Raw genomic sequence first — 71,833 nt, 5'->3', positions numbered from 1 at the left:
AAATCCCAGGGACGGAGGAGCCTGATGGGCTGCCGTCTATGGGGTCGCACAGAGTCGGACATGACTGAAGCGACTTAGCAGCAGCAGCAGCATATAATATATATTCATAGATTTCTACAAATATAAACTTCTCAAACCTTATTTGAAAGGTCTGTAGGAACAGCACTAGAGCTGGAATCAGAAGCTAGTCTTGGCTTTGAAACTAGCTGTGCTATGGACATCTTCATATTCTCATTGGTATAACAGGAATTACTAGCTTTACCAGACAAGTAATTATGCAAATTAAATAAAACAGTGAGGCTGAAGGAATTTGGTAACTGTGATACAGACATAACACATTATTTTTTATGTTAAATGAAGTTAATTGCACCTATCTGAAAGATTAACTTTGAATGTTTTTAAAACAAGTAAATACATCTGGGGTGATTTAATTCTGTCCTTACTCACTTTTTATTTTAAAAAAATAGTCACAGTCAACTGAAATTCTAACTTGGCATTAAGAGCCCTCACTGTTGGTTTGTCTTGACACTTAAATTTTGTTAGTGTCAAAGTGACTGACGATTCAGGTTATTATAAAGAATTGGGTATAGGAGAGGCTTATATTAATTAATTAATTGGTAACGGTGCAGACTGTGGGATCTTAGTTACCTGACTAGGGATCGAGCCCATGTACTCAGCAATAAAAGTTCAGAGTCTTAGCCACTGGACCACTAGGGAATTCCCAGGCTTAAGTTTATTTTTCTAGCTCTGATTATCTTTTCATACACAACAGAGAAATATTTATGCTATTAATTCTCTGTTTCTGAAATGTTTTCGAGACAATTTACAAAAAAGGATCTACCCAGGAATAATTGATTATAAAGATGATTTTAAAATGTAGAAGGAAGAGGAGACAAATTTTTGTCACCCAGGTTAATCTAATCTCAGCGATGAAGCAAGCAAAAAAGAAACTGTTTTTTAAAACCCTAATAAACCTTCTAGGAGTATTAAAAACTGGCTTCCTTCTTCTTTTTATTTCCTCTCTCTAGCATTTCTCAAACCAGTAGCTGGCTGAAACTCTTACACATCGTAGTTAAACATCAGCAGGTGAAGTGTAAGTGACATTGGACAGAGTGGGTTTCTGAAGCTTGAAGCCTAGGCTTGAATCCCTGCACCATTACATACAACTCTGTGACCTTTTATAAGTTACTTAACCTCTCTGGGCATCAGGATGTAACCTATAGAATGAAGATCACAATATGTACCTCACACTGGTCCTGTGAATATCAAATATTAAAGGAGACAAGAAGACGTGAGAGAGTTTCAGGGACAAGTTCTATTTAATCTATTATTTTGTCTTGATTAAATAAAATTGGGTGGTAACTCACATGGGAAATTTTGATACAAATGGCAATCACTTTCTTCACAAGAAATGTTCATGAACTGAACGTTCACATAAGGCACCCATGGACTAGGGAGCCATGAGCCTGGAGGCGCTGCTGAGGGAGCCCAAGGCTATAGAGGGCCTCCTCCAGGGCCTCCCCCAGCGGCTCCCCAGCCACCATCCCCAGAAGGCTTCCTGTGGAGTGATGAGTGTCAGCGTGGCTTGGTATATTTATAGATTTTGGTAAGTGCAGGGTGTGTTTGAAGCCATTATGAAAGCATAAGATAGAATCTGTTGGCTAGAACCAGCAGGTACCCGCCCACACCCAGGTGTGTCCAAGCGTTTGACTGCATGTGAGTCGTAGGTCATGGAAAGTGTGTCTGTCATTTATCTTCAGATGGCGGATGGTGTGTGTGTGTGTGTGTGTGTGTGTGAGCTCCATATATCCAGGACGACCCCCACAGGGGGACCTGGTTCTGACTGCCCTGCTAGGGGTGGTGGGAGGAGGGGGCCTTTCCAGCACTCCCAGTAATGAACTGCTCAGCACAGGGGAGCTTTGGAAGAAAGGCTGTGGTGTGTGAGTGGAGGGGGCCCAGGAATGAGAGATAGGGCGGTGTGAAATGCCTGCTCTCAAAAGGTGAGTCTAGGTCATTTCTAGAAAGGAGTTTGACCATCTCCACTGGGGCCAACAAGATCGTGTGTGCACATGGCATGTATTTATATATGTGTGTATTTGCCTCTAATGTGTGTGATGGTGATGGTTTAGGCACTAGGTCATGTCCACGGATTCTTGTGACCCTGTGGACTGTAGCCTACCAGGCTCCTCTGTCCATGGGATTTCCCAGGCAAGAACACTGGAGTGGGTTGCCATTTCCTTCTCCAGGGGATCTTCCTGACCTGGGGATCGAATTTGAGTTTCCTGCATTGCAGGTGGTCTCCTGCATTTCAGGTGGGTTCTTTACTGACTGGGCCACCAGGGAAGGACCTCGTGTGTGTATCTGTGTGTCTGTACGTGTGATGTGTGTTTGTAGGTACAACACAGAGGTTGAGAGTATGACCCTGGAGGTACCCACCCACCTGGCTTCCATTTCCAGTCCTGTTCCTTATAGTTGAGAGACATGGGCCACTTTTCTGATTCTCTCCGGGCAGTAGCTTTTTCCTTTGTAAGCGCAAGAATAGCAGTGCCTTTCCCACAGGGTTTGTGTAACGATTACCTGGTTAGTACAGGGGAAATGTTGAACACAGCATCTGTTGTACAGTTAAGAATTCAATAAGGGTTATTTATTGCTATTGCTGTTATTATCATTATAATGAGGTGGAGGGTCACCACGTATCACAGGACTGTTCCCTCTGTCTCAGGATCAGCTGTGTAATTGCACAATCCAGTGGAAAAGGGAAATGTGGGAGGACCCTTTGTATAAAATTAAGGAATTGCCGGGTCGTGACAGCAGTTCATTGCACCGAGGGGGAACCTTTTGTGGCTGCGCAGGTCCCAGGGTCACGACGCCGCTGGCCCTGTTCAGTGAAGGGAGAACAGAGAGGCAAGCCCTGGCCTGTGCAGGGTACAGTCTGTACTCTGCCACTGACATCCCTCAAAATGCTGAGTCATCTTGGACAGCTGTTGCTTTTCCTCGTTTTTCTTCCAGATTGAGACAATGGAAGAACTTAATGTGGCAAATACAATCTTTGCCCTCAGTTTCTTCAAGCATCTGGCAAACACAAGCGCCAACACCCAGAATATCTTCTTCTGTCCCTGGAGCATCTCCTCCACCGTGGCCATGGTCTACCTGGGAGCCCGGGGCAATACTGCAGACCAGATAGCCCAAGTAAGTTTCTGTTGAAGTTCCCAGTTGGGACTGAAGGATTCCTGAACTGAATTGCAGAACCGATCTGATTATATGCTTGCAGTATCTGGATAACAAAGGCAGTGGCTTGTGGGATCTTAGTTCCCCCACCAGGGATCGAGCCCGTGCCCTCAGCCATCATCACAAGCCATTACAACACGTCTTACTTAGATTCAAGTCTATAAAAGAGACAGATTTTATCTATCTAAAAACCCTCAGTGGTTGATATGGCAGGAGGATTATTAGAGTTTCTTATCCTGCAATGTTAGAAATAGTTAATAGTGACCATTTCTGACATCTGATAAAGTTTATATTTTTTCAAAGAATTTGTGTGCTTTATCTCTTATGGGTTTTCAGACAAGTGTCACTGATGGATGGATAGTGGGGCTGAAGCACTTTTTCCAGGGGTTCCTCTGGTTTCTGCCCTCTCATCTCAGGCTCTTTCCATTTATGTAAAGAATTCCTTTTAGTGGCTTTAAGAGAGTGCTACGAAGAGAACAAAAATTATTCCAGAGCTTGGTCTCCACACTCTGGGGGAGGCACAGAGAGCAACGTGACTTCAGAGGGCCTCGGCCAACATTCTCCACCCCGTGAGCTCATGTCAACAAAATGGGGCTGACGGGATGGCCAGTCATCACTGTCAAAGTGGTCAGGGGTGGGACACCATGGTGGGGGATTTCTGTCAGGGCCACTGGCCTCCTTCCTTGGTGAATGGGCACCAGGTCAGTCAGGGACCCTTTCATTGAGTTTGGGACTATGGAAATACATTGAACTACTTTACCTGTACACGGCAATCAACCTATGGGATGAATGCAGGGCTATTAAAATTCACATGACCCTTCATGTCAATGGAAGGCAAAAGCCACTACAATATCTAAAGAAATTAGCCTCCAATTAAAATTAATTAATTAATTAAAAAAATTCACAGGCTCCTGTCTTCCCTGGGTCTGTGACCAGACGAGGTAATTATAACAGTAAGATTCTTTCCTAGTCCCATTTATATAGACATTAGCATTGAATGCTGTGAACACAAGCTCTGGTTTCCCACAAGCGGGGATGCTGCTTTCAGTCACACCAGAACGCCACTGGCTACTGTTGAGTTTCTCCTGAGAGTCGCACCTGAGTGTGTGAATACAAACAGATGGTTACAGTGTTCCAGGTACACGGAGGCCCATTTAAGGCAGGACTTGTTTGGAGTGGCTCACACAGAGCGTTAGCCAATCTCACCGCAGGAGGAGAAAGGATGGGAGCTTCGCTCTCTGTGTTTGTGGCAGTTTAAACACAAAGACTTACGACAGAGCCCCGTTGCTCAACTCTGGTACCAGCCACATTTTGCTAAACTCCTTCCCCTTTGTTTTCTTTGCCTTGAAAAAAAAAAGTAAAGGCAGTGAACTCCATTAAAAACTTTAGAAAACATCAAGGACTTCATTTTTTATTTTTATTTAGATTTTGGCCATGCTGTGAGGCATGTGGAATGTTAGTTCCCTGACCAGGGCTTGAAGCCATGCCCCCTGCATTGGAAGCACAGAATCTTAACCACTGGACCACCAGGGAAATCTTTTTCAAATGTAAAGGAATCAGAAGTTTTTGTTTTTGTTTTTTTTGAGGACAAATGCCAAACAAAGTGCTTTAGGTGCTAAAAGTAAAAACCTTGATTTTGATGCCAGAGGAAAAGTAACTTATTGGTCACTCAGGATACAACACAGTTTTTCTGTGTTTGGAAAGTATTTTCTTCACAAGGGACAAGGATTTTATATGCTACATGGGAAGACTCTAAAATTCAAAGGCAAATTGGCTTAATTCTCTACCAAAAAAGAGGAGACACTCTTTGGTTTGGAGGTGAAAGCTTGGACTTTGGGGACAGACCTGACCCTCTTTGGTTGATGGCTTTGCCACTTACTAGGTGTGTAAGTGAAGACATTTAAACGCTCTGAGCCTCAGCTTTCTTGTTTTTTATTTTATTTTTTAAGAACAGCTTTGCTGATCTATAATTCACATTTCATAAAATTCACCCATTTAAAGTTTACAATTCAGTAGTTCTTAGTATATTCACAAGAAGTGAGCAGCCATCACCACAATATAATTTTAGAATATCTTCATCTCTCCTAAAAGAAACTCTGTGTGGTCTATGGCTATACCACCCTGAACCCTCCTGGTCTTGGAAGCTAGACAGGTCTGGGCCTGGTTAGTACTTGGATGGAAGACATTCTGTCCCTATGAACTATATTAATTTGATCATACGTAATGTGGATGGTTAACCACATATTTTGTACATTAGTTGCAGACCTCTCAAATACCATTTGATAACTCAAAAGAGTCTAGTGGTAACTGCTTTATTTTTAAAATGTGAATGAAAATGTGTATTGGGCAAGATGGGTATGAAGATTACAGTTAACTGGAGACGTACATGGTGGAACTAATTGTTTTCTTAGCTGATAGTTACAATGTTCCATCCAGGCATCTGAATGTTTTAGGAATTTATCCACAGAATACAAAATCACAGAAGAAAATCAGGGCAGGAGGAAGTCACACACAGTTGGGAACAGGTGTAGCTGGTAAGGCTGGAATGGTTGTAGTGGAAAACAGGGTAAATAGAATGAATAGATACTCTCTTACAGAGCACAGACAATGTGAGATTTGCCAGAGTATTTTTACCCAGCTCTTATCTTTAGGATAAGGCCACAGACTGGCCCAGGGCAGGCCGCCTCTCTGGGCAGGGTGCCTGCCTCAGCCTGGCTCAGGGTCATTTCACATCCCCCACACCTGCAAGGACTTTTGCTGTGACCCAACAGGGCTTCAGTGCTGCCCAGAGACCCTGACTTACGGGTCAACTTCCTTAAAAGGCAGGACAACCAGAGAAGCTCTAATACAAAATATTCCCACTTGTTGAGCAGCAGTCAGACCGCTTCTTTTCAGAGAGTATTAGGTAGGAACTTATATGATCTGAAGAGCAGAGAAAAACCCCAGAAATCCTAACACCTCTCCTTCCAGCCTAGAAATTCACCAACTGCTGGAAAAGCTTGCATTCCTTCCCTTGGCAGAACGTCTACCATCAAACGCATTTACCAATAAGCCCCTCCCTGTCTGGGGCCCTATGGGACTGGGACCCAAGAGATGCTGGAGGTGGGTGTGGGTGGGTAGCAGGGCCAAGCTGAGGAGTCTATAATATTGGAGAGAGGACCTGAGCACCCTCTAGGGCAAGTCTGCACCTGCCAGCTTCACTGTTAGCTGGATCTGCCACTTAAAACATAAAGAAATTCACATTGGGACTTCCTGGTGGTCCAGTGGTTAAGACTCTGTGCTCCCAATGCAAGAGGGCCCAGGTTTGATCCTTGGTCAGGGAACATGTGGAAACTAAAGATCCTGCATGCCTCAACTAAAGTGCTGCCTGCCTCAACTAAGACCAGGGACAGCTAAATAAATCCATAAGTGAAAATAAATATTTTTTAAAAGAAATTCATATTGTCATCTGACTCCTGCCATCTGTCCCCAACATGGACAGAAGTGGGGAATTTCTTCATGTGTAAATAACATTTGTGCAAATGTTTTAGGTGATCCCTGGTAATACTGAGCAACCTGTTTTTGTGCTTAAACTAGCTGTGGCTGCTAATTTTTGACAGATTAGAAGGGTATACAGGGCTTCCCTTATAGCTAAATCAGTAAAGAATCTGCCTGAAATGCAGGAGACCCTGGTTCGATCCCTGGGTTGGGAAGATCCTCTGGAGAAGGAAATGGCAACCCACTCCAGTATTCTTGCCTGGAGAATCCCATGGACAGAGGAGCCTGGCGGGCTACAGTCCATGGGGTCGCAAGAGTCGGACATGACTTAGCATCTAAACCACCACAGGAGGGTATATCATGTAAGGCCACTGAATAGAGAGATGAAAGGTCAGGAGTTAACCGTGTTACTTCTTTCAAGGCAATTTACAAGTTGGGTGATAATTTAATTAGAATGTTATAAATCATCTCATAATAAAAAAATTGTCAAAATGGACAGTATTTGAATTAGTATAAAATAACTCATGCTAATTCCTATGAAGGGAATCTCACTGACTTACATGAAGAGCCACTATGCTTGTTGCCCAGACACAAAAGCAGGGAACTAAACATAGGACCCCTACGAGGTAACTGACAGCCATTGGTTTAAAAGCTAAATAATGCAGCAGAAAAATGTACCCAATTTTCTCGAATTCCAATTTTAGGTGCTTCAGTTTAGCCAAGTTGGAGTCCACGAAGGCACCCCAGTGACCCCACAGAGCCTCACCAGTTGTGATTTCATGCAGCAGATCCAGAGGGACACCTATCCTGATGCTATTTTGCAGGTATCTGACTCATCCGTTCCTAGTTCTTTTATATTTTGCTTCCAGAAACTTCTTGTTATAAAGTCACAATATTTATGAAGAAACCTAGTACAATGTCCACCTTTCACAGTAGAAAACTAAGACTCACAGTCCTTGAGCAAATATCCTATGGTCACTCTGATAAGGAAGGGCAGAGATGGGGTAGATTCCAGGCTTTATGACTTACAGGTCAAGACTGTTTCTAAATTCTGCTGCATCAATCTGCCATTGGTTAGGTATGTATAATTTATTCTAAAGCCATGGTAGAGACTCATAGAATACATGTGTGAATGCAGATTTCCAGAGTAAGGGGTGACAAGTAATTGAGGAATGGAGATGGCCAGGCTTGATGACTTCACGAGAGGTCTCTGACCTTCACATATCCTTTATCTCCTCTCTATCTATCTATCTAGGGCTTCCCCGATGGCTTAGTGGTAAAGAATCCGCAGGCAATGCAGGAGACATAGGACATGTGGGTTCAGTCCCTGGGTGGGAAGATCCCCCGGAGCAGGAAATGACAATCAACTGTAGTCTTCTTGGCTTGAAAAATCCCACGGTCAGAGGAGCCTGGTGGGCTGTAGTCCGAAGAGTTGTGGAGAGATGCACTCAACTATATGACTGAGCATGAGCACACATCTATCTATCTATTGTCATTTACGATCATCAGCTACTATCTATCTATCTATCTATCTCCCGATCTATCATCATAATAAGCAACTGATCAATAGCAATTTATCTATCTACCTCTTTATCATCATTATCATGATCATCGTCTACTGTCTGTCATCCATTCATCTAATCTATCTCAGGTGAATATCTTTTCCCAGTAATTCACTTCCTTAAACACCAACCATCCATCTACATTATAAGAGCCTGGTGTAGATGGGCTCCTATTGGTAAATGACTTCCCCAATCACACCCGAGTTAGGTCAGGGGGAGATACCTCTCACCGGTTCCTTCCTGGGGACGCTGATGCTCCCCCTGCCTGCCGCCCAGGGAATTACAGACTCAAGATGGAGAGAGGGCCTCTTCTGCCAGGTCTGAGCGGACAGCTGATGGTCCATCTTCAGGGCTCTGACCTCGGCTTCACCCAAGCCGCTTCTGTGACTAAGCCCTGTGTCTGTCATCATGCTCGAAAACTTCAGGTTGGGGACTGGAATTCCCCTCGATTTTATGTTTTCTAAACTCCAGATTTTCCATTGCACAGACTACTCCTTAATTATGCCATGGGACTTGTTTAAGTTATATACATTTTTAAAGAACATGTCTAATGTAACATTTTAATATAATAAAAATTGCTTAGAGACTTTATAGTTTAGCTAAACTATCAAAGGGGCCTGACTTTTCCTAGCATCTCAGTTCTGTCAAAGTTAAATCCAATCCATAGGCAGAGAAATATCTGAAACAAGTCAAAAATTATATGATGTTTTAATGTACTACATCCATATGAACAGTATTTCATCATAGTTACCTCCAAAGTGACAGAAAAAAAAGTATATTTTAATACAGCATTTTATTGATATCCTAGAAAAAAATACTATTGCTTCAGAAATATCTTGTTTAGGAGTCCTGAGTTATATAAAACGAATCCCTCCTTTTCCTTTTAAGGCACAAGCTGCCGGGAAAATCCATTCATCCTTCCGTTCTCTCAGCAACGCCATCAACACGTCCACGGGGGAGTATTTATTGGAAAGTGCCAATAAGCTGTTTGGAGAGAAGTCTGCAAGATTCAAGGAAGTGAGTGAAACCTGCAATTTAAATGGCAGGGCTGCAAACTTGCAACTGAGGTCACTTTCAAAGCTGTTTTCTCTGATTCATTCCCAGTAAGTCAGAATTCCACGCGGGCTCGCTTATGGCTCCCCGAGGCCAGGGGACAAGATCCAACGCAGCTATGCTTACACCCCCTCCGTGGGTGCTTCCTCTTTCTACTGTAAAAACCTCCCATGTAAAGTCACAAGTCAGGAGGAGGGCACAGCTATTCCCAGAACCACTGAACCCACATCCAACCTCTCCTTCTGTACTGTTCATAATGCAAAGTATGCAGGAGAACAAATGCAGTCGGGACTGGGTTGGGGTGGGTGGCAGTCAAGAGAGCGAATAATCAGCCCCCCGCCCCGCCCCCCAGCCGACCTCCCTGCTACCCATTCTTCAGGCTTCCCAATCTTGACAGGAAACCTGTAATTTACAGTTACACCATGGCTAGTTGGGTAACCAGAAGAAGGGCATGGCAACCCACTCTAGTATTCCTGCCTGGAGAATTCCATGGACAGAGGAGCCTGGCGGTCCACAGTCCATGGAGTCACAAAGAGCTGGACACGACTGAACGACTAATACTTTCACTTTCACGTGCTGGATGTATATTCTGTATGATCTTTGTCATTATTGTTTTCACTTTAAAGGAATACATGAGGCTTTCCAAGAAATACTACTCTACAGAACCCCAGGCGGTGGACTTCCTAGAATGTGCAGAAGACACCAGAAAAAAGATTAATTCCTGGGTCAAGACCCAAACCAAAGGTAAAACCAAGGAAATAGTTTCTGCTCTTCTTTCCACATAGAAAACTCTGATTTTTTTTTTTTTAAGTCCTTAAACTTAGCCCTTACTCCCATCCTTAGTTATTTTAGCTAATGTAACCTGATTGAGCTTTGTGGTGTTTTAAGTGAGAAAAAAAATAACCGAGGCATCCTAATAGAAGATATATATTCAGTACTTCAATAATCTGGTTTTGGATTATTACCTTAGAGTAGAATGTAAGAAGAGGCAGATCTTTTCTAACATAGGAAATATCAGTATTGAAATAATTGTGACTTTATGTTCACTGTGAACAAAAAGAACAAAGGCACAATTGTCAACTGAGTAAGTGGTGTGAGAATACCAGCAATGGAAAAAGGAGAGATCATAAAATTTTAACTCTTTCTTCTATTGCACCCTTCAGAGTCAGCATGTTGTCAAGTTCTCTCAGCCCCTGCTTTATCTCTCATTGATCATCTAAGCTATTTCTACCTTTGTTACACATGTACTCAGTTCTTAACTGACTCATCCAAGATTCCACTATCTGGTAGTGGTACATTTGGGGTTCCCTCTTCTTCTGAGCCTTAGTCTAATTCTGGAATTCTTTAATTTAATGTTCAAAGAGTTTGATAACTTAATGCAGAAAACATATTTTCACTTATCTCCTATGTTTATTTATTTACTTTTAAATAAGTTTTTATTTGGCTGTGTTGGGTCGCAGTTGTGGCATGTGAAATCTAGTTCCCTCACCAGGAATTGAATCTGGGCCTCTGGCATTGGGAGCATGGAATATTAGCCACTGGACTACTAGGGAAATCCCTACATCCTATGTTTAAAACATTATTTCACGCCATAGTATGCCATCCTGCTTTCTTAGCTACCATAATAGAAAAAAACACTTGTACTAAGTTCTGTAGAATTGAAAAAAAGTATTATTGTTTCTCTGAAAATAGTTCACCTACTTCAGTTCTTCATTTCTAGATTTTTAAATTACTGCTTTAAAAGACTGACATACCACTGACAAAAAGAAAGTGGAGAAAGTGAAGATTTAACAGAAATGAAAGTCAAAGCGGATTGCAAAATTAAAGAGACACATGAAAGCTTTCTTTTTTGGAAACTGCAAGAATTTCCCTTCTTTCTAAGCATTTGTGGTGAATGGCTATAAATCAGTCAGTGGAATTGCAAAAATGCCAAATAGTCATTTGGACTGATTGTTTTACCAATTTTTATAGTAATTTGAGAAAAAAATTTCTTTTTTCCTGGTTATGATCAAATACTACATGTCACAAAGTTAAATAAAGTCCCAGCAGATTTCCAAGTAGTAACCAGGAATTTTAATTGCTAGGGGGTATACTGAATGAAGATATTGAATAACTATACTGAAACTGGTCAGACTACAGTGACCTTTTCGCTTGAGTCTTGTATCTGTCAGTAGAAATGGAAGATGGTGGAATTCTGACCAGCTCTCAAGCATTGTGACCTTGGAAAGGTCATTAATATCTCACTGTAGTGTCCATGTGTGTTGTTGTTCAGTTGCTAAGTCTTGTCTGACTCTGCCACCCCATGAATTGCAGCATGCCAGGCTTCGCTGTCCTTCACTATCTCCTGTAGCTTGCTCAAACTGATGTCTATTGAGCCAGTGATGCCATCTAACCATCTCATCCTCTGTTGCTGCCTTCTCCTCTTGCTCTCAATCTTTCCAGCATCAGGGTCTTTTCCAATGACTCGACTCTTCCCATCAGGTGCCAAAGTATTGGAGGTGCAGTTTCAGCATCAGTCCTTCCAATGAATATTCAGGGTTGATTTCCTACTTGTGTAAAATGACACTAATAATACTCTGTTACTAGAGTGGTTGTGAGATTAAATAAAGTAATGTGGTTGAAGTATTGCAGAGCAGGCATTCACTATAAGTGGGCTGTTTCTTAAACAAACTTAAAAGAAAAATCACCCTCAGATATTATCATTTCTGGGGACAGTTTGGGGCTCAATCATTCACTCCCTTCTCTGTGTTGTCACAGTACTCTGAAATATTCAGCTCTCTTATAGAACTTATCACACTTTTTTCCCTAAATGATTTAGAGTGTCGCTCCAATATTCTAAGCCTCCCCAGGGCAATTCTTCCTTTATTACTTAATGGAATCTGTGCTATTCCTTATGTAGGTCTAGCACAACTCCCAAAACACTGTTTTTGGGTGAATCAATGAGACCCATGGGCTGTCTAGACCAGATCTAGAAGCCCTGGTGACTTACTGGGGAAATGCACTATTATTCCTTGTTGGTGTTAGTCACTAAATTGTGTCCATCTCTTTGTGATCCCATGGACTGCAGCCCGCCAGGCTCCTCTGCCCATGAAATTCTCCAGGCAAGAATACTGGAGTGGGTTGCCTTTCTCTTCTCCAGGGGACCCTCACCCCCCAGGAACCGAACTCAGGTCTCCTGCATTGCTGGCATATTCTTTACCATCTGAGCCACCAGGGAAGCCCATTATATTCCTTGAATCTCTTTTTCACTCCCATCTGAATGAACTAGCTTCATATAACTACAAAACTTTAAGAAAACAGTATAAAAGGAATTTAAAATTTTCTGGGACTTCTCTGGTGGTCCAGGGGTTAAGACTCTGCACTCTCAAAGCAAGGGATACAGGTTCAATTCCGGGTCAAGGAAATAAAATCCTGCATGCAGCACAGTGTGGCCAAAGGAAATAAATAAATAAAAGAAACTTTAAAAAAATTTTCCAAGTCTGATAGTAATTCTAAATCTTAATTATATTACTTCTTCATTTTCTCTTGAATTTTGTAAACCTGAAAAATTTGGTCTGGGTTTTACTTATGATTTAAATAAATTAGAAAAATTTGAATGTGATATCAGTATCTCTGCAGAGTATGATAAATGTGGATGCTGAGCTTGATAGTGACTCAAAAGATTCAAGAAATCATAATGACTTCATAATTGTTAATCATGAAACCTAAACATATATTTTCTGTAGGCAAAATCCCAAACTTGCTACCTGAAGGTTCTGTTGATGCAGACACCAAGATGGTCCTGGTGAATGCTGTCTACTTCAAAGGAAGGTGGAAGACTCCATTTCAGAAGAAATTAAAGGGACTTTATCCCTTCCGTGTGAACTCGGTATGAAACAATGACAACAAATTGAATTTTCTTAACATAGATTTTAGGGCTTTTGACAAAATAGAGACAGGATAATTAGGGACCACTCACTGATACCCATACGTGATTTGCTATTAATAGTTATAAGTTATGCACACTGGATAGTTTATTGACTCTTTCAGGTTATTGGATAGCACTCAGTAATTTTCTGAGGGGCCTTATGAGTAGTGTTGAAGACCATGGGCTTTACAATTACACAATTCTGGACTCACATTTAGGCTCTACTACTGACCAACTATGATATTGCTCATGGTTCATTCATTCCGTTTTTTGATTTGTGAAACTAGGATGATAATTTCCAACTCAAAAGGTTCTTGTAAGAATTCAATGAGATTTTTCAGAGTTCTTGACCCCTAGTAGGTACTGAACAAATGTTTCAGTATTACTATAATTGTCCATCTTATTATTAGTTGATACTACTTTGAAAAAAATGAAATAGATCAGAATCACTGTGAGAGCATGCAAATAATAAGTTTCTATTTTTAAAATATATTTTGACATTTCTAAACAAATTTCAAAACAAATTTTTAATTTTTGAAAAGCATATTTCTTCAGCATGAAAGCATAACCCATTCTCTTTTATGTCTGATTGTAAATCTTTTGACATCTTACTATCAACTTTCATGTTTTACTTTTTAATTACTTTAGACTCAGCGCAAATCAGTAGAGATGATGTTCCTGAATGAAAAGCTAAACATTGGATACATAGCAGACCTGAAGGTCCAGATTCTAGAACTCCCATATGCTGGCAATGTCAGTATGTTCCTGCTGCTTCCAGATGAAATTGCTGAATCCTCCACGGGCTTGGAGTTGGTAAGAATTCCAGCTTCCATTGTTTTAAACTTCTGAGACTAAACGCACCTTTGCACATGTTGTTGTTGTTGTTGTTATTCAGTCGCTAAGTCACGTCCGACTCTTTGGGACCCCCTGGACTGTAGCCCACCAAGCTCCTTTGTCCATGGGATTTCCCAGGCAAGATTACTGAAGTGGGCTGCCATTTCCTTCTCCAGGGAATCTTCCCCATTCAAGGGTCAAACCCACGTTTCCTGATTCTTTGTCACTGAGCCACCTGGGAAGCCCTTGCATATACTACACCCGAGGAAATGGTGTGCAGTTTGGATATGTGAACTGGTTTGAGAGGAACTGTGCCAGGTTACCCACTGTCATTCATAAGCCTTAAACACATGTCATACATGCTATCTTCTTGCAAAATTTTTACCAAACTGTTAAACTTTGATATCACCTACAGTATAGTGAAGTCATTGGTTGCCAACATTAGAGGTTGTTGTCCTTCTCTGCTAAGCACTCATTGGTTTTATGTTTTGGATTTGTAGCTGGAAAGTGAACTCACCTATGACAAACTCAACAAGTGGCTCAGCGAAGACACCATGGCTGAGGATGACGTGGTGGTGTACATCCCCGAGTTCAAATTAGAAGAGCATTATGAACTCAAGACCATTCTCACGAGCATGGGCATGGGCGATGCCTTCAGCCGGGGCCAAGCCAATTTCTCAGGCATGTCAGGAAAGAATGACCTGTTTCTGTCTGAAGTGTTCCATCAAGCTTCTGTGGAAGTGAACAAGGAGGGCACTGAGGCTTCTGCCGGCACTGGGGCCATCATGACAGGCAGAACAGGTCACGGAGGCCCACAGTTCGTGGCAGACCATCCTTTCCTCTTCCTTATCATGCACAAGATAACCAAGAGCATCCTATTTTTGGGCAGATTTGCCTCACCCTAAATTGAAAGCTTCTGTTTCTGCACAGGAATTTGTAAAATGAGTGTAAGCCTCAGGATTTCTGGCAGTGCCGAAACTTCTCTGCATGTTTCTGTTTTTCTGAAAACCTTTTATTACAGACTAACTAGAAACACAGACATAGTGTGACATCTGTGAATCATAACATTACCCCCCTGTTAATCATTTGGCCTCCTAAAATGGGATGATATCTCATTTAGTTCTTATTCTCAGTTTATTTTATAGCATTAACTTTTACTGTATTATTTATTATTTTATATATTTTTTATTATGGTCACTGTCTAGTATAGTTGATACATTTACATAAGCCAGTTATCACTTATTTTTCTTTCTAAGGCAATATATGTATTTTTGGGCTTCCCTGGTGGCTCAGAGGATGGAGAATCCACCTGCAATGCAGGATACCTGAGTTCGATCCCTGAGTCAGGAAGATCCCCTGGAAAAGGGAATGGCTACCCATTTCAGTGTTCTTGCCTGGAGAATTCCATTGACAGAGGAGCCTAGCAGGCTCCAGTCCATGGGGTTACAATAAGTCAAACATGACTTAGTCACTAAGCATGCATGCATATGTATTTGTTCTTATAATGAAGGATAAGTATGTGGCCTTCCATGACCTTTTGTAATAGAAACCTAGAAGAAAGCATTGAACAACAGGGAAATACATATTGTGCGCATTTCTAAACAAATGTCTAGCGTTATATATCACATACAAGTGGCTGTAACTTATGTAAGGTTGCAAAAATACAGAAAATAAACCTATTTTCACAAACCATTTGCTTGTTTACATTCTATTAGGTCTTTAGGTTATAAGACCTGCTTATCTTGTTTCTCAGAAATCAGGTATCACAGCTCATTTGTGAGAACCAAGCAAGCAGAATAAAGGAGCCAAGGGAATAACCGACTGCTTTGCAAGGGGCCCCAGTGTTGGGGGTGGGGTGGAGTTGTGTGAAAAATTGATTAGAACTGCCTTCTCACAGCAGAAAAATGTATAACACTTCAAAATGATAGTTTGGGTCAGAGTTCTTTGGGAACCCCTGTATTCAAATCAGGACATCAGGAATAAACACTGAGTCAAGTGGTTGCAGACATAGCATCGAGGTCATAATCACTGAGTGAGTTGACAGAGAGTTCAGAGGGGTAGAGATGAGCTGGGCACAAAGGTGGAAGGAAAAGTTGACTTATTTTAAGTGTGTTTGCTTCAAATAGCACTGAACACTTTTGTGTGGATCAGCAGCAGAGAAGAACAAAATTTAATTCTTGAGAACTAAGGAAGATCTGAGGTTTAGGGAGTCTGACCTGGCTGCAGAAATGTGGCTGGATCCTGAAAATGCATTCCAGGCATTGACCTCTTTATGATGAAAGCCAGGGATGGGTGACCCATTGGAGCATGGTGGCTAAAGAGGTAGCCTCATGACTTTGACTTAACTGCACCCAAATTCCAGTTCAAATACTTTGGAGTCCTCTTAATTATAAGCTGGGAATGATGCTTCCTCATGCTTCAGTTTTCTTTCAATGTAAACTAGGGAAAAAAGTGCTTTTCTCATAAGGTTGCTCTGCCAGTGGAACGAATTCACATCTAACAAGAAATTAAACAAATGCTTAGCATATAAACACTAGTGATTATAGTTATTTTCTTAGTTGGCAATAAAACTGGCTCACTGTCAGCTGATCAAATATAGCATCCCAGAAAATTATTCAGTTAATTTTTTTAAGGCTTGAATTATGGTTTATTTCCTCAAAATCAGATATTCTTAAAAATTATAGGTTCTTCCTTGCATTCTCCTACTTACTTTTAGATTCATTTAAAAAATGTATTTTATCAATTCATTCAGCAAGGTAATAAGTAATAACTTTCTGAATCATTGTGAGGTTCTGAGTCTTAAGATATACATCACCTTTGTTACTGAATTAGAGCGTGAGCATAGAATTCTAGGTTCAAAGTATTCTTCACAATTTGTTGTTTTTCAGTTGCTAAGTTGTGATCAGTTGTGTCCGACTCTTTGCTACTCCATGGACTGCAGCATGCCAGGCTTCCCTGTCCTTCACTATCTCCCTGAGTTTGCTCAAACTCATGTCCATCCAGTAGGTGATTCCATCCAACCAGCTTATCCTCTGTTGCCCTCTTCTCCTGCCTTCACTCTTTCCCAGCATCAGGGTCTTTTCCAGTGAGTCAGCTCTTCTCATCAGGTGGCCAAAGTATTGGAGCTTCAGCTTCAGCATCAGTCCTTCCAAAGAATATTCACGGTTGATTTCCCTTACAATTGATTGGCTTGATCTCCTTGCAGTCCAAGGGACTCTCAAGAGTCTTCCCCAGCACCACAATTCAAAAGCAATACTTTTTCAGCGCTCAACCTTCTTTATGGTCCAACTCTCACATCCATATATGACCACTAGAAAATCCATAGCTTTGACTCTAGGGATCTTTGTGGACAAAGTGATATCTCTGGAGTTTTGCTTCTTATAGTTTTAATAATTTTATTTTTGTTTTTGATGCAGTTCTTAATATTTCATCACATTATGAGTCCTTTAAAATGGTTTTCAAAATTTAGTTTATTCATCAGGAGACGTTTTCCATTTGGAAACCTGTGTCTTGGTTTAGTTCTGGGAAACTCTCAGCCAACACTATGGCCTGAATATTTGTTACCCTCACTCCAACACAGATGTTGAAACCCTAATCCCTGATGGAATGTTGTTTTTCGGGGGGCCCTTTGGGAGGTAACTGGGATTAGAATTGGTCATGAGGGTGTGTCCCAGAATGTAATTAGTGTTCTTATGTAACCGGAAGGGTTAATTTGGAATTCACAATGAATCTGCTGTGTGACTTTAACCCTTATATTGCTGATTTTGTTAATATAGACATACACAGTGGTCTGCCTCAGAGAGATAAGCTGACTCTGCCCACCTGTGAAGGACTGTGACATTCTTAGATCCATTGTGTTGCCTTAAATTCTTTGTGTGGCAAATGCTGGGGACCTCCCTTGTCTGCTGCTTACTGGTGGGGCTGATATTCACATTCCCGGAGGCGGGCATCGTAGGTAGATGTGGCATCTTTGCTTTCCGATGACAGGAGATATTCCATTTCACACCACCCATGAAATCACAATTGATGTTTTTGAGCTGTGGTGTTGGAGAAGACTCTTGAGAGTCCCTGTGAGCCAGGAAGTGAGGCCTGACCAAGCACCCAATCATGCTTGCACCCTCCTCTCAGACCTGCAGCTTCCAGAACTGTGAAAAATGGGTGTTCTCCAGGCACCCAGTCAGTGGTGTTGTTACCTGACCAACGGTTGAATAAGGCAGCCATCACCCACACAATTGTCTGGGCTCCATCCTATCTCCTCTCTTCTTCTGGATTCCCATTTGAATAATACTGATGTACCTAGAGTTCTTTTTTTATTTTCTAACAGATTTTGAATACCTAATACATTCCTGCAATCTTAATATCAAATATTGCAGAAACAAAACAAAAGCTTAAGCAACACTCTCCCTTTACCCCTGTTCTCCGTTCATATACCCCCATTCCTTCATACTCAGTAGGAATATTGGTACATATTGCTAAACATACACAAGGCAGGCCACAACCAACAATGATTAAACATAGGAGCAAAATTCTGCTGATAATATTATATTGTTGACTTAGGATAGCATTACCTCTTTCCTTGCCCCCTCCAAACAGTCATCGAAACAATGCAAAACCAAAATTGTATCAGTGTAGCTAGTATGTGTGTGCTCTTGTCACTTCAGTCTTGTCCGGCTCTTGGCAACCCCGCGGACTGTAGCCGCCAGGCTCCTCTATCCACGGGATTCTCCAGGCAAGAACACTGGAGTGGGTTGCCATGCTCTCCTCCAGGGGATCTTTCTGGCCCAGGGATCCAACCTGCATTTCTTTCCTGAATTGGCAGACGGTTCTTTACCACTGGCGCCACCTGGAAAGCCCGTTAGTGCCACCAGCGAAGCCCATAGCTAGTGTTGAGACCGGCTCGACAAGCAGGGTTTCCAAAAGCGAGACATGGCGAGAGAATGAGAAACAAGACTCAAGAATTCAGAGGAAAGCGAGGATCGGGGACCAACACCGCTCCAAGGTGAATGCTCCGAAACTGAATCCAAGCCAGCTTTATTATACTTTCAGCTGTGAATGAAAGAATGTGCAGGGAGTTAAGCTATAACTCATGTTGCCTTCAGGGCCAAAGAACAAATGATCATTAACCATTGAGCAATTAGGAAACAGTAATCAATAACAAATCAGTAACTAAGACTAATATTCTTACCTATAGATTTTCCACCAGATACGTAAAACATGTGACTCTGAGACAGCGGTTGAGAAACAGTCTGGGGTCGGTTTTTCGACCCCAGGATCATATCTTGTTTTCAAGATTGTGAACTGTTCCCTCTGGTCTTGTTCCAAGAGTCTCATGCCTTATAGCATCCAGTTTATCAATAATTAAAAATTTCTTTTGTGGCCCTTGCTGGGACCTGCTTTTCTTTTATTCTTCCTGTCTCCTACAAGCTACTATATCAATATATAAAGATTCCATTTTATTATTTATCTATTTTTGGTTGTGCAGTGCAGCCTCTGGGACCTTCATTCCCTGATCACGGATTGAACCCAGGCCCCCTGCAGTGGAAGTGCAGAGTCTTAAACAGCGGACTGCCAGGAAAGTCCCTAAAGATTTTAAACAAGAGATAAGTGAGATAGGAATCTGGAGAAGGCTTGTGGGAAAACATGAATAAAACTTAGTTTGTGGTTTTAGAGAAGGTGAAACTATTTCTTGTCTGATCCCCCCCAAATCAATATGGATACATTGCATGTAATGCAAATAGCTAAATCTATGCAGTGATATAGCCTGAGTTACTCTCTGGTGAACCACTGGCAGTCAAGAGGGACAATCCCCCTATCTGGAGCCTCCATATGATGCATGGGTGTGTGTGTGCATGTGTGTGCTAAGTCACTTCAGTTGTGTCCGACTCTTGGCAGCCCTATTGACTGCAATCCACCAGGCCTCTCTGTCCACGGGATTCTTCAGGCAAGAATGCTGGAATGGGTGGTCATGCCCTCCTCCAGAGGATCTTCCCATGCCTTCCTCCAGGAGATCAGACCCAGGGATTGAACCAACATCTCTGAGGTCTCCTGCACTGGGAAGCAGGGTTCTTTACCACTAGCGCCGCCTGGGAAGCCTTGAGATCTTCCTGACCTAGGGATCAAACCTGTGTCTCCTGCATTGGTGGGCAGGTTTTTTACCAGACCCAGTAACTGTGTCCAAAATATCCATCCAGACCCCATGTCTCTGGAGTGGGGACAATGGACATAAACTAGTTGGAGTGGTGCTTGGGGGTCGACACCAGCACCCAAATGAGAAGAACAGAAACATTTCTGGATACTTCACTTAGTGACTTGTGAGCAATTTAACAGCAAACAGTTCACCTATAATAATCTCCATTTCACTGTTATTAATTATTCCACTAATTTAAAACTTTCTGTTTTTATAGGAAAAAAATATCCTGGGGAAGCCACTAATTGCTGCCAGTTGACAGACTAGGGAAAACAGGAAGCCAGGAAAGTGTGAGTTACAATTTATCATAATTTCAGGCTTTATCTGCAGACAGACATGGAAAATGTGCGCAATTAAGTAATTGAAGCAAAACTTTATCTATCTTTCTTTTTATTTGAGCTTCTGGCCAAGATAAACTTGAAAGGAAGAGTGTATGGGCTTGTAAAAGTGAATCAGAGGGTGGTGCTAAGCAAAGGGTGGTGCTAAAATTGCTAAAAATTACTCCTACAGTTCAGAGTTACTTAACTCAGCCACAATCTCTTACTAAAGGAACCCACTGACAATTCTGCTCCAGTGGAAGGAAGCAAGGTATCATAAATATGTCTTTGCTTAAAAATGTTTATTTATGTTTTCTTTCTTCATTGAAGTGCCTAGCTAAATAGCAAATTATCAAGACTTCCACAGAACAGAAATGATATTTGAAGGCCATGCCCCAAGAATTCTATGCAAGTCTGAGAGATTTAACCCTGAGCTGATTCAAAGATTGGGCTGGAAAATGACTAAGCAGGAGAGTGCCTTCATTTCTAAAGATGTGAGAGAGATGGTTTTACCGTGAATTGTGCAACTGTGACCGATGTTTTCTCCAGTCACATTTTTGGATTTGTTACCTTTGTATCTGTCAACAGGGGCAAAAAGAAATAGGATATTCTCAGAATGATTGAACCAAAACCCTTCTACCCCTTCAAAAGACTGGACTTGGCAACATAAGCTTGATCTCACTCATTTGTGTAGGGAACTATTGATTTGACTCTTTACCCTCTACCCCTACCCAGCTTCAAGTCTTGGCCATCATTCCAGGGGCCACTAGCTTTCTTCTCTTTCATGGAATAATCTAAGCCCCTAACCTTATACTACATGCTTATCAGAAACCCTGCCAGACTATCAATTCCCACAGAAATGGCTTTAGGTAAACTTGGAAGTACTGGGACTGTGGAGAGGTTATTTTCTGATATGCATGGCTCCACCAAGTAGGCCATATTATCATCACTGTTGGAAAGTCAGGAGGCCTTGAATATCCTCTAATGGAAAAGGGGAGGAGAGTCCTTCCTGCTCCCTCCTCCAGCTCACCAACATCCCTCCTTTTTCCCTCCTCCTGCTTATCATCTTTCATCACCCAATCCCTCCCTTTTACCATAAAACCTTAAAGGCAATAAAATACAGTGACAAAAGCATTTGCATTTAGGTTCCAGAGCCTGGGATTGCGATGATAGCTCTGCTGCTAGGTAATTATGCATGCTAATCCGTACACTTAACCTCTCTGGGCCTTAGTTTCCTGGCAGATAAAATGAGGCAATTTGATTAGAAGGAATGGAAGATTCTTTCCAATTCTGATTTGTTGGGAATATGTGTATCTATGATGAGACATTTTGATGAATGTTATTTCCATATTTCTTTAGTTAAGCCCCTTTATAGATTGAGATTTTACATAAATGTGTTTATTTATAGGTATGTAGACTGATATATGGGCTTTCCTGATAGCTCAGTTGGTAAAGAATCTGTCTGCAATGCAGGAGACCCCAGTTTGATTCCTGAGTTGGGAAGATCCCCTGGAGAAGGGAAAGGCTACCCACTCCAGTATCCTGGCCTAGAGCATTTCCTGGACTGTAAAGGAAATCAGTCCTGAATGTTCATAGGAAGGACTGATGCTGAAGCTGAAACTCCAATACTTTGGCCACCTGATGCAAAGAGCTGACTCATTTGAAAAGGCCCCGATGCTGGGAAAATTGAAGGCAGGAAGAGAAGGGGATGACAGAGGATGAGATGGTTGGATGGCATCACCAACTCTATGGACACGAGTTTGAGTAAGATCCAGGAGTCGGTGATGGACAGGGAGGCCTGGTGTCCTGCAGTCCATGGGGTCACAAAGAGTCGCACATGACTGAGTGACAGAACTGAACTGAACTGACATGGATATATGGAGTAGGAAATGGCAACCCACTGCAGTATCTTGTCTGGAGAATTCCATGGACAGAGGAGCCTGGTGGACTATAACCCACGGGGTCACAAAGTCAGTCTAGACAACTGAGCATGCATACTGATATATCTATATACCTCCTGAAAACGGCAGAAGAGCAATTCATTCTGAAAGGGGCACATTTGGCTTCTGACCTAGACTTTAGTCTTTATAGTTTCCTCTGAAAAGATCACCCTCCATCCCCTGAATGGATAAATTATTTCATGAGAATTTCATTCCCAAATTCTGCATCTTTCAGAGAGCACTTTTCACTGCTGGCTTAGCACTTCGGTACTTTTTTTTAAAGGCAAAAATTGTTCTTCTTGTATGTTCTGGGCTGCATCTGATATATTAATGATGATATTAATGAGAGAATTAATGAAGTTTGAATATAACTGGCTATTAACTTCCCACAAGACTCTTTCATCAGAGAGAATTATCATTTTCAAGAATTTGTGAGAAGTTTGTAAACTCTAGAATAATCATAAATCATAGATAGAAAGATAAAAGTCTTCAGCCCTAAAATAGTAATTTCTCCTTTCTTCCCTTCAAGTTGATTTTGCTTTGGCCATGGAGCCAAGCATTTTCCATATGAAAAAATTCATGAGTTCATAAAAGATAAAGCTTAGGGGACTTTCTTGGTGGTCTAGTGGCTAAGACTCCCTGCTCCCAAAGCAGAGGACCTGAGATTGATGCCTGTTCAGGGAACTAGATCCCACATGCCTCAACCAAAGTCCCTACATGCCACAAATAAGACCCGGTGCAGCCAAATAAAAAAAAAACTGAAAAATAAAAGATAAAGCTTAATATATAGGCAGTAAACAAAACATCATTTAAATGAACATAGCTATAAAGAAAACAGGGAGCTTATCTCCAAGATTGCACTGGGATCTGTCAGGAGAAAGTACTTACATTCACTTTGAAACTTTGTAAAGTGCAAACATTTTATGAGGGCCTAGAGTTGTTACAAAACTAGAGTTGTTGCTCTTTTTACTAAAATGTGTTAGCCTAGAATTATCATCAGCTTCTGCATTAAGTAAGAGCTACAACTAGAGATGATTTAAGGACTGAAAAGCTATTTGGTTAAGGGTAAGTCTATGACTAGAAGGGGTTTCAACAGTTATCACTGTTAATTCAAGTCATGATAAAATCAAGACTTTGTCTGCACATGTCTCTTCCTTGATTCAACCATTTAACTAGAAAGATCTCCTGACTTTTCTAAAGTTCTCATTCTAGGTTTCTCAGAGGGCCAGATGATATCAGTGCAAGACCAAGTTCTATACAATAGTGGCCCTAATGGGACTCTCTAGACCTAGGAATTTGACTTATTTTAAATTATTTAATCATTTTGAGAAATTATTTGGCTATAAAATGATAATAGTTTGAACTCACTATTTCTTTGATAGCGATCCAGCCTTAAAAAACTTAAATGAAAATATCAGAGTGATTAGAGGTGAAATTTAGAAGCTGAATAGAATATTTTAAAAATATGAGAAAGCTTGAGTACCTCTGCTCTTTAAGATTGGTTTCAGGGTGTCTCGGTGAGTGAGAATAAATACAAGAGAGTCTTGACTTCCCTACTTCTCTATAAGCATTTCCATTAAACTATGAAAGATTTCAGATTTAAATAGATTTTAAAAAATGGTGACTAGAACCCAAACTATAAACACTTTAAATAATAAATAAGTATTTGTAAGTTTCCATTTTGTGCAAAGTCCTGAGCTGGGTGCTACTTGATGCTCAAAACAGAGTAAGAAAACTTTGCTCTCAGGGAACTTATCTTAGAGACGAAAAGATATAAATATATAAAAACACTAGCAGTGTGATAAGCGCCAAGCAAGTGGTAAAAGCTACATTATGGGACTTTGGTGGCAGACATGCTCCTGTGAACCCCCAAGTTCATAAAAAGCTTCCAGAGGAAAAGATCTGGAGCAGAGTTGGGTTTCAGCTTCTTGTAAAGGAGGATAAAGGCTCTCCAGGAACGAGGATATCATAAGTGATAAGTCAAAGTGTGAACAAATAAAAAAGGTTAAAAAGTATAAAAACAGGGGTAAAAGATAAGTGAGAAAAAGTACAAAGTCAAAAAGGTGTATAACTATTCCTCATTTACTGGTAAAGTCAGCAGGTATGTGTTATATTAAGAAGAATCACTTGGCCGATTACACTACCATTTATATTCTGGCATTTTCAACAGGGAATCACTAACTGACCAGGACCCAGGTGTTCTCTCAGGAACATCAACTCTAGAATTTGAGGGCATTCTCTTAGCGTCTCTGGACTTCAGTTTTCTAATATTGAAAATAATATTGGAATTATGGTTGTTCAGTTCTTATGACGGTATATATAACAGATATATAGTTTATTGTTGTTGGTGTTTAGCTGCTAAGTCACGTCCAACTCTTTGTGACCCAGGGACTGTAGCCCACCAGACTCCTCTGTCCATGAGATTTCCCAGGCAAGAATGCTGGAATAGGCTGACATTTCCTTCTCCAGGAGATCTTCCTGCTCCGAGGATTGAATCCACATCTCTTGCATTGGCAAGCCAATTGTTTACCACTGAGCCACCGGGGAAGCCCCATATAGATTGTTACACAGGTTATTATGTATATAATCATATTGGATAATACATTCTTTTGTCATTTCATTGAAGGGTGATAAAAAAGATAATTGTGTAAGCCAAAAAATCCATTTACGAAAGTAAAATAAATGGAGTGCTCGCTTTGGCAGCACATATACTAAAATTGGAACGATACAGAGAAGATTAGCATGGCCCCTGCGCAAGGATGACATGCAAATTCGTGAAGCGTTCCATATTTTTATGGAAGCAACCTAGATGCCCATCAGCAGATGAATGGATAAGGAAGCTGTGGTACATATACACCATGGAATATTACTCAGCCGTTAAAAAGAATTCATTTGAATCAGTTCTAATAAGATGGATGAAACTGGAGCCCATTATACAGAGTGAAGTAAGCCAGAAAGATAAAGAACATTACAGCATACTAACACATATATATGGAATTTAGAAAGATGGTAATGATAACCCTATATGCAAAACAGAAAAAGAGACACAGAAATACAGAACAGACTTTTGAGCTCTGTGGGAGAAGGTGAGGGTGGGATGTTTCGAAAGAACAGCATGTATGTTATCTATGGTGAAACAGATCACCAGCCCAGGTGGGATGCATGAGACAAGTGCTCGGGCCTGGTGCACTGGGAAGACTCAGAGGAATCGGGTGGAGAGGGAGGTGGGAGCGGGGATCGGGATGGGGAATATGTGTAAATCTATAGCTGATTCATATCAATGTATGACAAAACCCACTGAAAAAAATAAATAAATAAATACAGGAGAAATTGGAAAAAAAAATAAAAAATAAATAAAATAAATGGAATTGGTTATTAACACGATCTTTAACTGCTTTATTTTTCTCAGATCTTCTCGATGGACTTTCTAGCAAAATCTATTAACCAATTTGCTCTGGAGTTTAGCAAAAAGCTAGCTGAATCTGCTAGGGTAAAAATATCTTCTTTTCTCCCCAGGACATCTCAGTTTCCTTGGCCATGGTGTATTTAGGCACCAAAGGGACCACTGCAGCCCAAATGGCCCAAGTGAGTAAGAAAGATCAACTATCCTCTATTGTCTTAAAATGAAATGTTTCTTTGGCTTTCACTTTCATTCCTCTCTTGAAACCCAAATAATCCACATTTTACAATCATGTCTTCCAAAATAAAAGACACACAAATTTTTCAGACCTTAAAAATAAGTCTGAGAAAGTGAATCAACTGACAACTGTTTCTAGGAAAACCATTTTCTGACAAAATCAGTTGGAGAGATGAGGTTATTAAGTTTGGTTCAATGTTAAAAAAAAAAAACCATTATTTTGACTGTTAAAATATTTCAAGAAAGTGATGGCTCATACTTTAATAGCGTTAGTCATCATCTTTCTAATCTTAGAAGGATTTTCTTAAAAACACAAATAGAGGACTTCCTTGGTGGCCCAGTGGTTAAGAATCTGCCTTCCCGTGTAGGGGACATGGTTTGATCCCTGCTCAGGGAAGATCCCCCAGGCTGCAGGGCAACTATTGTAGCCTGTGTGTCTAGAGCCTAGACTCCAAAACAAGGGAAGCCCCACTTAGAAAGTAGCCCCAGTCGCCTCAACTAGAGAAAGCCCACATACCCACGTGAAGCAGCAAAGACCCAGCGCAACCAACAATAAATAAATAAAATAACAAATTGATTTTAAAAGACACAGATAGAAAAATCAGGTGAAGTCTGTTCCTCGTGCTTTATTTGATTGTTACTTTGTTCAGTTCCTGCTTGTCTGGACAAATCTAACTAATCCATGAAGAACATTAAAATAGCAGAACAGTATTATTGTATAAGCAGTTATTAATTTGATATGAACATTCTCAAATCAGAGTGTGTATGTGTGTGTGTAGCCTTATATATCAAAGTGAAAGTGAAAGCCACTCAGCAGTGTCTGACTCTTTGTGACCCCATGGACTGCAGCCCGCCAGGCTCCTCTGTCCATGGGATTCTCCAGGCAAGAATACTGGAGTGGGTTGCCATGCCCTCCTCCAGGGGACCTTCCCAACCCAGGGATCGAACCCAGGTCTGCTGCATCGCAGGCAGATTCTTTACCAGCTGAACCACCAAGGAAGACCTTATATAGCAAAACATATATAATCTAATAGTCATATATATGTGTATCTATGCATGTGTAAACATAAATGTGTGTGTTTTAAATAAAAATAGAAGCAAATAAATTCAGCTCTATATATGAATATATATATATATACACACACACACACACACACACATATATATATATATAAATTCAGCTCTCTATATATCCATATCAGTCTACAGCAATCGAAAGGCCAAGGATAGAATTCCCACCCAAGAGGGTGGCCTCCATGACAAATATGGAAATGGGACAGATAATAATTCTGAATGAGACAGGCAGGGGACATATTCTGTCAGTTTGAACTGAGAATATCTCCTTAGTCTTGTAATTTATAAGATACTGCATGGCTTAAAAAGAGCAATAACAGAATCTTGGTTCACAGAAATATCCTGGTTCACAACGAGTTAATAATAGGCTAATTATGAAAAGGTTTAACTATGAATGTGATAGATTTAATCTTAGATAAGTTTCAATTTGGTCCATTTCATATAAATGTATTGCTGGATGTTGCTTACCCTTGTTTTATTTCAATGCTACTTAAATATTAACAGCTTCAGTTTGAAATTAATGATTTGTCTAGGCAACCCTTTTTTGCTTTTTTCTATGGTAAGTGGTTCCAGTCTGTCACCGTGTGTCAGCAGAAACTTTGGGGAAAAAAAGACATCATTCCCTTCTGTGAGCTGCAGCCAGGATGTGTGCGGGAGATGGCATTATAGCCTTGTTTTCTCTTCTTGGACAATTTAACAGAAACACAGAGTCCACATCCTTGCTGTGAATTTTCACATAAATGCTGGGTGAACGCAGTGACTCTGACTCCATTATCAGATGGTGGTTGGCAGTGAGAACTGAACTCCTTAAGTAGAAAAAAGAACTAAAATTCCTGAATTTTCCAGATAACTGGGGCAATGGTGGCTTTTGCTTAAATTGGCTACATGATGCACTTAGTTGAATATATAACTTTCTTCTGAAAACAATGATAGATAAAAAGGAAACATGGAAAACATGAGAATTTTACATCTAAGACTATTCCCAAAGTTATTTTCAATGTCTTATGCAACATATTAAAGCAAAGAAACTAACCATTTAAATTCAACTTAAAATTTTATTTAAAAGCAGCTCTTGGTTTTAAAGAGTTAGTTCAGGTAACTCACCATTTAAGTCAAATCAGAGCTCCCTTGGTTCATTAATCGTATGTTTTGCAGCTATAGGAATGACTGGCTTGTAGTTACTGATGCGTATTTCAAATGATCACAGCTCTGCAAAATGTGCTAATGTATTGCCTTTTTATTGAAATTACCGATTCTTCAGTTTAGCAGAGACCAGGAGCAAATTTTGTCTTGACAGTGAAAAGAAAAGGAAAAAGTTATACCTTATATTTCAATATCCATTTGATAAATAAAGAGAAGGTATTTTTAGCATTTTTATCTTGGTGGCTAAATTCAGCAACCTTTAATAGGTAATTTTTCTTAGAAAAAGATATTAAAACTGTGTGAAATTGTAGAGTACACAATGTCTACACTTTTTGAAAGAGTCATATTCTTTCCCCTTATCTCTCCCTTTTCTTTCCCTTCAGAACTATTTCACTTTCAACCTTGTTCTTATCTTTGCAAACTAAGTGTGAAGAAAAGTGTGCTTCAACAACTTTTATATCTTGCACTAACAAATTTTACCTACTGTACAATTGATTTCAGCATTTGTTCATGAACATGAAGTCATTTCTTTCATTCTAAGTTGCTCATATACACATAGCTCTTTTTCAACATTTTTATTTGACCAATGTTTTTTTTTTTAAAGGAATTCAATGTGGGCAAGCCTGAAGAAATACACTCTGATTTCCAGACACTTCTTTCAGAAATCAACAGTTCCAACCATGCTTGCATACTTAAAACCGCCAACAGGATCTATGGGAAGAAAACTTATCCATTCCATAAGGTAAGTGCAAACATCATATTTTAAGTTGATGGGAAGAAAGACCCATGTGAGATCAATCAATAAACTCATTGTACTTTTCTCCACAGACCCCACGGACAATCTTAATGTATGTGGTCAGTATTTCTGATAATCATTTAGACTGACCAATGTGTCAAGTTGTAAAGGAAACCCATAATGTATCTCAAACCCCATCTAGTGATCAGAACTTTATGCCCAGAATAAAGGGATACAACCTTTATATGGTTTATATAACCCCTGGGTCAGCATTTGTTTCATGGGAAATAGAACAAAAGATCTAGAGTTGTTCCATACGGTAAGTCTGAAGGAGCAGAAGGTGGAATGGTCATCGGAGTGTGGCTGGAGACTCCGTCCTCAAGAGCAAAGCTGACTTTGGGATCAAATAAATCACTTCACATCATGACTTTAGAAAAGATTCTTTACATGCAGTGAAGTCAACTACTCTTTATTTGAGGGTTGAGACCCCACAATGCAGATCCTCAGAGGGGTCGATCCCAAACCCAGCCAACCATTCACTTCTTCCGTGTTGGTCCATCACATTCTTTGGCACATTGCGCAACAGAGCCAGAAGACCCGGGTGCCCAGTGGGTAAGAAGTAAAGAACCTGAATAGGATAGGGGGATAGCACCAGCTGTGCCGTGGTTAAGACTCCCGGAATAAGATCCCACATGCCACACGGCCAATATATATACGGATGTGGAGGCTTCCGAGCTGTGGGAGGCGGGCCTTCCTTCTACAACTGCAGTTTTGCATGGCTAGTCTGCATCCAGCTAAGTTTACACAGGGGAGTTTGATTTTCAACCATTGCTGGAATATGGAAAGATTGAAGAAAGCAATGGGCTGGGAGTTTGCAATTATCCATCTAGCTGGTTTTTTTTTTTTTTTTTTGATAATCTAAATAGACTTGATTGATCAGCTTTGGGGGGAAAAAATCTACAAAAGGAGATTTTACCTATATTTTCCAGAAATATGTAGAAGACGTGAAAACATACTTTGGTGCAGAGCCACAGTCTGTGAATTTTATGGGAGCTTCCAACCAAATCAGAAAGGAGATCAACTCTTGGGCTGAAAAACAGACTGAAGGTAAGCTTTCTCCAAGGTGATCACCAGTGTATTTTCTAAAAGTATCACTTTGCCATTTTGAGTTGTGTTATGTGTTAAGTATGTGCATTTCTTAAATAGAACTGTGGGCACATTCAATTTTTCAGAACACTTGTTTTGATTCTAAGTCTTATTTAAAATAGATAAGGCAACCATTTTATTAATACCAAGTAAACAAGAGAATGATCAGATTCCACTAATTTCAAAGAGGATTCTAGAGAAATGCAGAAAATTCTGGAATACTGCTACACATGTGGTTTCTAAAGAAAAGTAGCTGCTAATGAATAATTAAAATGTGGCATTCAATGTACTATATACCTTTAAGTAAGTTTCAGAATAAGGTCATATATTAACTTAGAGTATGAGCTAAACTCTGGTAACAGAGATTCAAAATACAGTAATTTAGTAATAAGATAGAAGTTTGTTGCTAAATCATGTCTGACTGTTTGCAACCCCATGGATTGCGGCAGACCAGCCTCCTGTCCTTCACCATCTCCCGGAGTCTGCTCAGATTCATGTCCAAAAAAGATAGGAGTTTATCTCCGACCTAACCATCACAAGATCGATAAGCATTCTGTTCCCAGAGGCCATCCAGAAACACAATCTTGTGAGTTAGCCCTGCATCTTCAAGATGGGGCTTTTATATTTGTCTAAGATGATTCTTGGGCTGCCCTGGTGGCTCAGCAGTAAAGAACCCACCTGTCAATGCAGGAAATTCGGCATCAGTCCTTGGGTTGTGAAGATCTCCTGAAGAAGGAAATGGCAACCCACTCTAGTATTCTTGCCTGGAGAATTGCATGGACAGAGGAGCCTGACAGGCTACAGTCCATGGGGTCACAGAGTGGTACATGACTGAGCACGTGACCACAGGAGATAATTCTTCACATCTGTCATTTTCACAATCAGCAGGAAATAGGGAAAAGAAAGCCTCTTTGCTTTTCAGCAGATGCCCTGAAACTTTCACACATCAATTCTACTCATATCCCAAACTTGGGAACCTGATACCCTTTATGCTCTGGTGACCATTTTGCCTTCGCTTGCCTGGGAATTTCCTGACTTTAGTATCTGAAAGTCTCAGTCTTGGACAAACCAAGATAGTCAATTGCCTGGACTTGTAATAAAAGATGAATCCTAACTCCCTAAACTGACATAGAAGCTCAGCGTGACCACGGGGTCTTGCCTGTCTCTCCACTTCAACTCTTGTCATTTTCTGACTCAAAATTAATGCTCAGGAATTCTAAGTGACACAGAATCCTGGAAGATTCCTGTGCTATCTCACGACCCCACATACTTGCTCCTGTGCCCCCTCAGTCTGAAACTGTCCCCTTTTCTGCCACTCCTGGCCCCCTCATGGCCATTGGATAACAACTCAGGGCTTCCCTCAGGGATAAGAGCCTTCCTACTTGCTCTCAAAGCCCCTTTGGGAAACTTTACCTTGACACTTACCACGCTGTTCCCCAAATTAACAGTTGTTCAGTTGTTCACTGAAGTCCCTGCCTCTCCCACTAGATTCAAAGACTCAAGTGCAGTAATATCACCTTATTCGAGTTTCTGCTTTGAATCACTAACACATAACAGCCTCGCTCATGGTAGTTGCTCTGAACATTAATGTTTGTTGAAGGGAATTGAGGAAGCTGGCAGCCCTAAATTCTCAGTTCTTTTTTCATTGAACTAGTGACTCAGAAGCCATGCTGAACCAGGAGTGACTGTTTTCCCTAACTTATGCCTGATTTGGATTCATCCAAATGTGAGTCTTGTTTGAGAATTATAGATTAGCCTGTATTTACAGAGAGAAACTACTTGCCTTGTTCCAGTCCATATGAGAAGCAAATGTGATTGTATAGGCAAAAGCAAATTGAAACGCACAACACGGACTCAGCAGAGGAGCTGGCTAAGTCACTTCAGTCATGTCCGGCTCTTTACGACCCTATTGACTGTAGCCCGCCAGGCTCCTTGGTCCATGGACTCCTCCAGGCAAGAATACTGGAGTGGGTTGCCAAGCCCTCCTCCAGGGGAATCTTCCTGACACAGAGACCGAACCTGTGTCTCTTATGTCTACCTGCATTGACAAGCAGGTCTTTTCTGCTAGAAGTAGAAGCAATTATAGTGCCAGAGCTAAACTAAATCTCAGCTCTCAAATTCCTACCCACTGCCTACTTGGTTCTCTGGAAGACAGAAGGGGGCCTTACGGACAGGAAGGCAGGGAACAACTCATGTGCTGTCTTTCACCCCAGCAAAGCCTTTCAGAGCTGAGTAGAGAGTAACTGTCTGATGCTCACAAGACTGGTTTGCGTAAGGGTCTTGCCATCTTCCCCATATAGGCTGATGCACTCAAGGAGCATGACAGAATCCATTTCGCCAGCTCACAGAGCTGTCCAGATCTTCTTATGATGATAGAAATGGCCATAAATCCGAGGGCTGCCATAGCAAATGACCACAAACTGTGTGGTTTCAACCAATAGAAATATATTCTCTGATAGTTCTGGTGCTTCCTAGTGGCTCAGTGGTAAAGAATCTGCCTACCAAGGCAGGAGAAGCAGGAGATGCAGGTTCCATCCCTGGGTTGGGATGATCCCCTGAAGAAGGAAATGGCAACCCACTCCGGTATTCTTGCCTGGGAAGTCCCATGGACAGAGGAGCCTGGTGGGCTAGAGTCCATGGGGCCGCAAAGAGTCAAACATGACTTAGTGAGAAACAACGCACCAACAACACAGTTCTGGAGGCTGCACATCTGAAATTAAGGTGTTAACAGGGCTCTGTTGTTCAGTCGCTAAGCTGTATCTGACTCTTCACAACCCCATGAACTGCAGCACGCAGGGCTTCCACTCCTTCAGAAAGTTTTAGGAAAGAAGCCATCCCATGCCTCTCTCCTAGATGCTGATGGCTGCTGGCAAACATTGGCTTGTAGAAGCATCTCTCTGATCTCTGCCTTGATACATGGCTTTCTTCGTTTGCTCTCCTTTGTCTCTGCGTTTTCACACTCCGTATGTCTGTGTCTGAATTTCCCTCCTTTTATAAGAACAACAGTCATTGAATTAGAGCCCCAGCCTAATCCAGTATGACTTCATTTTCACTTGATTGCACCTGCAAAGACCTTATTTTGAAATAAGATCACATTCACAGAGATTGGGGGTTAGGAATGAACGTATCTTTTGGGGAGGACAAAATTCAGCCCACAACAGTAATATTCTCCCCCCAAATGCATAACCTAAATATTATCCTGAGGAAGCATCAGATAAATCTGAACTGAGAATTAAGCATTCTACAATTATTTTTTCGAAAGTATAAAGGTCATGAAAGACAAAGAATGAATGAGGAACTGCCTCAGATTAAAGAGGACCAAGAGGAAATGACAGCTGATGCAACTTGAGCCCTTGGATTGATTTTTGGTCTAGAAAAAAAGGACACTATTGAAACAACAGATGAAATTTAAATAAGGGACACCCCTGGCAGTCCAGTGGGGCTGGGATCTTGCCTTCCAAGGGGTAAAGCTTTGATCCGAGGTCCGGGAGCTAAGATCTCACATGACTTGTGGCCAAAAAACAAAACATAAAACAAAAGCAGTATTGTAACAAATTCAGTAAGAACTTAAAAATGGTCTACATAATTTTTTTTAGAAGAAATTTAAATAGATCTGTTAATATTAAGAGTATTCTATCAATACTGACTTCCTGGTTTGAATCCTTGTGAGTATGTTACCATTTAATGGTATTGCATAATCATCAGTTTTTATAAGTGTGGAATTTCACCAGGACATAACTATATCATTTGGAATCTGTCCCTTTGCTCCTGTAGGAAAAATTCTGAATATCTTACCTGATGATGCTGTGGAGCCTACAACCAGACTGGTTCTGGTGAATGCCCTTTACTTTAAAGGAGTCTGGGAACATCAATTCTCAGTCCAAAATGCCACAGAAAAGTCTTTCAAAATAAACAAGGTAGGAGCCTGTTAGTAACTGGTATGCATTTTATAAGACATTGCAAATGAAATTCTATTTTAAATTCATTCTATCTGAATATATGTTCCTGTAAACTATGGCTCTTTACTCAGGTAGGGACGACTGACCTAAAAGCCCCAGTTTCATCCCATCTGGACATTACCCTTTCATTATTTTATTCTCTGAAAATAGACCATGCACATATTCTATCACTCACCCTTTGCCGTGACTATGGTGGAGTGGGTGAGGCAGTTACTGCACTTATTTCCCAGGTTAGAAAGGCAGTGTGGCTAAGTGACTAGATTCATTTCAAGTTTATTTATTTTGATTGCATTACAGTTTCTCTGGTCAATAGAGGAAACAACCTATAAATGTCCAGTGTGTGTGTGTGTGTGTGTGTGTGTGTGTGTGTGTGTGAATCGCTCTTTGTGACCCCACAGACTGTCGGCTGCCAGGCTCCCCTTTCTATGGGATTTTCCAGGCAAGAATACTGGAGTGGGTAGCCAGTTCCTCCTCCAGGGGATCTTCCCACCCCAGGGATCGAACCCGGGTCTCCTGTGTCTCCTGCAGTGGCAGGTGGATGCTCCACCGCTGAGCCACCGGCAAAGCCCCAAGTGACTAGAGCTGTGCTTCAGTTAGAAGGCTGCTAGAACCAAGATTCCATGCTCTTCACTTACTAGTTCTGTTCTTGTTCTACTAAACTGGCACTATCTTATACCAAACTCTTACTTTTCCAGAAGAAAAAGAAATAAAAAACATTGTAAAAGCTCATCTCTTTCTTTAAGGTTTCCCTCTGGGCTGGCACACAGAACACTTGTTTTTCTAGTAGGAACTTACTTCAACAACAACGGAGGTTAATGGAAGTTCACAGATACACCCAAGGGCTGGGTCTTGGGACTTGAGTGGAAACAAGGATTCAAATATTGTCAGGATTCATTCTCTATCAATACTTTGGCCACCTGGTGCGAAGAGCTGACTCATTTGAAAAGATCCTGATGCTGGGAAAGATTGAAGGCAGGAGGAAAAGGGGACGACAGAGGACGAGATGTTGGATGGCATCTGTGATCCAATGGACATGAGTTTGGGTAAACTCCAGGTGTTGGTGATGGACAGGGAGGCCTGGCATGCTGCAGTCTATGGGGTTGTAAAGAGTCAGACACGACTGAGCGACTGAACTGAAGTGATTCTCTATTTTTTCAACTGTTTCTCCCATCCTTCTTCTCTCAATCTGAAGTCTAACCTCCATTCTAGAGACCAGTTTGATAGGTCACATTCCAAATTCCTAGGTCAGGAACTGACTGGCTGAAGTTTGTGAAAATCTCTTAGTCCTGGGTGGATGATCTCACTTAAACAGTGCTGCTGAGAACCATATGGTTGTGTGCAATAGGCAATTTTCAGATAATCAGTGGGGTACGGATGGAGAAGGGACTAAATTTACAATCCAACAGACTAACTGGAAATAAGCTGGATAGTTACTTGGCTTAATAAAATCACTAGGAATTTTCAGCTGTAGGTGATAGGAAAGCATTCCAAACCAGCTCCAGTGACATGAGAATTGTATTAGTGTTATTCCCTGATGACACAGTAGTAAAGAACCCGCCTGCCATTGTGGGAGATGTGGGCTCAATCCCCTGGTCGAGAAGATCCCCTGGAGAAGAAAATGACAATCCACTTCAGTATCCTCGCCTGGGAAATCCCATGGGCAGTGGACACTGGCGGGCTACAGTCCATGGTGTCGCTAAAGAGTTGGACATGAATAAGAGACCAAACAACATCAAAGCAACTAATAGGAACCAGGAATGGGACCTCTAGAGTCTCAAACATAATCTGTTCTCTCTGCCCCTACCCTTGACCCGTCATTGTTGCTCTCATTCTCTAATTATGTGAATTCTCTAATTCTCTATTAAAGATGGAATTTATCCATATGACAAGGGAATATGACTGCCCTGTATTCTAGCTCCACAGCTCTACTATTAATACAGAGAGAGCCTTGGCTGCTAGCTCTAACAGAATGCTCCCAAGAAGTCTCTGGTTGGTCCTGCTCATACACTTATCCTTGAGACAATCATTTCATCACAGAGCATCCTGAATCAACAGCCTGGTCACGTGACCACTACCTTAGCAGAAAGGTAGGACTGAGTGATTGACGTTTAGCTCCACATGAAGTGGATAAATAACAAGTCTACAATGTCTGAACTGCAGGGTTTTACTTTTGTTTACCATTGGCTTTACTAACATTTCATAATGTCATGTATCCACCATTACAGTATCATACAGAATGATTTCATTGTTCTAAAAATGCCCTGGACTCAACACATTCATCCCTCTCTCTAAGCCTCTGGCAACTGCTGATCTTTTTACTCTCTCTATAGTTTTGCCTTTTTCAGAATGCCATATAATTGGAATCACATAGTATGCAGTCTTCTTAGACCACCTTCTTCCACTTAGCAACATGTACTTAAACTTCCTCCAAGCCTTTTTGCGGTTTGACAGGTCATTTCACTTTATTGCTGAATAATCTCCCATTGTAAGGATGTAAGAGTTTGTTTATCCATTCACCTTTCTGAAGGGCATTTTGGTTCTTTCCAGCTTTTAGAAGTTACACTAAAGCTGCTATAAGCATTTGTGTGCAAAATCTTGTGTGAACATGTTTTTGACTCATTTTGGTGACCACCCAGGGGCACAGTTGCTGGATCACGTGGTAAGGTTGTGTTTAGCTTTGTGAGAAACCGCTGCACTGCCATTGGGTATGACTAACACTTTGCATTCTCACTGGCAGAGAATGTCAGTTCCATCTTCACTAGAGGTTTGTGTTATCCCAGTTTTGAAATTTTAGCCATTCTATTATCTGTGAAGTGGTATCTTCTCTTTTAATTTGCAATTCCCTAAGCACATAGGATTGAACATCTTTTCTTATGATGTAGGTCTTCCTTTGGTGAGGTATCAGTTCAGATCTTTTGCCTATTTTTAAAGTAGGGTTCATTGCTTTATCATTGTTGAGTTTTAAGAGTTCTTCACAAATTTCGGATACTGAAATTTGATCAATTTGATCAAATTAATCAATTTGATCAAACATATGTTTTGCAATTCTTATCTCCTAGTTTATTGCTTGGGTTTTCATTCTCTTAGTGAATTTCAGTTTTCTGATATTAAACTGAAGCAAAGTGAAGTCGCTCAGTCGTGTCCGACTCTTTTGCGACTCCATGGACTGTAGCCCACCAGGCTCCTTGGTCCATGGGATTTTCCAGGCATTAATACTGGAGTGGGTTGCCGTTTCCTTCTCCAGGGGATCTTCCCAACCCAGAGATCGAACCCAGGTCTCCCGCATTATAGGCAGACGGTTTACCATCTGAGCTACCAGGGAAGCCCTTGATATTAAAATGATATTAAAAGACTGTCTCAAATATTTGCATCTGAAATGCAACTTAGTTTCTGAATCACCGGCCTTTGCATAGTTTGCATAAGATTATATACTCTTTTAAGTGTTTGGTAGAATCAGGCTTACCATGATTCATAGAGGATGGCATAATGATAAACTGTCAGAGAAAGAAACTCCCACATCATGTATTGATGATGTTATCCAGTAGAACACATATTTCCAGAAAGCAAGGTTTGTATAATTTTATTCAGCATTTGGCAGAGGCTCACCATCTTTGACAGTGTCTCAGACAACTGGGAACCAATGTTGCTAAAGAATTAAGAATTTGGTGAGAGACTTCCCCTGTGATTTTGCTGCATATATTCTACAGATTACAAGCAAACCAGTGCAAATGATGTTCATGAAAGAAAAACTTCAAGTATTTTACATAGAAAACCCACATGCCGTGGGCCTTCAACTCTACTATGAGAGCCCTGACCTCAGTCTGCTCATACTACTGCCATTAGACATTGGTGGACTGGATCAGGTAAAGGGATCAGTCTATTCATACCTCCCTCCTTTCCTCTCCCCTTTGGTAACATTTGTTTTCTCTCTGTGAGTTGGTGTCTATTTTGCAAATGCAAGCAGTCGCTTTAGTCATATTTGACTCTGTGCCATGGACCCACCAAGCTCCTCTGCCCACGGGATTCTCCAGGCAAGAATACTGGGGTGGGTAGCCATTTCCTCCTCTAGGGGACCTTCCCTACCCAGGGATCGAACCTGTATCTCTTGTTTCCTGCATTCACAGGCAGGTTTTTTTTTTTTTTTTTTTTACTACTAGCACCACCTGGGAACATTTATTTGCATGGAAAAAATAACTTTTAAAAAGAGACATCAGTCTGACATGAACATGGTTCTAGTATTTATCCCTCCTGTACGGTATTTTCATGTATCACTTAAGCTTTACAAAACTTTGTAAGGTTGATGTTACTATTCCTCAGGAAGGTTAAACAGTCTACAGACACCTTTAGCATTGGGTAGTCACACAAACAACAGCTAGAGATATTTATCATGAGTAACAAAGCTGTGTAGATTGATCATAACAATCTTTCAGGTAGTATAGGTCTTTTTCCTCCTTCTGGCAGAAACTACCACATTAGACATACATTTTAAAACATTAAACAAAGTCTAAAACATTTTTTAAAGAACACTTTTTATCAAGTAAACACTCTTCAGAAGATATAGTCTGTATCAGTGCATCTTCAAGTTATTATTTAAGTTGTTCATCAGTTAAATATCTCTTAAGCCTGATTTTGGTCAGACCACATTTCTGAGCAATTCACACTCAATAAGTGGTCTGTCTTTGCCTTGTGCCTAATTTTCATGTGTGCCAGATTGTTTATATTTTTGCTTCCACTGCCCTACTAGTGTTTAGAAAGATTTCTAGGTAGTCATAAAATTTGTGAAATTGGAGAGGATGGTAAAAATAAGACCAAGTGTGAATATTAAATGTTAGAGTTACATCATTATAAGATAAGCCTTTTTTTAGAAAATGCAACTTCCTGACCTGAAAACATTGTCACTTAATACACATCATTTACATATGTGTCTTTGATAGCAATATTTGGATCTAGAAAACTTCAAAGTAGCAAAAGCATGTGCTTTAAACAAACATGTTATTTAAAAAATCAAACATTGCTTTTTATCCTATATATGTACACATATGTATATATACATATATATTTATTGTTTCAGAATTTTAAATATCAAGAGAAGAAGCAGCTTCAAAATCACTATTTAAAAAGTTATTACTCTTAAGATAGGATTTTCTTTTCTTTACTTTTCTTTCTTTTTTTCCGTGATTTATAGCTACTAGTTTCATACTGGTGTGACTATAGACATTTTATTTTATCTCAGATTTTGTTTTTGAAGGATTGTGTACTGTGTTAATAAAACTAATTTAATACATTAGCTATTAAATGAGTTTATTAGTTAATAAACTAGTTTTAAATTAGTTAAACTAATACAAATAATTTCAGTTGTGTCTGTCTCTTTGTGACCCCATGGACTATAGCCCACCAGGCTCCTCCGTCCACGGGATTTCCCAGGCAAGAATACTGGAGTGAGTTGCCATTTCCTTCTCCAGGGGGATCTTCCCAACTCAGGGATCGAACCATCATCTCACATCTCCTGCATTGGCAGGGAGGTTCTTTATACCATTTAGCTCCACCTGGGGAGCCCTCTGAATAAGCTAAAGAAAAGTGCAAATGAAGTCGCTCAGTCCTGTCCGACTCTTTGAGACCCCATGGACTGTAGCCTACAAGCTCCACCGTCCATGGGATTTTCCAGGCAAGAATACTGGTGTGGGTTGCCATGTCCTTCTCCAGATCTTCCCAACCCAGTGATTAACCCGGGTCTCCAGCATTGTAGGCAGACGCATTACCATCTGAGCCACCAGGGAAGTCTTACGGCTTAAGGCAAGTTAACCCAGGAAAGCAAACCCATTCCCTCACAGGCGAGGCCTTCTGCAAACAGTCTTGGAGGACCAGGCGGTAGCCTCCACCGCCAATCCGTCTGCTCTCGGCCCGGGCAGGGAGATACACGAGAGGCTCAGCCTCCGCCCACGGTCCAGCCGCTGCACGGGCCGGGCCATGTCCCCGAGTTCTGAGTCACCGCCGGAAGCCTGGCCAGGACTCAAAGCGGACGTGAAACATCCACGGAGCTGGAAGAGCCGCCGCCGCCGCCGCAGGAATATCCCAGGTACCCGGTCTGGGGTGGGGTAGGCTCCCGAGCCCTCCGGGTCCCCCGGCGGCCGCCTCTAGCCTGGAGCTCCCGTGGAGAGATTAGGGACGGCGGGAGGCCGGCGGCACCGCGGGTCAGAGCAGGGAGGTGGAGAGGACCGGGGGAAGGCCCGCGGCGGTGTCCGGGCAGGAGAGCCGCGGGGCTGCGGTCGGGATCCCGGCCCGCGTGGTTGGGGCCTCAAGGGTGAGTCTCCAACGATGGGACTAGGAGGCCCGAACTCTGGAGTGCAGACCCGCCTTGGGTCACAGGGTGGTCGCCGGAGTGGGGACGACACGGGCCAGGTGACTCCACTGCGCTGCGATTTGCCGGCCGGGAGGGCGCGGCTGGGAGCCCCGCCGCGGCTGCGGTTCTGGGAGGAGGACCGGCAGGAGCCCCGGCGGCGGGAGCCGGGTGGGGTGGGCGGGTAAGGGAGAGGGGAAGGGGGGAGGGAAGCCCGTCAGCTCTTTAATTACTATAGTGCTTTTCCATTAATAGTTTTGTTTTCCCTGGGGAAAAAAAGGAGGTTAACAGACCATGTATTGTTCTAACATCTGTGATACTTCTAAAAAGGGCGGGGGGGCGGGGAGCGGAGGGAGGGGGAGTGGGCGGAAGGGGGGGGGGGGGAAAGCGGGGCGCAGCGGGAGGTCTGTGGGGCGCAGCGGGAGGTCTGTGGCGCCCACCGCAGCCTCGCCTGGAAAACTCCGGGTGAGGAGTGAAACCTCCGGTGAGCTCAGGGAGGTGCCGGGTCCGTGCTACCTCCAGATCCGTGCCGGCCCCCAGCCCCCCTCCCCTCCCCTCCTCCACATTCTTCTCTGTGTTCCTCCTTCCCTCTGTCCCTCCCTTCTGTCCCTCCCTTCTCTATTTCTGTATTTCTTCCTTTTTTTGTTTTTTCTTTAACATCTTTCCATCTGTTCTTATTCATGGGCGCCTCTGTGTTCCGCTGCGCTCAGCCCTGTCCGACTCCTTGCGACCCCATGGGCTGTACCCCGCCAGGCTCCTCTTCCATGGGATTCTCCGCGCAGGAACGCTGGAGGGGTTGCCATGCCCTCCTCCAGGGGATCTTCCCGACCCAGGCCTCCCGTTGTATTGCAGGCGGATTCTTTACCAGCCCAGCTGCCAGGGAAGCCCTCTCTCTCTCACGTGAGACAAACAGCTTCCTCCCGTCTCCCCCTGCTCAGCAGTCACAGTGTGGATTGCGCACTCCCCGATACCCCAGCCCCCTGGTTCTTGTCCCACGAACTCTGCTGAGCGATTTGAGGTTCGAACTGCCACCCTCCACCGCTCCCCGGTCCAGCCTGGGGTGCCACCTTCCTGTCCTCCTCCATCCTCCCCACTTCCCTGGTCCCTCACTCATGTCCAGTCCTCCCAGGACATCAGGATTGCTGGGTCCCAGTCTCTTGGCTTTTCCTCTCACTACCTGCGAAAATTGGAAATCCCCCAGAATAAGGTGGATTTTTTTTCGTTTTTTTTCCTCTTAGGCCTCCACTTGTGCATTCTAATTTCAAGGTTCCTGAAATGTGGATGCAGACAGGGCTGTAAATCTCTTGCTCTAGACCTTCTACTCATCTTAAGTCCCCTCCCTATGTTGACAAACACCCCCAGGCTGTCACTGTTATGGGATCCCTTGAAATGGTGTGTTCCACTCATCTCAAATGGAATGTAGCACCTTCCCCATTCCAAGTTGACTCATATAACTTTCTGTGGATGGTGTCCCACCTTCCGCTGGATTAGCTAAGAGCCTCTGCCTGGGACTAGGTCCTCCTCCTTATCCTCAGGTGATCAGCCCCCCAGCCTGGCGGTTCCATCTTCCACTCTCTAGTGAAGACATTTCCTCTGCGTTGGGGGAGTCGCTAGTCAGTAGCAGGGGTCCCCAGTATTTTGGCTTTTTTCCTACACCAAACCATGAGCCACAATATTTTTCTAAAATTCATATAAAGCCTTTGTTTGAAAACAGTGCCTGGCTTCCTAGATCATAGCTCAAGTCCCAAACTCTCAACCTGGTGTATGGGGCACCTCCTTCCTGTCTCAGGCGCTGTCTCTGGGCCCCAGGCAGACCACGCATTTCCTGTCCATTCCATGCACCTGCTGGCCCTGACACTCACTGCCTTCCAGAGTTCCTGCCAGTCTTTGAGAACCAACTTACTGCTCCCCTTCCCCTGGGCTTCTGAAGAGATTTCTTTCTGCTTTACTGTTGGCTTCCTTAGCACTTTGTTGTTTATCCTGGTTCAGAGTACAAGGCCGGCTTAAAACCAGGCATTTCTGTGTGTGTATCTTCCCAATGGTGGGAGCTCCCAGTTTTTGCAGAAACCAGTACTCTAGAAACCAAGCACCGCACTCGGAGATTTGGAGAATCAGGTTTATTATGCTGGTGGACCCAGAGGACTGAGGACACTCCAAGCTCTGAGCCCTGAACAAGGGATTACAGAGTTTTTATAGACAGACTATTGTGGGCAACACTAGCTGTTAATAGGGTGGTTTAAACTAAGGGGTTTCACACACACAGGAACCTTGGTCAAGATGGGGAGGGGGATGCCTGACCTTTACACAGACAGGCATGATGCATGATGAGTTTGCAGGGGCCAGACAGCTGAAAAGAGCAAAACAAGGACAAGTGAGATATGCTCCAGTTCTTAGTATTGTAAGTGCCCACTTCCTGAGACCACGTGACCTGCGTGATCCAGACTTTGCATGGAGCAAGCTGAGTTACAGAGGCAGAAGGAGCAGGAAGTTACATAAGTTTTAACTTTTCCTCTTCACAGTCAGGAATTATGGCCTTTGTTTTTTTACTTTTTTTTTTTAATCCTCCAAAATCTTATAAGGAAAGTTCGACATAAACACTCTTTGAACAAATTCACTTTTGGATGTATGTATGGGTTGGATGTATGTATGCCTGGATAGCTCAGTCTGAAAGCATCAGACTTTTAATCTGAGGGTCCAGGGTTCATGACCCTGTTTGGGCGTCTGTGTTTTTTGTGACCTCATGGGGCAATGGTAGCACATCTGACTCCAGATTTTTGGGCTTCCCTGGTGGCTCAGATGGTAAAGAATCCACCTGCAATGCCAGAGACCCAGGTTTGATCCCTGGGCGGGGAAGATCCCCTGGAGAAGAGAACGGCTACCCACTCCAGTATTTTGGCCTGGAGAATTCCAGGGAGTGTATAGTCCATGGGGTCGCAAAGAGTCAACATGACTGAAGCAGATGAAGCAGGGAGGTGGCAGGCATTCTGCCCCAGGAGGAAATGATGCTGAATACAGTCAGTCCCCCTCTCTATCAGAGGTTCTGCTTCCGCAGAACCAACAAGAGACTCCAAATGTTTGGAAAAAAAAAAAAAATCCAGGAAGTTCCCAAAAGCCAAACTTGAAATTGCACCCTCTGGCAACTATTTACATAGCATTTTACATTGTGTGAGGGATTATAACTAATCTAGAGATGATTTAAAGTAGACAAGATGTTGTGTGTGGTTTGTATGCAAATACTACACCATTTCATAGAAGGGACTTGAGCATTTTTGGATTTTGGTATCACGGGGCTCCTGGAACCAATCCCTCACAGATACTGAGAGACATCTTGGAAACAGAAGGCTTGCTTTTGTGCTTGAATCTGCTAGTTTCTTCTGAGACTGGAGGACAGTATTTAATTGTCCTGACATTGTTCACCTGTAGAAGGAAAGCGAGTTTAATGCCAATCCATTTTGTTGGCTGGAAGTAAAATCTTTTCACCGGTGTGAGCTGGGACACATCTGAGAGGTGCATGTGAGTGTGTGCAAGGGTGTTTCAGTGCTTGGGGGACATGATGATGGAAAATACTCAGCCGTTGACTAGCACCCTGATGTTGAAAAGGAATGGAGGTGAGGAGATGCGATGAAGAAAGGGGAAATGTGAGAGAAACCTGAAATATACATTTACAATTAAGAGCAGTTAAAATGTAAAGAGGGAATTAATGTGATATTCCAGTTCATTCCTTTGCCTGTGCAGATTGGACAACCACACACACACACACACACACACACGTGCACACCCACTCACCTGCATAAGCTTATGCCAGCCTCACCCTGGCTCCTGTAACACAAAGAATGTTGCTCACCACCCAGTTCTACAAGGATCAGGTGTTTAGCCGCTGCAGTCACTGGCTGACGATGCACCCTGAACAGAATTCAGAATGAAAAACATAAGCCAGTCTGTACTTTGGGAAAACAGGCTCCTTAGAGAATTCACTGGAAAAAATAATAAACCAAGATTCTTGCATCTTCCCATATATCACAAAGCACTAAAATCACTAGCTTTGCTCTCTGGTCCTCGTGACTAGCAGTGACCTTTTACTGAGCTGAATGACTCATTCTGTAGCCCAAATCATGCTTTTCTGCCTGCCTCCTCAGAGCTACGTCAGAGAGCCTATCTCCCTTACTATAGTCCTCAGTAAGATCCTGAGTAACACTTAACTCACAACTTAATGTCATGTTGTGCATTTTTCTGTTTCGGTCCACAGTCCAAAGCTTCTATGCTCCTGTAAAATCCAATCCAAATTTATTCTTGTCTTTCATCTCCAGGTACCCAATTCTCTCTTTCTTTGAATCTCTTTGGTGCCACTTTCTGGTAGGTGCAGTGCTATCAAGTTTCAATATCCCTCTTGGCTTCCCTGGTGAGTCAGCCAGTAAAGAATCTGCCTGCAAGGCAGGAGACCCTGGTTCGATCCCTGGGTCGGGAAGATCTCCTGGAGAAGGGAATAGCTACCCTCTCCAGTATTCTTGTCTGGAGAATTCCTTGGACAGAGGAGCCTGGTGGGTACAGTCCATGGAGTCACAAAGAGTCTGACACGACTGAGTGAACAACAGTTTCCTGGCTCCTAGGTTTTTATTTTGTGTCCAGAAGTGGCGAGGAGGCAGGCTGGGTCCTGCTTTGTGGTGGGACTTGCCCACTGCAGGTACGTCAGCCTTCCAATTCCTGCAGCCCTCATGTTTGAACCTTGCAGCTGAAGTCTCCGGAGAGACTTACTGAAGTGAGGGCAGAGAAAAACAGCATTTTGTCTCTCTCTTAAGTATATTACCTATAGAGCACTGTTATATTTTCTTGGATGACGTTTTAGTACTTTTTTTCCTGCCAAACTTTAAGGAATATGTACTGGATGGGACGGTTTTATACTTACCGGGTGATTGTCACACTTTTTTTTTCCTACCCTGCTTTTGTTTCTTTTAAGCCAAAGACATCTCTTGAAAAAATTTCTTAGAAGCTTCAAAGGAAACATTCAGCAGTGAGGAGGCTCAGGTTGAAATGTTGCCCTTCCCCCGAACACCCTTCACTTTCCCCTTCTGCCCCACCCACTCCAAGACCTAATGAGATTCACTTTCAGGATGGTTTCAGGAAGCCCGGTCAGTCCACTGGGAGACTGAAAGACGAAAGAGCAGAGGGTGACCCATCTGCTTATAAAAATGAACAAAGCATGATGGCGCTTATTTCTAGGTAGAGCTTCCAGTACTGTTGATTTTGCTTGTTTGCTAGTTTTTCAAACTGGAACATATTGTTCTTGTGTCACTTTACAATTTTTGAGTTATAAAGATACATATACATTTTTAAAAAGGATCACATAATATAAAAGATGAGCTTATAGGATCATGGGATTATGGGTGATGATTTGTCCTTTTATTTTCCAAAATGCTCTCAACTGTAACAGCAACAGAGACTCAGGGAAACTGAGGAGTTTTAGTAATTTACTGACTAGGAGCCGAGGTTTCGAGAAGGTTTCATAGAAATAAATGCAAGGTTTATAATTTTTTTTCTAAAATTATGCTAATAAGCTGCAAAAACTTCTCGCAATTGGCAGCAAGGTGTCTGCTGACGTTTTCCTCAGATTGTCCCATGGAGACCATCTTCTTTGATGATTATATATATATATTTTTGATGATGATTATGTTTTAAAGGGCTGGCTTCTAAGGGCTTGAGAAAGAGTGTCTAGGGTTGTAAAATAAGAAAGAGGCTTTTCAAAATGTTTAGCTGCCAAGAAGCAGAGAAAAAACTTATGATGACCAATTGCCTAAAGTAAGATCTTTAAGGAAAGGGACATAAGGGATCAGAGGCCGGAAGAATCTTGTTGGCAGTTTAGTTAAGCTGGGGGAAGGTCAAGGCTGGATCCATAATGAGTGCCTGATTCAAACTGCCCACCTGATGACTTGAGATCTGGGCTTCATATTCCATCTGCATTCCCATGGGGCCCCTTTCACAGCTCTTAGTCCAATTTCAACACCACCAGTGGAAAATGGTGGGTTTTTTTTTTTCTTTTTTAAAAAATTTTGACTGCACCCCACAGCATGTGGAAACTTAGGTCTGACACCAGGGACCAAACCCACACCTCTTGCATTGGAAGATGGAATCTTAACCACTGGACCACCAGGGAAGTCTGTTTCTGGCTGTTTTCATGTGACATAATATGGGATTGGGATTAGGATGGAGGGGAGGAGGCCTTTTTAAAGCCCATGAACTGAGCAAGACGATTAACTCAATCTTTTGTGCCTGTGGTTAAAACCAACAGAGAAACAACAACAGCAACAGAGTTTGGGGGTTGGTGTGGAAAGGGAAATCATATTTATCAATAGTTTTAATGAGGGAAAATGTGCTATATGATGAATGAAAAGGAACAGAATGCTACAATTGTAGGGTTATTACATATACAATTGTGCTAAAGCCTTTGACTGTGTGGACCACAACAAACTCTGAAAAATTCTTAAAGAGATGGGAATACCAGACCACCTGGCCTGCCTCCTGAGAAATCTGTATGCAGGTCAGGAAGCAACAGTTAGAACTGGACATGGAATAAACAGATTGGTTCCAAATAGGAGTATGTCAAAGCTGTGTGTTTTCACCCTGCTTATTTAACGTATATGCAGAGTACATCATGAGAAATGCTGGGCTAGATGAAGCACAAGCTGGAATCAAGATTTCCAGGAGAAATATCAATGACCTCAGATATGCAGATAACATCACCCTTATGGCAGAAAGTGAAGAAGAAGTAAACAGCCTCTTGATGAAAGTGAAAGAGGAGAGTGAAAAAATAGGCTTAAAACAACATTCAGAAAACTAAGATCATGGCATCTGGTCCCATCACTTCATGGGAAATAGATTGAGAAACAGTGGAAACAGTGTCAGACTATTTTTGGGGGCTCCAAAATCACTGCAGATGGTGACTGCAGCCGTGAAATCAAAAGACACTTGCTCCTTGGAAAAAAAGCTATGACCAACCTAGACAGCATATTAAAAAGCAGAGACATTACTTTGCCAACAAAGGTCCGTCTAGTTAAGGCTATGGTTTTTCCGGTAGTCATGTATGGATGTGAGAGTTGGACTATAAAGAAAGCTGAGCGCCGAAGTATTGATGCTTTTGAACTGTGGTGTTGAAGACCCTTGAGAGTCCCTTGGACTGCAGGGAGATCCAGCCAGTCCATCCTAAAGGAAATCAGTCCTGACTATTCATTGGAAGGACTGATGCTGAAGCTGAAACTCCAGTACTCTGGCCACCTGATGCAAAGAGCTGACTCATTGGAAAAGACCCTGATACTGGGAAAGATTGAAGGCAGGAGGTGAAGGGGATGACAGAAGATGAGATGGTTGGATGGCATCACCGACTCAATGGACATGAGTTTGAGTAAACTCCGGGAGTTGGTGATGGACAGGGAGGGATGCCTGGCGTGCTGCAGTCCATGGGGTCGAAAAGAGTCAGACATGACTGAGCGAATGAACTGAATTGAACTATATAGGCAACTATGTAAGAAGATGTATGTATGTAAATGACATTTTTATTTACAGAAAATTATTAATAACTCGTAGAATGTTGCTTAAAGATTATGCCAGAGACACCAAACTGGGGGAGAATGATCAGTAACAGGGGGATTTATCTTACACTTCCGGAGATTAGAGGTCCATAAGAGGTGGCAGAGCTACTTTTTTTTCTCTGGAGGCTCTAGGACAGAGTCCAGTTCCTTGCATTTTGCAGCTCCGAGAGGCTGCCTGCATTCTTTGGTTTCTGACCCAACGTCATCCTGATCTTTGCTTCCATCCTCATACTTCCTTCTCTGCCTCTGACCCTCCTGCCTTTTTTTTTTTTTTTTCTTTTAATGTTAATGTTGATTTATTTGGCTGTGCCGAGTCTTAGTTTGTGCACATGGGATCTTGTTCTCTGACCTGGGATCGAACCTGAACCCCCTGCATTGGGAGCACAGAGCTTAGCCGCTGGACCACCAGGGAAGTCCCTTATAAGAAGCCTGTGGTTACACTGAGCGAGGATCCGGTGATCCAGGTGATTCTCTCCATCTCAAGATGCTGAATTCAATCTCACCCATAGGTTTCCGGGATTCGACGCGCATGTCTGAGGCTGCAGCTACTCTTCTGACCACACCCAGTTCCACAGATGGGGCACGAATGAGCAGGTGACTAGTGGCGGGTGTGACTGATGTGCTTGTGTTTGGCTTTTGATACAGACCTCCTCCGATGGATGCTCTCTGCGAAGCAAATGGCACTTTTGCCATCAACTTATTAAAAATGTTGGGTGAAGAGGACCACTTACGAAACGTGTTCTTCTCTCCGCTGAGCCTCTCCTCCGTCCTGACCATGGTCTTAATGGGGGCCAAGGGGAACACGGCGGCCCAGATGTCCCAGGTATGTGGGCTTCCTCTGTGCTTTCTCAGGGCTGTTCTGTTCATGCCTCCCACCAGCTGATGGATGCCAGTGAGGCTGGGAGGGGCGAGGGGCACTGAAGTGATGGAAAGAATGCAGACCTGAAAGTGGAAAGGAGAATTGTGTGAGAGACGTCTCCTAGTGTTCATGGGAGACACTGAGAGTTGTTTCCTGCATCTTTGATGAGCAAGTTCAGTTCAGTCTTTGGTCTTATCTGACTCTTTGCAGCATGCCAGGCCTCCCTGTCCATCACCAACTCCCAGAGTTTACTCAAACTCATGTCCATTGAGTCGGTGATGCCATCCAACCATCTCATCCTCCATTGTCCCCTTCTCCACCAGCCTTCAAATTTCCCAGCATCAGGGTCTTTTCAAATGAGTCAGTCCTTCGCATTAAGTGGCCAAAGTATTGGAGTTTCAGCTTCAGCATCCAATGAATATTCTGGACTGATTTCCTTTAGGATGGACTGGTTGGATCTCCTTGCAGTCCAAGGGACTCTCAACACTCTCCTGCAACACCACAGTTCAAAAGCAACAATTCTTCAGTATTCAGTTTTCTTTATAGTCTAAATCTCACATCCATATATGATTACTAGAAAAACCATAGTCTTGAATAGATGGACCTTTGTTGGCAGAGTAATGTCTCTGCTTTTTAATATGCTGCCTAGGTTGGTCGTAACTTTCCTTCCAAAGAGTAAGCGTCTTTTAATTTCATGGCTGCAGTCACCATCTGCAGTGATTTTGGAGCCCAGAAAAAAAAAGTCTGTCACTATTTCCCCATCTATTTCCCATGAAGTTATGGGACCAGATCCCATGATCTTAGTTTTCTGAATGTTGAGTTTTAAGCCAACTTTTTCACTGTCCTCTTTCACCTTCATCAAGAGGCTGTTTAGTTCTTCTTCGCTTTCTGACATAAGGGTGGTGGCATCTGCATATTTGAGGTTATTGATATTTCTCCTGGCAATCTTGATTCCAGCTTGTGCATCTTACAGCCCAGCATTTCTCATGACGTACTCTGCATGTAAGTTAAATACGCAGGGTGACAATATACAGCCTTGATGTACTCCTTTTCCTATTTGGAACCAGTCTGTTATTCCTTGTCCAGTTCTAACTTTTGCTTCCTGACCTGCATACAGATTTCTCAGGAGGCAGGTCAGGTGGTCTGGTATCCCCATCTCTTGAAGAACTTTCCACAGTTTGTTGTGATCCACATAGGCAAAGGCTTTGGCATAGTCAATAAGGCAGAAGTAGATGTTTTTCTGGAACACTCTTGCTTTTTCGATAATCCAACGGATGTTGGCAATTTGATCTCTGGTTCCTCTCCCTTTTCTAAATCTAGGTTGAACATTTGGAAGTTCAAGGTTCACGTACGGTTGAAGCCTGGCTTGGAGAATTTTGAGCATTACTTTACTAGTGTGTGAGATGAGTGCAATTGTGCAGTAGTTTGAACATTCTTTGGCATTGCCATTCTTTGGGACTAGAATGAAAACTGACCTTTTCCAGTCCTGTGGCCACTGCTGAGTTTTCCAAATTTGCCGCATATTGAATGTAGCACTTTCACAGCATCATCTTTTAGGATTTGAAATAACTCAACTGGAATTCCATCACCTCCACTAGCTTTGTTCTTAGTGATGCTTCCTAAGGCCCTCTTGACTTCAAATTCCAGGATATCTGGCTCTAGGTTAGTGATCATACCATTGTGAATATCTGGGTCATGAAGATCTTTTTTGTATAGTTTTTTTGGTGTGTGTATTCTTGCCACCTCTTCTTAATATCTTCTGCTTCTGTTGGGTCCATACCATTTCTGTCCTTTATTGAGCCCATGTTTGCATGAAACATTCCCTTGGTATCTCTAATTTTCTTGAAGAGATCTCTAGTCTTTCCCATTCTATCGTTTTCCTCTATTTCTTTGCACTGATCACTGAGGAAGGCTTTCTTATCTCTCCTTGCTATTCTTTGGAACTCTGCATTCAAATGGGTATATCTTTCCTTTTGTCTTTTGCTTTTCATTTCTCTTTTTTTTCACAGCTATTTGTAAGGCCTTCTCAGGCAGCCATTTTGCTTTTTTGCATTTCTTTTTCTTGGGGATGGTCTTAATCCCTCTCTTCTGTACAGTGTCCCGAACCTCTGTCCGTAGTTCATCAGGCACTCTATCAGATCTAACCGCTTAAATCTATTTCTCACTTCCACTGTATAATCGTAAGGGATCTGATTTAGGTCATACCTGAATGGTCTAGTGGTTTTCCCTACTTTCTTCAGTTTAAGTCTGAGTTTGGCAATAAGGAGTTCATGATCTGAGCCACAGTCAGCTCTCAGTCTTGTTTTTGCAGACTGTATAGAGTTTCTCCATCTTTGGCTGCAAAGAATATAATCAATCTTATATTGGTATTGACCATCTGGTGATGTCCATGTGTAAAGTCTTCTCTAGTGTTTTTGGAAGAGGGTGTTTGCTATGTTTCCCTTGATGAGCAGGGAAACTACAATTCTGTTGCACAAAGAAGCCAAGAATTTCAACTTTGTTCTATTTTAAACTTTTGCTAATGTTATATCTCAAATGGAAATGCAACTATGTAAATGAACTTTTTGTTTAATGTGTTGTTTCTAGTATAAGGTTATGCATAAGTGGAAAAAGTGCAGCACAAATGGGGACTTATATCTTCTGGAATTTTTAGGATATAATCTATATATATATAATATATAGAAAGAGCTCAGCCATTTATATGTATATATGTGTGTGTGTGTGTGTGTGTGTGTGTGTATAATCAATCAATCAATATATAATCTGATTGACCTGACATGGTTTATATATGACCTTAGCTATCAATGAGGTGGGCTTTCCAGGCGGCTCAGTGGGTAAGATTCAGCCTGCTAAGGCAGGAGGTGTGGGAGACTGGGTTCAATCCCTGGGTCAGGAAGATCCCCTGGAGAAGGAAACGGCCACCCACTCCAACATTCTTGCCTGGGGAATCCCATGGACAAGGGAGCCTGGTGGGCTACAGCCCATGGGGTCGCAGAGAGCCGGACACGACTGAAGTGACCCAGCACACACGCGTGCACCAGGGAGGCAGTGGCATCGCTTTAGGGAAGGAGACTCCCTGGTGAAAGCGCCCCAGAAAACTGTCACATTCGCATCATGTTTCCATGCATGTCAGGGTGCAGGGACCCTCCTCAGAACCCGTCCCCAGCCACAGTTGAGTCCCTGGTGGCTGTTTCTTTCAGCTCCCTGGAGGAGGGAGGCTTTGGGCTGGGGTTGTTGGGAGATAAGGGAACAGCCTTGGTTCTCACTCCGATTTGACATTTAAATCCAGTCTGGACTGGAGGACTTCTGTGGAATTCCCGATGAAACATTTCCATGTCTGTTTCTGCTCATTCTTGTATCCTAGAGGCCATTCCATATGCCTGTTGGTTTTATCCAGTCTCCCTCCGGAGTGATTGTGCGCTGCCTTCCCGGCACAGATAAACCTGCTAGAGCAGGACTGTCCACCCCGGGGCGATCCGGCTTCCCCGGGACAGATGACGAGGTCTGGACTGTGCTGGTTGTCAGACCCGAGAGCTGCTGCTGACATCTAGCGGACAGAGGCCAGAAATGCAGCTAAATATTCTAGTGTGTGCAGGACGGCCTCAGCAAAGTGGGGGTGGTGGTTTAGTTGCTAATCCGGTCCAACTCTTGAGACCCCATGGACTGTAACCCGCCTTGGGCTTTCTGTCCATGGGATTTCCCAGGCAAGAATACTGGAGTGGGCTGCCATTTTCTCCTCCAGGGGATCTTCCCAACCCGAGGATCAAGCCCACCTCTCCTATGTCTTCTGCATTGGCAGGTGGATTCTCTTTACCGCTGAGCCCCCAGTTTTGTGGCCCCAAAAGTCTATATTTCCAGGTTGAGAAACTCTGTGCTAGCTGGTCAAACCAAACTCCTTTTAAAATAGGACCCTTTGTTATTTTCAGTGCAGAAAGTTGTTTGGGAAGAGCTCTCTGAGGGAGAAAATGCCATGTTAAAAGTCAGTGTTCTTGTATTCTATCACCAGGCACTTTGTCTGAATGAAGGTGGAGATGTCCACCGAGGTTTCCAGTCACTCCTCAGGGAAGTCAGCATGTCTGGCCCACAGTGCCTGCTCAGAACTGCCAACAGACTCTTTGGGGAAAAGACATGTGATTTCCTGCCAGTAAGTAGTGCTCCCACATCGATGAAAAAGACACTGAAAATAAAACAGAAATTATGGAAGAGCAGAAATAAAGTATAGTTGTGCTGCCTTAAAAATGTGCTTAGAATTATACTTCTGTAATTGAGAATTTTATGGTTGCCTCTGAACTGTGCCCTTTAAAAAATGACTGTTTCTGATAAATCATACTCCCAGATGTCAGTTTTAATTTGTCCATCTTCCTGCACCCACACCTGCCTTTCCCCCACCCCAATCTCAATGACCACAACCCTTAACCCCTGTCTCATCTTTACTGGGCACTTTCTGTGGAGCTGACCACGCAAAGTCTCTTAAATTTGTCCCCTCTTCCGAATCACCATCATCATTGCCTATGTCCAGGCTCTCACACCTTCTACACTGTTATTTTAATTGTTCTCTAACTGATCTCTCCAAGTCCAGCCTGGTCCTTGCACACCACTGATAGAATTCAATTCAGTTCAGTCGCTCGGTCATGTCCGACTCTTTGCAACCCCGTGGACTGCAGCACGCTAGGCCTCCCTGTCCATCACCAACTCCCAGAGTCCACCCAAACCCATGTCTATCAAGTTGGTGATACCATCCAACCATCTCATCCTCTGTCATCCCCTTCTCCCCCTGCCTTCAATCTTTCCCAGCATCAGGGTCTTTTCAAATGAGTTAGCTCTTCCCATCAGGTGGCCAAAGTATTAGAGTTTCAACTTCAGCATCAGTCTTTCCAATGAATATTCAGGACTGATTTCCTTTAGGATGGACTAGTTGGATCTCCTTGCTGTCCAAGTGACTCTCAAGAGTTTTCTCCAACACCACAGTTCAAAAGCATCAATTCTTCAGTGCTCAGATTTCTTTATAGTCCAACTCTCACATTCATAGATGACTACTGGAAAAACCATAGCTTTGACTAGATGGACCTTTGTTGGCAAATGATAGAATAGTCTTTCTAAAATTAAAATAGGTCCCTAAAAAATAAGATTTTGAATCTGAATATTTCCTATTTACTGCAGTGTATAATTCCAAAGTTCCCTAGTCCAGTAAAAGTCTGCCATTATTCAATAAGTGAGATCCAAAAAATTGTGCTCTATAATAAACAGAGGGATGTTATTTTAAGATTAATGAAATGATCAGGGTAAGTCTGGCCATTTTAGCAGTTGGCAGTTCCAAGGATTATTATGTAAGACTCAAATACAACCTTGTCCTGGCTGCTGGTGGGTGGTACCTAGTGCAGATGCCTGCTCTGGGCTTCAGTGTCCTTGGAGATGACTCTGAGTCCTTCAGCTAGTTAGGATTTCTAGGGTAAGTACTTGTGATTCCAAGAATCTCCTGGTTAATGGATGTTCATTTTTGAATATCAGGCAGATTTTTGAATATTATAATTAGGGAATATTGAAGACGCAGGGGGTCATTCTCCACTTTTCATGGTTGCTTGGGTTCTTCTTCTCTCTGCATCTTCTTTCCTCCGTAGAAACTAAAATGTTTGAGGACAGGAGATGGGCGGAGGATGGGAGCCAATTGCCAGGCACATTATATCAGAAAACAAGTTTTCGTGAGGTGAGTTATCTGTGGATTTTAACGTGTTGCATGTAATGCCCTTCCTGATTTGACCCCAACTTAAATTTCATGGCTTATCCCTTGCTACTTTTTTCCCTAATTCCCTGCACACACACACACACACACACACACACACACACACACACATGATTCCACTCCTAGAAGACCTGCAGGATTTTTTGATAGTCTAGTTGAAGCCTTCCAATCATTCCATAAGGATGTTTAGGACACTCTGGTCAGTTCTGGTCTTACAGAAATGAGTAAAACATGGTTAGACCACATAGTGGAAGAGATAAAATCAAACAGAAGGTCAACATGGAGTTTAAGCATTTGACAGGAAAGTTCGCAGGCTGTTTCGTGCATAGCTGCCGCTGTTCATATTCTCGAAACATCTTGCAACTCTCTGTGTATCTATGTTTCCCTCTCCGAAGACTGTGAGCCCCCTCAGGTCCACAGTCCTGTCTTTACCCTGGGGTCCTGCACCTGGCACATTTCCAGTGGTCTGTACATTTTAATTAATTGCACAAATGAGTTTTAAAGTCCAGATTGCCCTGTGCAAGCATTTATGCCAGAAACATGTTAAGAAAAACATGTTTTCACACTTTTAGGAAATTTTGCCAAGTAGAGTATGGCCACACTTGGTATTCTGCATTTGTAGGCTTTTAAAGAATCCTGCCAGAAGTTCTATCAGGCTGACCTGGAGGAGCTGTCCTTTGCTGAAGACACTGAAGAAAGCAGGAAACACATAAACGACTGGGTGATGGAGAAGACGGAAGGTGAGCGGTTGTCATTTCAGGAGAGGTGGTGTTATAAAGGGAGGCAGAGCCAAGACTGCCCGGATGTGACCTCCTCGGTGTGACCACTCTGACCCTGTTTCTAGTAGCCTATGTGTACGTGTTTGCTGGGTTTTGAAGCAGATAATATCATTCTAACATGGACTGTAGCCTGCCAGGCTCCTCTGTCTATGGGATTCTCCAGGCAAGAATACTGGAGTGAGTAGCCATTCCTTTCTCCAAGGGAATCTTCCCAACCCAGGGATTGAACCTGGATCTCCTGAATTGCGGGCAGATTCTTTATTGTCTGAGCCATCAGGGAAGCCCCAATGCCAATCTGATATTTTTCTTGGGCTTATGAAGTGGTGATTTCTGAAAAATGCTTAAGCCTAGTGTTAGTCTCTGCTTCAAGTTCAGTTCAGTTCAGTCACTCATTTGTGTCTAACTCTTTGCGGCCCCATGAACCACAGCACGCTAGGCCTCCCTGTCCATCACCAACTCCCAGAGTCTACCCAAACCCATGTCCATTGAGTAGGTGATGCCATCCAATCATCTCATCCTCTGTCGTCCCCTTCTCCTCCTGCCCTCAATCTTTCCCAGCATCAGGGTCTTTTCAAATGAGTCAGTTCTTCACATCAGGTGCCCAAAGTATTAGAGTTTCAACTTCAGCATCAGTCTTTCCAATGAACACCCAGGACCGATCTCCTTTAGGATGGACTGATTGGATCTCCTTGCAGTCCAAGGGACTCTCAAGAGTCTTCTCCAATACCACAGTTCTAAAGCATCAATTCTTCGGTGCTCAGCTTTCTTTATAGTCCAACTCTCACATCCGTACATGACCACTGGAAAAACCATAGCCTTGAATAGATGGGCCTTTGTTGGCAAAGTAATGTCTCTGCTTTTTAATATGTTGTCTAGGTTGGTCATAACTTTCCTTCCAAGGAGTAAGCGTCTTTTAATTTCATGGCTGATGTCATCATCTGCAATGATTTTGGAGCTCAGAAAAATAAAGTCATCCACTGTTTCCATTATTTCCCCATCTATTTGCCATGAAGTGATGGGACCAGATACCATGATCTTAGTTTTCTGAATGTTGAGCTTTAACCCAACTTTTTCACTCTCCTCTTTCACTTTCATCAAGAGGCTCTTTAGTTCTTCTTCACTCTCTGCCGTAAGGGTGGTGTCATCTGCATCTCTGAGGTTATTGATATTTCTCCCAGCAATCTTGATTCCAGCTTGTGCTTCCTCCAGCCCAGCATTTCTCATGATGTACTCTGCATATAAGTTAAATAAGCAGGGTGACAATATACAGCCTTGACGTACTCCTTTTCCTATTGGGAACCAGTCTGTTGTTCCATGTCCAGTTCTAACTGTTGCTTCCTGACCTGCATACAGGTTTCTCAAGAGGCAGGCCAGGTGGTCTGGTATTCCCATCTCCTTCAGAATTTTCCACCGTTTATTGTGATTCCCACTACACTGCATGTGCGTGTCGAATGAAACACCATTCCCCTCAGTCCTCCGGCAGCCAGACGGCAGAATTCCAGCCTTTTTTCAATATTGAGAGACAGAACTTTTGTAAAAGAAAAGTTTATTCTGCCCCAATAGCAGTAACTTTCTCTCATGTTCTTTACAGGTAAGATATCAGAGATACTGGGGGCTGGGACAGTCGGTCCTCTGACTAAGCTGGTCCTGGTGAATGCCATCTATTTCAAAGGCAAGTGGAATGAGCAGTTTGACAGAAAGCACACCAGGGGAATGCTCTTTAAGACTAATCAGGTAGGAAAACATTTTGCAGACATTTGCTACTTTCTAAAGTAATATGCTGGGAAAGATTGTGAAGGAATGGAAAGAATTATTTATTTCACAGTCTTGATTCTTAATTTATTTCTGAATGAATTTCATGTTCCCTGTATATCTCTTATTGGAATGGGAAAGAGAAATACCAAAATAATTGTTATATTGATCTTCTTGTTTTTGGATCCTTGGTCAAATCGATCTTCTGTCTCTGGTCATGTCATTTGGATTGAAAGAAAATTTCTTCTAAGCCTTGGAGTTATGTTTGTATTATCCTATCACTGAATGTATTTAGACTTTTTCTCACAATTGTCAATGACATCTATGACTATTTATTGCCTTAGAATTCATGGCTGTACAATTCGGAATACAAGAAAAAAAGTGCTAGCAAATGTTCAGGACAGCTTTGTTTTTATTTATTTTTGGATCTTTTTTAAAAATTAAAAATTTTACATATTTAAGATGTACAAGATGAAGATTTGAGATACACAGTGAAATGATTACTGCAGTGAAGCTTATTAAAATATCATTTGCTCACATAGTTACCATATATTTTCTTGATGACAGCACCTGAAATCTACCCTCTTAGCAAATGTCTGGCATTCCATATTATTATATTATTAATCTGCAGTATTATTAACTATAGTTATCATGCTGTGTATTTGATATTTAGACTTCTATGCCTAACTTTAAAAAACATCTCCATTCACTTTTGAATATGATAATGGCTGAGGTCAATAACTCTTAGCTTGGAATTTGACCTCTATCCACTTGATAATAACATATTGCACAAAGGTTTACATGCCCAGAATATATTTGTTGCAGTCTTTAAAAATGGTGGGCTCTGGACATCTCATCAAGGTTTTCCCTCCAAAAAAAGCAAGGCCATAGCGCCAATTATATAATTGAGCAACTTTTCAGAGTAAAAGTGTAACTCCCTCTGGCCTATATACCTTTTCTAAATAAATCTTCCAGTGCAAAGACTTGAATATTAGTTAATTTTCCTCTTAACTTCGAGAAATAATTTTTTAATTAAAAGGCGCCTGCGAGTGCTTCTCTACTTATCTTTTAAAAAGAGAAGAAAAACACAATTTCTTCTGAGAATAATATAGAGTTGTATGTCTCTATTCATCAATTTTTTCTCTCCTATGTGGTAGTACTTGATCTGCTGGGACAATGGAATATTATTACTCAACACTAGTATGTACTAATGAAGATTTTGCATCAATCAGCATAAATGCACAGAAATAATAATTATATGTACCTCTATGTTATGTTCTGTGGGCTTCCCTGGTAGCTCAGTGGTAAAGAATCCGCCTGCAATGCAGGAGATATGGGACCGGCCTCTGGGTCAGGAGGATCTCTTGGAGAAGGAAATGGCAACCCACTCCAGTATTCTTGCCTGGAGAATCCCATGGACAGAGGAGCCTGGTGGGCTACAGTCCATGGGGTTGTAAAGAGTCAGACGTGACTTAGTGACTGAACAACAACAAGGATTCTGTGAATTAGACATACCAGATTTTAGTACCCTGTGCTCATTTTTCTGTGATTTGATTTTAGTTTCATGTTTTTATCAGGAGAAGAAGACAGTACAGATGATGTTCAAGCAAGCCAAGTTTAAAATGGGGCACGTGGAGGAGGTGCCTGCCCAGGTCCTGGAGCTGCCCTACGTGGGGGCCGAGCTGAGCATGCTCATCCTTCTGCCTGATGAGGACATGGATCTTGCTGTTGTAAGCCCTTGACGCTGAGTTTGAGTATCTATGGATCCACCCTGCGCGTGTTTTGGTTTTTTTTTTATAACTTTTTATTCTGTATTGGGATATCGCTGATTAACAATGTGGTGATAATTTCAGTGACCAGTGAAGGAACTCGGCCGTATATGCATATTACATATACATGCATCCATTCTTCCCCAGCCTCCCCTCCCATCCAGCTGCCATATACCTTTGTGCAGAGTTCCCTGTGCTCTACATTAGGTCCTTGCTGGCTGTCCATATTAAATGTAGCAGTGTATACATGTCCACCCCAATCCGCATAACTGTTCCTTCCCCCAGTCCTTCCCTGTGGCAGTCCTAAGTAGCCTGAGCTCATTTTTAAAAGTTCATCCACTGGATTGCATTTGAGGCATTTCCAATTTAGAGTTATGCTAAGTGAGTAAGTGAGTGATAGTCGCTCAGTTGTGTTCGACTCTTTGCAACCCCATGGACTGTAGCCTACCTGGCTCTTCTGTCCATAGAATTCTCCAGGCAAGAATACTGGAGTGGGTTGCCATTTCTTTCTCTAGAGGGTTGTTCTAAGGAGTGCTAAATGAACACCACTGCATGACTTTTGGCAAACATGTGTATGCATTTCCATTGAGTGTACACCTAGGAGTGGAATTGCTGGAATAAACAAATTCTGATGAAGCCAAGAAGAAGAGAGTTCCAAAAACAAGAACATTATTATTTATTCTGAAGGGAGGGGCTTTTTTATTATTTTTATATTTATTATTTTATTTATTATTCTGAGAGCCCAGTAATTACTGAACAAAAGAACAGGAGAAAGATAAAACATGGCTCTGAGCAGTGTTCCTCAAACATTAATGTGCATATTAATCTAATGGGATCCTGTTAAAATGCAGATTCTTATTTAGGGGGATTATGGCTGGAGATTTTGCCTTTCTGACAAGATTCCAAGTGGTACAGGTGCTGTTGGTCATAGACCAGTTTTGAAGAGCAAGGGTCTAAAGTACACGTGAGGAATTTTTCTTAGACAGGAGGAAAAGGACATTTTCCCATGACAGGAAAAGAGGGTTCAGGTTGGGGGAAAGTACATTTATAGGGTGGGAGGTGCAGGAGTGACAGTGTGCTGGTTATCTGGCTCCTGGGGTGTCGGGGAAGCCCTCATTTATAACGTTTGCTGATTCTTGTGGTGTAAATATCTGCACCATGGCCAAGTTTAGGCTCCCAAGGGTTTAACAGTTGACTTTTGCAGAAGATGCAAGCTAGCTCCAGCACACTGGTGCACGCAGGGCCACCCCTGTGAAGGTAGGGTCTGCCTGATTTCCTTGGCTTCTCTATGGAATCAGGAATCTCCTGGCATAAGGCAAGGAAGAGATCTGTCATGGCAACTTTAAGAAAATTAGATGCAGAAATAGAGAACAGACCTATGGACACAGCGGGGGTAGGAGAGAGGGGGATGAATTGAGACAGTAGCATGGAAATGTACACATTACCACAGGTAAAGTAGGTAGCCACGGGAATTTGCTATATGATGCAGAGAGCTCAAACCCGGTGCTCTGTGACAACCTGCAGGGTTATGACAGGGTGGGAGGTGGGAGGGACGTTCAGTAGGGAGGGACATATATATATACACACACATACTTCTATGGCTGATTCATGTCGATGAATGGCAGAAACCAGCACTACATTATAAGGCAATTATCCTCCAGTTAAAAATGAACAAATTAAGTAAAGAATAAATGATAGTTATATAATAGAGGTAGTAATTATTGCTATAATGGCAATTATATTTCAATATATAAATGTATGGCACTAACATGGACACGTCAAATTTATACCATGTTGTATATCACATATACTTCAACTTTTTCAAAAGCCCCCCACCCCCCAAAAATAGAAAATTAGGAGAGTCTAGGAACAGAACTGACATCCAAACATCTGTCGCTGGAGAGGAGCTCTCACCTGGACTTCTGCTGGTGGAGAGAAGATGCTCCTCCATATATTTTCCTTGTTAATAAACAAGAATGAAGGGCTGGGTCTGGGAGGATTTGAAGCTACCCCCAGAACAGGCAGAGGGCAAACACGGGGATGCCAGAAGCAACAGTCCTGTGGAATTTCCCATCCTGCCCTCCTCCCCCAGGATCGCTGAGTTCTCCCTCTTTCATTCAGCCGAGTTCTGAGTCATGCTTTTCTCTCTTTGGTCAACAGTTTCTCAAACTCATGGTACTATATTGCCTTTGATGTTGTTCAGTTGCTAAGTCATGTATAACTCTTGGAACCCCATGAACTGCAGCACGCCAGGCTTCTCTGTCCTTCATTATCTCCCTGAGTTTTCTAAAACTTATGTCCATCGAGTCAGAGGTGCCATCCAATCATCTTATCCTCTGTCCCTCCCTTATCCTCTTGCCCTCAATTTTTCCCTGCATTAGGGTCTTTTCAGATGAGTCCATTCTTCACATCAGGTGACCAAAGTATTGGAGTTTCACCTTCAGCATCAGCCCTTCCAATGAATATTCAGGGTTAACTTTCTCTAGGATTGACTGGTTTGCAGTCCAAGGAACTCTCAAGTGTTTTCTCCAGCACCAGAGTTCAAAAGTGTCAGTTCTTTGGTGCTCAGCCTTCTTAACGGTCCAATTCTCACATCCATATGTTGTGACTACTGGAAAAGCCATAGCTTTGACTATGCGGACTTTGTTGGCAAAGTGATGTCTCTGCTTTTTAAAACACAGTCTAGGTTGGTCACAGCTCCTCTTTCAAGGAGCAAGCATCTTTTAATTCTGTGATTGTAGTCATTGTCTACATTGATTTTGGAGCCCAAGAAAATGAAATCTGACACTGTTTTCCCCATCTATTTGCCATGAAATGATAGGACTGGATGCCTTGATCTTAGTTTTTGAATGCTGAGTTTTAAGCCAGCTTTTTCGAGTGAAAAAGCTTTTCACTCCTTTTTCACCTTTATCAAGAATCTCTTTAGTTCCTCTTCATTTTCTGCCATTAAAGTGGTATCATCATCATAAATACAATAAATTGGTTATGAGAATTTCCTAAACTAAAAAACCAACTTGACATGAATTTGGTACAGATAGTTCAAAATAAAACCCTATCCTTGTCTCAGGTGTTTCCTAGCTATTGTTCTCTTGTATCCATAAAACCAGGAAAATGCAAGAAATAGAGGCAAAATCTTGGTGTGTTTATAAGAGGAAATACCCTGTAGATTATCCTGGAACAGAACTCAGCATCAAGTCACAGGTCATGAGGGGGAGGAGTTAATGAGCCCATAGGTGGGTGGGTACCAGGCTACTGTCTAGCTTCTAAGACCTAACTCTTCATTATTTCAGGTGGAAAAAGCACTTACATATGAGAAGTTCAGAACCTGGACGAGTCCAGAAAAGCTGACTGAGGAGAAAGTTCAAGTTTTTCTTCCCAGATTAAAGCTGGAGGCAAGTTATGACTTGGAGGCTTTTCTTCGAAGTTTAGGAATGACTGATGCTTTTGAGGAAGCCAAGGCAGACTTTTCCGGAATGTCAGCTAAGAAGAATGTGCCCATGTCCAAGGTTGCACACAAGTGCTTCGTGGAGGTCAATGAGGAGGGCACAGAGGCAGCCGGAGCCACTGCCGTGGTCAGGAACTCCCGGTGCTGCAGAATGGAGCCACGATTTTGTGCAGACCACCCTTTCCTCTTCTTCATCAGGCACCGGGGAACCAACAGCATTTTGTTCTGTGGCAGGGTCTCTTCTCCCTAAGAGGCGCGGTCGCTGTACTTCTCTCTTCTCACTTCTACACACTCCGCCTTACTCCAAATTCTGGTGGCCAAATTGATGCAGTGGTTTGACTGCTGAAATAAAGTGCAATTGTGCTTAACAGATCGCCCCCTCATAGAGTTGTTGAGAGGATTTAATGGGTTGATAAAGAGCCTAGGGGCTTCCCTGGTGCCTCCCATGGTGAAGAACCCGCCTCCAATGCAGGAGACCCAGGTTTGATCCCTGGGTGGGGAAGATCCTCTGGAGAAGGGAATGGGAACCCACTCCAGTATTCTTGCCTGGACATTTCCATGGACAGAGGAGCCTGGTGGGCTACAGTCTATGGGGTCGCAAAGAGTCAGACATGGCTGTGACTGACACTTTCACTTTAGAACAGTACCTGTTACAGTAGCATATGATATTATTGGACAAGAGTTAATTGCATTTTATGCACTTAAAGAAACAGTTAGAAAATGTAATTACTTTTGCACTAAAAATATAATGTTCTCAGGAATAATGATTAACAAATCTAAGTAAGACTGTTACACTAAAAATTATTAAGTGCTATTGACAGCCATTAAAGATGACCAAAATAAATGGACATATTTCATGTCAAGAATAGACCTTGAGTTAAAAAATTGTCAGTTCTCCTCCACTTGTCCTATAGATGTAATTCTAATCCAAATTCCAGCCATGTTTCTATGGATCTTGACAAGTTTATTTAAAAAGGTATATGAATCAGCAAAAGGTCAAAAAGATATTATACATTCTAAAGAAAAAGATCAAGTTGAAGAGCTCTGGTTCTACTAGATAGTGAAGCTTATTATAAATATACTGGTAATATACTGTGATGTTTACTCTGAGATAGACATACCAATTAATGGTACAGAAAAAGGAGCCCAGAAGCATACTTAATGCATGTATGAAAATGTGAAATAGAAAAGAACCTGGTATTAGAGGTCAGTAAGAAAATGACAGCCCAGTACAGCGTTCTGTGCAAACTTCCTTATTTAAAAGAAGAAAACGAGACTTCCCTGGTGGTCCTGTAGTTAAGAATCTGCCTCCACATGCAGAGAATGCAGGTTCAATCCCTGGTAGGAGAACTAAGATCTCACATGCTGTATGGCAGCTAAACCCACCACGAGTCACGCAGCTAGAGAGAGCAGCCCAAAATGCAACTAAGAATCAAGGCAGCTAAATTAAATTAACTAATTTAATTAATTGGGGAAAAAAGAGAAAACAACTATTGACAGAGTAAATACTTAATGAGAAAAGAAAAATTTATATGCTTTACAATAAAATATAGCAGAATATCCTTTGACTTTAGGGAAAAAGAATTTCTTCATCAATATATAGAAAAGTAAGACAAACAATGGACAGAATCAACTACATTAAAATACAGGTTAAGTTTAAAAGCCATAAAATTATCAAAATATAAGCACAAAACAGGAGATGATAGTTTAATAGATTGAACCGCTAGAGGATAAATCTCCAAAATGTGAAATAGTTCCATGAAAGAAACAGGAAGTAAAATGGCAATTGACCCAATAGAAAAGTTGACAAAGACTTGAAATGGAGAATTCACAAAAGAGGAAACAGAAAAGGTCAGTAAACAATGTGAAAAGATGCTCAGTGTCATTCATAAAAGAAAGCAAATTAAAATAGACATTAGAGGTCAGAGGGAGATGTGACCAAGGAGGAAAGGCAGAGAGAGAGTCAACGTTGCTGACTTTTGAGGATGGAGGAAATGGGCCCAGCCAAGTGTGGATGGAGAAGCTGGAAGGCAGGGACATGCATTCTGGCCCGGAGCCCTGAGACAGGGGTGCAGCTCTGCTGGGACCTTGGTTTTAGCCCAGAGACCTGCACTGAACTTCTGACCAGCAGAGCTTTGAGATAGCGAGTGTGTGGTGTTTACTAATAAGTCACTACCTTTATCATTTGAACATGAATACAGCATTCAAGACTGGTTTTTTTCATTGGCAAATGACTGGAACACATTTCTGTCTAAGAGTGCTCGAGGAATAATCAGAAGCTTGGACCCAAGTGCCTTAGCATTCTTTCTTCATCTCGGGTTTTATTGTTTTTCTGTGTGTCAGCTTCCTTCTCTTTCCCCACAGAACTTAAAGCAGAGTTCCACCCTTTAACCCCAATATGTACTGGCCAAATTTTGCTCCATAGCTGCCCCTTCTAGAACAAACAACATGGGCAAAGTGTCTGGAAACCATAGAGATGAGCCACAGAGATGAACTAGAGACAGTTACTATAATATATTGCTTGGAAGACTCATCAGGTGTCTCTTTTCTACCCAACCTCTTTTGCCTTTAATTGAGCAGTGATGCTGTTTGGTTCATGGCCTCCTCCTGCCAGTTAAAGATTGACACAACTAGAAAAATGATTAATTTGAAATAATGTTGATCAAGCTGTTTAAAAGCATTTAAATCATCAAAGCTATCATAAACTAGGCTTATCAAGTATGCTGGTTTTTATTGCTGACAGATTGCTACAATCTCAGTGGCATGACTAAAGGTTTCCCAGATGGCACAGTGGTAAAGAATCCACCTGCAATTCAGGAGACCCAGGTTCAATCCCTGGGTTGGGAAGATAACTTGGAGGAGGGCATGGCAACTCACTCCAGTGTTCCTGCCTGGAGAATCCCATGGACAGAGGAGCCTGGTGGGCTACAGTCCATGGGGTCACAAAGAGTCGGACAGACTGATTGACTAACACTGACTAAGAGATCTCTGTCTCATAACACGGTAGGTCAGTGACTTGTCTGCCCTGTCTTAGGTCTTACAGGGTCAAAGTCAGGCTGTTGGCCAGGCTGCCTCCTTGGCAGGGCCTGAGGGAGAATTCATTTCCGGGGACTTTTAGGTTCTTGGCAGCGCTGAGCTCCATGTGCTTGAAGGAATGAGGTCCCCATTTCCTCTTGGCCTGTCAGCTGAGGGCCTTTCTTGTGGCTTCTTCCATTTTCAACGCCAGCAGTGGTGGTCCCATCCATCTGATGCTTCTGTATGGAAGGGAATCTTCTATCCACTGTTTTAGGTTTCCAGCTGAGACTCGCTAAAAAGATCAACAAGAGAAAATCAATTTGTTTATTTTTTATTTATTTGTCTGCACCAGGTCTTAACTGAAGCACATGGGATCTTTTTAGTTGCTGCATGTAAGATCCAGTTCCCTGACCAAACCTGGACCCCTGCACTGGGAGAATGGAGCCTTAGCCACTGGTCCACTAGGGAAGTCTGGAACCAAAGAGTTTGTCAATGCATGTATTTGTATATACTGTTACCAGTTATTCCACGACTAGTTAGAAACCCTGGAGAAACTATATGTTCCAGAGACATGTAAAATAATGCTCATAGCAATATTATTTCAAGAAAGCAAGAAAAAACTTAAAGAAAGCTCAAGAAACCTCGGGGGACATTCCTGGTGGTCCAGTGGTTAAGGCTGAACTTTCAGTGCAGGGGTGGGTTTGGTCCCTGGTCAGGGAAATAAGGTCCCACATGCTGTGCAGCATGGCCAAAAAAAAAAAAAAAAGGAATAAAAAGTTAGAAAAACAACCCTAGGAAAAATGCTGAATTATTAAAAAGAGTAGATTATGTTGCATTCATACAAAGGATCAGGGTTATGACCTTCTTCAGCTCTGGGGCACCATCCACATTGTCAGCACTTTTCATACAGAACACAATGTGCAAGCTTCTACAAATTTGTACAGAACACCATATATTAGGGAAAATGAATTAATCACAGCCATCAGCATAAAATGATGCAGAGCAAAAATATGTGTCAATTGCATTTGTGTAAAGTTAAATAATAAGCAAACTGATCATTAAGTTGTTTAAAGCAACATATATGTGGTAAAGCTGTAGAGAAAAAGCTAAGGAACTGCTTACACAAAATACAGAATAGTACTAAATCCAGTGCAGGGAAAGAGTGTAATCAAGGCAACAGGAAGCTTCAGAATTATACCCGATACTCTGTTTCTTAAGCTGGATAGTGAATATTACAATTTTATTCAACTTAACTATTAATATTTAAATATGCATATATATATATATCTCCATTGTGTGTATTTGTGAAACACTTCACAATAAAAAAATTTAACAAAAGAATGGAGAAATCATGGTATAATATGATGTCATAAGAACTACAGCCAGCTAAAAGAAACAAGAATAAATATTACAAATTTAATAATGGAACTAAATGTAACTTCCTTATTAAAAGATAGAAATCTCTTACATTGAAGATAAAAAATGGTGTTTTGTCAAATATGGTCTTCCATTAGCATATCTCAAACAAAATGACATAAAATCAGCAGATATATCAGGCAGATTTGAAGACAGGGACAACGTGAGTCAAGCTATTAATACCAGAAAAATCAGACTTTAAGGAATGAATTAAAATGGAAAAATGCTGTAATTTGATATAGAAAAGGTATGATTCATAGTGAAGATGCAATTTAAATTTTAATGTGCCTCTTTCAAAATGGGACAGATGAATACACAAAAAACTAATAATTAAAGAACTGATAGAAAAAGCATAAGAGTAAACCATATTTCACAATAAGACCCATTTTTGTACATTTTCACACCTCTGAAAGTAAGATACGTCTTGATATAATTGTCATGGTCCATACATGTTTGTTTTAGTCGAGGTATCTATTTTTTTTTCATTTCAAGTTAGTTTTGGTGTTGTATGTGTTGAGAATAGTTGCCATTAATTTTAAAGATTATATCTGGCATTGAAAACATTATTATAAACGCTAAAATTATTGAAGTGAAACAGTAATGTGGAATTTGATATTAGAGAAGTGAATATCTAGGTTTGGAGGAATGAGTGAAATTCCCAGTTTTCTTGCAAAGCAACTTTGTAGGACCTAAGAAAGAACAAGTGGGTGAGTGTGTTAGAGGGTTGCACATCACACACCAACATCAAAGCTTGCAGGAAGAGTATCAGTAGCTTGGAAGAAAAACCTCAGATAATAGCACTGTGTTTGTTCATGTTTGGTCATGCCCACATACCAAAATTCTTGCCAGAAGAATAAAGAATACTGTTGTGAAAAATTAACATCTATGGTTTTAAGCCCCACAACCATTTGAAAGAACCAGATTCTAAAGTTTTTTTTAGTTTTTTTTTTTTTGTGATGTATTTTGCAAATATTGCATTCTATCAATATATATGAATAAGATATACCAAAATATATGTCTAAACACAATGAAAGGAACTCTTTACACATTTATCATGAAATTTCAAGTGAAATAAACTATTGCTGCTGTTGTTGTCCTTTAGTCACTGTCGTGTCTGACTCTGCAACTGCATGGACTACAGTACACCAGCCTTCCCTGTCCTTCACTATCTCCTGGAATTTGCTCAGATTCATGTTCATTGAGTCGGTGATGCCACCCAACCATCTCATCCTCCGTTCCCTCCTTCTCCTCCTGCCCTCAGTCTTTCCCAGCATCAGAGGCTTTTCCAATGAGTCAGCTCTTCCCATCAGGTGACCAGAGTACTGGAGTTTCAGCTTCAGCATCAGTCCTTCCAATAAATATTTCCTTTAAGATAGACTGGTTTGATCTCCTCCTGTCCAAAGGACTCTCAAGAGTCTTCTCCAGCTCCACAATTGGAAAGCATCAATTACTGTATCATAATTCAGTTGGCACAGGTTTTAATTCCTTAGCAAAACATGAAATAATAATGCATTTTAGTGAGGTCATTTTAGTCTTCTTGTGCCATTACCTCTTGTGGAGCGAAGCCCATAAAGATGAACCAAAGGGATGCAACACAATATAGTTACAAAGTATCCTAAAAATCAGGAAAAGAAGTAGAATAAAGGAGGCAATGAGAGAATCACCTGGGAGACTTAGAAGGCCAAAGAGGGAAGATCTCTTTGAGGAAGTACCATTTAAGATCTAAATTCTGAGTGACAATAACCAGGCTGTTAATGAGGAAAATGTACCAGGAAGAAGAAACAGCAGGTGCAAACTCCTGATATTGAAAGATGCTTATTGAAGGAGCACTGGAATAGCGTGTGAGGGAAGTTTTGAGCCAGAGGAGGAGGGGTGAAAAGGAGGCAAAATAAAGAAGCAGGGTCAGTCATGAAGGGTGGGTGTGTCACACAAAAAAATTTTTTTTTTTTTATTAACCTATTTTTTCTTTTTTTTTTCTTTTTTTTTTATTAGTTGGAGGCTAATTACTTCACAACATTTCAGTGGGTTTTGTCATACATTGATATGAATTAGCCATAGAGTTACACGTATTCCCCATCCCGATCCCCCCTCCCACCTCCCTCTCCACCCGATTCCTCTGAAAAAATTTATATTTAACTAATAATACTATTGGTGTGCTTCCCTGGTGGCTTAAAATGTAAAGAATCCATATACTAATGCAGGGGCCACAGGAGACGCAGTTTCGATCCCTGGGTCTGGAAGAGCCCCTGGAGAAGGGAACGGCTACCCACTTCAGTATTCTTGCCTAGAGAATCCCATGGAGCCTGGTGGGCTACAGTCCATGGGGTCATAAAGAGGACACAACCAAGTGACTAACACTTTCACTTTCTTTCATTAATGCTATTGGCATCTACTAAAAGGGTTTTAAGTAGAAAGAAAGACTTAAATCATCTGTAGTTTCTAAAAATGATTTGGATTGTTGTATGGAAAATTAAAAAATAGGGCAAAGGTAGAAAAAGATGTCCAATTGGGAGGTTATTTTAACAGTCTTGGCAAGAGATGAGGGCTGATCTGGCTAGAGTAGTGGAGGGAATGCTTAGAAAATGCTTAGAATGCTTAGAAAAGGGAATGCATTAGAGACATATTTTAAAGAAGTTATCACAGGTCACAGTGTGGAACAAAATGTACCAGGATACGTGTGGGGATGGGGAGGGCAAGTTAAGCTATGGAAGGGTCTGGCATGAGTAGAACAGAAGGAGGTGGTTTTCCTGCAGTGGGGAAAAGCTGAAGGGGGAGCAGGGTTAGGCAGTTTTAGGTGGCATGGGGACCAGGGGCCCCGTTTTGAACTGGTTAACCCTGAGATTCTTGCAACATTTGTCAGCAGTTGGCACTCTGTATCTGGGAATTCAATCTGTGGTTGATTGAATCCCTGGATGTGGAACTTGTGGCTATGAAGGCTGACTGTATGTGTTATTTCAAGAATGTAGCTTCGTAGCTGGGTCTGGAGCTCAGAACAGTGTCAGATGATGCAAGGCCAGGGAAATGGCTGGGGATGCAGAGCCCTGGGTGAAAAGCATGTGGATTGACAGTCCTTTCAGCAATCCTTCTGTAAGTCAATTATCTCGTTTTTCAATCTCAGACTCCTCCCTCTTGGATGGTGTGATCCACTTTCATAAATAACACATTGACTTGATTTCTGTTGCACATGCCAGTTTCCATCCATTATCTTTAGATTCTGCAGGAGATCCTTCTCAGATTGCCCTTCTCTGAATATTTTTCATGCTGCTTCTTTTCGTTTGATCTGAGGGTTCATCTCTATAGGCTCCATGCCTTTTACTTAAAATAAAAAATAAAAATTACTTGTTCTTGAAAAATGTGTCATCTGTATATCTGAAAGGCAGATTAAGCCACAAAACTCCAAATCCTTTACAACTTTTAAAACGCTAAATTGTCTGAATGTCTCACCTGTTGACCGATCCTAGGACTTCTCGTATTAAGCAGTGTTTGGAAAAAAAAGTATTTTATTTTATCTTTGGGGTTTTCTATTTTTTCTCTTATCCCTAATATTTAACTCTGTGGGCTTCAAATTTTATGATGCACCATGCCTTCATCAGCCCTTCATCCTTTTTGTCCAGTCCTTTTTTGAAATTTACAGCCCTGGTCCCTGTGTTCCAGGTCATATGTCATCAGACAGACCTTACACAGAGGGCATAGGTCTGCACAAGGGCCTCTGATTCTGCAGCTGTGAGGTGGTGATGAGACAGGTCTCAGCAAGTCTATGGCTTAATGAGTATAACACAGAATGGTCCTAAGATAGCAGGACAAATATTAGGCCCCAGGATCTACTGAACTTGAATTTCAGTCCTGGCTCTGTGTGCTTAGTCACTCTTGTCCTACTCTTTGTGACCCCATGGGCTGCAGTCCACCAGGCTCCTCTTGTCTATGGGATTTTCCAGGTAAGAATACTGGAGTGGGTAGCCATTCCCTTCTCCAGGGGATCTTCCCAACCCAAGGATCAAACTTGAGTCTCCTGCACTGCAGGCAGATTCTTTACCCCTAGCACCACCTGATTAGGGCTGTCTCAATCACTGGGCAAAGCTGGAATTGCAGGGAGAAGCGATTGGCTCCCCAGATGTAGAGAAGGCAGTTGCTAAGAATTCAGAAATCACTAACTAGTTCTACGACCTTGAGAAAGTTACCGCATGTCTTCTGGGTTCCAAGTCTCCTCCTTTGTAACATGAAGGGATTTACCTGAATGATCCCTAAGCGGCTTCCAGCTCTATTGCTGTCTACCAAACGTGCAGCACAAGACTATTTGGGGCCACATGCCTGACTTTCTGCATTGAGATTTTTCATTACTTTGTAAGCTTTTGTTATTTCAAAGATGACTTTCAGTGTTAGAAATCTAAGTTGCCTCTACTGGGCTTGTTATAGTGACGCCTTTTTTCATTTCAGCTAAAGACTTTGATGATAGTTTTCAGTGAGAACCCAGCAAAATAAAATCACGTTTTCTGTTCTAACATTTGTTTCATCTTCATCTTTTGTCAGCGGAAATATTGCTATTTGTCATTTCAACATTTTCCAGGGACACTGCTTTTCTCATCAGGGGCCTTTGAAGTTCCTCTCATCAGAATGAAGGCTCTGCTAACAGTTCTCCAGGGCTGCCGCTTGTGTCAGAGACAGGGGTCTAGGCAAGCCTGCTACGTGTTAACCAAGGTTTCCAGGCAGTCTCTTCAGTTCCTGATAAAGAGAGCAACATTCGATTAGGGGACCAAAATTTGGAGGAAAAAGCTGCGGCAGGGCTCAGTAGCTCACGCGGCTTTTGTGCAGCTGTTAGGAAGTAAGATTATTTATACTCACAGAACCGCTAAGCCTCTTTCAGGTGACACCTGGGAGTCTAGGGTTAGGGGGCAGGGCACTTGATCTGGTTATGCTTCCTGAGATGTACAGCTGGTGACTGAA

The 71,833-nt window shown here is 42.0% G+C and overlaps 2 protein-coding genes and 1 non-coding gene across 5 annotated transcripts in view; all 3 read left to right on the top strand.

Moving 5' to 3' along the window:
- LOC133047799 (plasminogen activator inhibitor 2-like) overlaps positions 1 to 15,750 on the top strand; it is a 16,987-nt gene extending 1,237 nt beyond the window's left edge. Inside the window, exons 1-8 of one of the 2 annotated variants that reach the window (XM_061131314.1) lie at positions 1,035 to 1,093; positions 3,010 to 3,189; positions 7,410 to 7,529; positions 9,156 to 9,284; positions 9,947 to 10,064; positions 13,046 to 13,188; positions 13,876 to 14,040; positions 14,562 to 15,750. In XM_061131314.1, coding sequence (XP_060987297.1) covers positions 3,019 to 3,189; positions 7,410 to 7,529; positions 9,156 to 9,284; positions 9,947 to 10,064; positions 13,046 to 13,188; positions 13,876 to 14,040; positions 14,562 to 14,966 — 1,251 coding nt within the window. In that variant the 5' untranslated portion in view covers positions 1,035 to 1,093; positions 3,010 to 3,018 and the 3' untranslated portion in view covers positions 14,967 to 15,750. Of the gene's footprint in view, positions 1 to 1,034; positions 1,094 to 3,009; positions 3,190 to 7,409; positions 7,530 to 9,155; positions 9,285 to 9,946; positions 10,065 to 13,045; positions 13,189 to 13,875; positions 14,041 to 14,561 lie in introns of those variants that run through there. The other variant, XM_061131316.1, reaches the window with a different exon arrangement.
- Positions 15,751 to 25,192: 9,442 nt separating this feature from the next.
- Positions 25,193 to 25,299, top strand: LOC133047903 (U6 spliceosomal RNA). Its single transcript, XR_009690905.1, has one exon. It is a non-coding gene; the product is annotated as a U6 spliceosomal RNA (small nuclear RNA).
- Positions 25,300 to 40,137: 14,838 nt separating this feature from the next.
- SERPINB8 (serpin family B member 8) lies at positions 40,138 to 62,829 on the top strand. 2 transcript variants are annotated; one of them, XM_061131317.1, is made up of 7 exons: positions 40,138 to 40,276; positions 48,763 to 48,940; positions 52,983 to 53,120; positions 55,339 to 55,456; positions 57,087 to 57,229; positions 58,825 to 58,977; positions 62,307 to 62,829. In XM_061131317.1, exons 2-7 carry the CDS (start codon positions 48,773 to 48,775, stop codon positions 62,709 to 62,711), a joined length of 1,125 nt encoding a protein of 374 aa, XP_060987300.1. In that variant the 5' UTR covers positions 40,138 to 40,276; positions 48,763 to 48,772; the 3' UTR covers positions 62,712 to 62,829. The 2 variants fall into 2 exon arrangements, with proteins under 2 accessions (XP_060987300.1, XP_060987301.1); XM_061131318.1 differs by lacking the exons at positions 40,138 to 40,276; positions 48,763 to 48,940 and adding an exon at positions 54,595 to 54,680 and having other exon boundaries at positions 52,986 to 53,120.
- The last annotated feature ends 9,004 nt before the right edge of the window (positions 62,830 to 71,833 follow it).

The sequence above is a fragment of the Dama dama genome, chromosome 27 (genome assembly GCF_033118175.1).
Source record: "Dama dama isolate Ldn47 chromosome 27, ASM3311817v1, whole genome shotgun sequence".
NCBI lineage: Eukaryota > Metazoa > Chordata > Mammalia > Artiodactyla > Cervidae > Dama > Dama dama.
Note: the sequence above shows the minus strand (reverse complement) of the source record. Positions and strands in the feature narration are given on the sequence as shown.

What these genes read in the sequence shown, in the direction of transcription:
- SERPINB8 (XM_061131317.1), top strand. Translation starts at nt 48,773, where the DNA reads ATGGATGCTCTCTGCGAAGCAAATGGCACTTTTGCCATCAACTTATTA. An exon ending in CGGCGGCCCAGATGTCCCAG is followed by an intron (nt 48,941 to 52,982) that starts GTATGTGGGCTT and finishes TTCTATCACCAG; the next exon opens with GCACTTTGTCTGAATGAAGG. An exon ending in AGACATGTGATTTCCTGCCA is followed by an intron (nt 53,121 to 55,338) that starts GTAAGTAGTGCT and finishes CTGCATTTGTAG; the next exon opens with GCTTTTAAAGAATCCTGCCA.